Source organism: Dendrobates tinctorius, unplaced genomic scaffold (assembly GCF_039654945.1).
Source record: "Dendrobates tinctorius isolate UK_male_01 unplaced genomic scaffold, ASM3965494v1 ptg000232l, whole genome shotgun sequence".
Taxonomy (NCBI): domain Eukaryota; kingdom Metazoa; phylum Chordata; class Amphibia; order Anura; family Dendrobatidae; genus Dendrobates; species Dendrobates tinctorius.
In genome coordinates this window covers 1,922,471-1,994,559 of record NW_027361899.1, presented here as the reverse complement: position 1 = coordinate 1,994,559, position 72,089 = coordinate 1,922,471, and the positions used below count along the sequence as shown (strand labels likewise).

The 72,089-nt window shown below is 50.8% G+C and overlaps 1 protein-coding gene across 1 annotated transcript; it reads left to right on the top strand.

Annotated features, from left to right (window-relative positions):
• Positions 1-12,558: 12,558 nt before the first annotated feature.
• LOC141060004 (epoxide hydrolase 1-like) lies at positions 12,559-66,839 on the top strand. Its single transcript, XM_073556247.1, has 10 exons — positions 12,559-12,695; positions 25,773-25,937; positions 33,686-33,890; positions 34,257-34,437; positions 38,253-38,480; positions 41,138-41,267; positions 43,801-44,015; positions 44,377-44,485; positions 44,741-44,866; positions 66,392-66,839. Exons 2-10 carry the CDS (start codon positions 25,909-25,911, stop codon positions 66,591-66,593), a joined length of 1,425 nt encoding a protein of 474 aa, XP_073412348.1. The 5' UTR covers positions 12,559-12,695; positions 25,773-25,908; the 3' UTR covers positions 66,594-66,839.
• Positions 66,840-72,089: the final 5,250 nt, after the last annotated feature.

Genomic DNA, 72,089 nt, shown 5'->3' with positions numbered 1-72,089 from the left:
GGCAGCATTATACCCTATGAGGGGGGCAGCATTATACCCTATGAGGAGGCAGCATTATTCCTTATGAGGAGGCAGCATTATAACCTATGAGGAGGCAGCATTATTCCTTATGAGGAGGCAGCATTATTCCCTATGAGGGGGGCAGTATTATACCCTATGAGGAGGCAGCATTATACCCTATGAGGGGGGCAGCATTATTCCCTATGAGGAGGCAGCATTATACCCTATGAGGAGGCAGCATTATACCCTATGAGGGGGGCAGCATTATACCCTATGAGGGGGCAGCATTATTCCTTATGAGGAGGCAGCATTATACCCTATGAGGAGGCAGCATTATACCCTATGAGGAGGCAGCATTATACCCTATGAGGAGGCAGCATTATACCTTATGAGGAGGCAGCATTATACCCTATGAGGAGGCAGCATTATACCCTATGAGGGGGCAGCATTATACCCTATGAGGGGGGCAGCATTATACCCTATGAGGGGGCAGCGTTATACCCTATGAGGAGGCAGCATTATACCCTATGAGGAGGCAGCATTATACCCTATGAGGGGGCAGCATTATACCCTATGAGGGGGCAGCATTATACCCTATGAGGAGGCAGCATTATACCCTATGAGGAGGCAGCATTATACCCTATGAGGAGGCTGCATTATACCCTATGAGGAGGCAGCATTATTCCCTATGAGGAGGCAGCATTATACCCTATGAGGAGGCTGCATTATACCCTATGAGGAGGCAGCATTATACCCTATGAGGGGGGCAGCATTATACCCTATGAGGAGGCAGCATTATACCCTATGAGGAGGCAGCATTATACCCTATGAGGAGGCAGCATTATTCCCTATGAGGGGGCAGCATTATACCCTATGAGGAGGCAGCATTATACCCTATGAGGAGGCAGCATTATACCCTATGAGGAGGCAGCATTATACCCTATGAGGAGGCAGCATTATTCCTTATGAGGAGGCAGCATTATACCCTATGAGGAGGCAGCATTATACCCTATGAGGGGGCAGCATTATACCCTATGAGGAGGCAGCATTATACCCTATGAGGGGGGCAGCATTATACCCTATGAGGGGGCAGCGTTATACCCTATGAGGAGGCAGCATTATACCCTATGAGGAGGCAGCATTATACCCTATGAGGAGGCAGCATTATACCCTATGAGGGGGCAGCATTATACCCTATGAGGAGGCAGCATTATACCCTATGAGGAGGCAGCATTATACCCTATGAGGAGGCAGCATTATTCCTTATGAGGAGGCAGCATTATACCCTATGAGGGGGGCAGCATTATTCCCTATGAGGAGGCAGCATTATACCCTATGAGGGGGGCAGCATTATTCCCTATGAGGAGGCAGCATTATACCCTATGAGGGGGGCAGCATTATACCCTATGAGGGGGCAGCATTATACCCTATGAGGAGGCAGCATTATACCCTATGAGGGGGGCAGCATTATACCCTATGAGGAGGCAGCATTATTCCTTATGAGGAGGCAGCATTATACCCTATGAGGAGGCAGCATTATACCCTATGAGGGGGGCAGCATTATACCCTATGAGGGGGGCAGCATTATACCCTATGAGGAGGCAGCATTATACCCTATGAGGGGGCAGCATTATACCCTATGAGGGGGCAGCATTATACCCTATGAGGAGGCAGCATTATACCCTATGAGGGGGGCAGCATTATACCCTATGAGGGGGCAGCATTATACCCTATGAGGAGGCAGCATTATACCCTATGAGGAGGCAGCATTATTCCTTATGAGGAGGCAGCATTATACCCTATGAGGAGGCAGCATTATACCCTATGAGGGGGGCAGCATTATACCCTATGAGGGGGCAGCATTATACCCTATGAGGGGGGCAGCATTATACCCTATGAGGGGGCAGCATTATACCCTATGAGGGGGCAGCATTATACCCTATGAGGGGGCAGCGTTATACCCTATGAGGAGGCAGCATTATACCCTATGAGGGGGCAGCATTATACCCTATGAGGAGGCAGTATTATACCCTATGAGGAGGCAGCATTATACCCTATGAGGGGGCAGCATTATACCCTATGAGGAGGCAGCATTATATCCTATGAGGAGGCAGCATTATACCCTATGAGGGGGCAGCATTATACCCTATGAGGGGGCAGCATTATACCCTATGAGGGGGGCAGTATTATACCCTATGAGGAAGCAGCATTATACCCTATGAGGGGGCAGCATTATACCCTATGAGGGGGGCAGTATTATACCCTATGAGGAGGCAGCATTATACCCTATGAGGGGGCAGTATTATTCCCTATGAGGAGGCAGCATTATACCCTATGAGGGGGCAGCATTATACCCTATGAGGGGGCAGCATTATACCCTATGAGGGGGCAGTATTATACCCTATGAGGAGGCAGCATTATACCCTATGAGGGGGTGCATTATACCCTATGAGGAGGCAGCATTATTCCCTATGAGGAGGCAGCATTATACCCTATGAGGGGGCAGCATTATACCCTATGAGGAGGCAGCATTATACCCTATGAGGAGGCAGCATTATACCCTATGAGGGGGCAGCATTATACCCTATGAGGGGGGCAGCATTATACCCTATGAGGGGGGCAGTATTATACCCTATGAGGAGGCAGCATTATTCCCTATGAGGGGGGCAGCATTATTCCCTATGAGGGGGCAGCGTTATACCCTATGAGGAGGCAGCGTTATACCCTATGAGGGGGCAGCATTATACCCTATGAGGGGGGCAGTATTATACCCTATGAGGAGGCAGCATTATACCCTATGAGGGGGCAGCATTATACCCTATGAGGGGGGCAGTATTATACCCTATGAGGAGGCAGCATTATACTCTATGAGGGTGCAGCATTATACCCTATGAGGGGGAAGCATTATACCCTATGATGAGGCAGCATTATACCCTATGAGGAGGCAGCATTATACCCTATGAGGGGGCAGCATTATACCCTATGAGGGGGCAGCATTATACCCTATGAGGAGGCAGCATTATACCCTATGAGGAGGCAGTATTATACCCTATGAGGGGGGCAGCATTATACCCTATGAGGAGGCAGCATTATACCCTATGAGGAGGCAGCATTATACCCTATGAGGAGGCAGTATTATACCCTATGAGGGGGGCAGCATTATACCCTATGAGGAGGCAGCATTATACCCTATGAGGGGGCAGCATTATACCCTATGAGGGGGCAGCATTATACCCTATGAGGGGGCAGTATTATACCCTATGAGGGGGCAGCATTATACCCTATGAGGGGGGCAGCATTATACCCTATGAGGGTGCAGTATTATACCCTATGAGGAGGCAGCATTATACCCTATGAGGGGGAAGCATTATACCCTATGAGGAGGCAGCATTATACCCTATGAGGAGGACAGCATTATACCCTATGAGGGGGCAGCATTATACCCTATGAGGAGGCAGCATTATACCCTATGAGGGGGGCAGCATTATACCCTATGAGGAGGGCAGCATTATACCCTATGAGGGGGCAGTATTATACCCTATGAGGGGGCAGCATTATACCCTATGAGGAGGCAGCATTATACCCTATGAGGAGGGCAGCATTATACCCTATGAGGGGGGCAGCATTATACCCTATGAGGAGGCAGCATTATACCCTATGAGGGGGCAGCATTATACCCTATGAGGAGGCAGCATTATACCCTATGAGGAGGCAGCATTATACCCTATGAGGAGGCAGTATTATTCCCTATGAGGAGGGCAGCATTATACCCTATGAGGAGGCAGCATTATACCCTATGAGGGGGGCAGCATTATACCCTATGAGGAGGCAGTATTATTCCCTATGAGGAGGGCAGCATTATACCCTATGAGGAGGCAGCATTATACCCTATGAGGGGGGCAGCATTATTCCCTATGAGGAGGGCAGCATTATACCCTATGAGGGGGGCAGCATTATACCCTATGAGGAGGCAGCATTATACCCTATGAGGGGGCAGCATTATTCCCTATGAGGAGGGCAGCATTATACCCTATGAGGGGGCAGCATTATACCCTATGAGGAGGCAGCATTATACCCTATGAGGAGGCAGCATTATACCCTATGAGGAGGGCAGCATTATTCCCTATGAGGAGGGCAGCATTATACCCTATGAGGGGGCAGCATTATACCCTATGAGGAGGCAGCATTATACCCTATGAGGAGGCAGCATTATACCCTATGAGGAGGCAGTATTATACCATATGAGGGGGGCAGTATTATACCCTATGAGGGGGGCAGTATTATACCCTATGAGGAGGGCAGCATTATTCCCTATGAGGGGGGCAGTATTATTCCCTATGAGGGGGGCAGTATTATACCCTATGAGGGGGTGCATTATACCCTATGAGGGGGTGCATTATACCCTATGAGGAGGCAGCATTATACCCTATGAGGGGGCAGCATTATACCCTATGAGGGGGGCAGTATTATTCCCTATGAGGGGGGCAGTATTATACCCTATGAGGGGGCAGCATTATACCCTATGAGGGGGGCAGTATTATATTCTATGAGATGGCTGCATTATACTATGTGAGGGGGCTGCTTTATATTCTATGAGGGGGCTACCCCAACTCCTGCTACATAATTAAGACATGTACAACCTTATATTATACCCTGATATTAGTGTGTTTTACCGCATAATTGGTGGTCTGGTATTTAACTCTATGCAGCTACATAGTGGGCCCCAAGAATGATTTTCTCTGGTGGGCCCAAGGTGTTCCAGTCCGACGCTGCCCCCAACATATAATGACGGTGAAGCAAGATGAAAAAACACTCACACAGACAGAAAGATAGGCTGAGCAAACGATGGTGCCCAAACAAACTAAACAGGACAGGAAAGGAAGGTTGCTGTCTGCAATCTGCCAAAACCCTATCAAAAAAGGGGGAAACAGAAGCGCACAATAGGGTCTTATCCAATGATATAAACGTTTCACAAATATGGATCCACTCACCTGGTTAAGTTGTGTGAAACACAACAACCATAAACACAAATGGGTAGAACCTGATGAACTGCAGCAATCAGCCGGTCACTTGAATTGTATATATAGGAAGAAAGAAAAGGAAGAAATCCGGCTTTCAAGATCGCGCTGTTCCAATCCAAAGTTCACAAGAAGTAAATCCAAGGACCAAGCGGTGATAAATAACTTCTTTTTTATTCCATAAACGCTACGCGTTTCGTGTACACACTGTACACTTCCTCAGGAGAAAAAAGAAGTGTACAGTGTGTACACGAAATGCGTAGAGTTTATGGAATAAAAAAGAAGTTATTTATCACCGCTTGGTCCTTGGATTTACTTCTTGTGAACTTTGGATTGGAACAGCGCGATCTTGAAAGCCGGATTTCTTCCTTTTCTTTCTTCCTATATATAAAACCCTATCAAAGACATAAGCCAACAGGCTAATATGGAAAAAGACCCTGAAGCAGCTAGGCTTCAAAAGCTATATCAGCACTCAGGTACTTTCTGAAGACAGAGCTAAAGGAATTCAGCTCACCCCAGCAGGGAATGGCAGAAATCCAGAAAAACAAAGCACAAATGCAAAAGGCAGAGCAGAAAACTTAGCTTTAGAAGAGCAGGAATTCAGACTGGTCTCCAAGGATTCCACAGAGAAATCAACCGCAGGGCAGAAGGGCGTCGGCGGCCTTATATCCAGTCAGTAACTCCACTCAGCTAGTCATCATCATTAGGCTCAGGTGCTTGATAATCAGGCTCACTACCTTTCTTTACCAGAAGAGGGAGTTCATCAGGCCTCAGTAGTGAAGGGGAAAATGAACTCACAACAGCTAACCGTGGGTTCACTCAAACCTGTTCTAGCAAGGCCTGCTTGATTAGCAGGTCCCGGAACCCAGTCACTAGCAGGTCACGCAGGGTAATGTTGATGGGCCCTACCCCTATTCTGTCCTTCCTTTCTATGGCGGTGTGTAGCTCCTGGAGGGCGTTCATATACTGAGTGATGGTCTCCCCCTGCATCCGACTGAACAACCGGGTTCTCAACTCTCCCACGTCTGTTGGATCCCTGTGGGTCTCTTCCAGGATCTGTAGGACCCTGGCGAAGGTGTTGTGACGCCCCGGGGGTCTCAACATTACCGACTTCCGGGCCTCCCCATCTAGCGCCATAAGGGCCACCTCAGCCTCTAAGTCGGGGGTCATGGGGTGCATGCGGAAAAGGCCCCGCATACGTTCTGTCTAGCTCCACAATAGCGTATCAGACCCAGAAAACCGGGGCAGGTTACTTAGCATAGCCCCCAGGGAGATGCTGGAGCAGGGACCCCCGTCATCCGCAGCCCTACTCTGATCAGGCGCAACGCCGTCTGTGCTCGGAGACTGCATCCTGCCGACTATGCCAAATCTGGAAAATTGCAGGTACGCAGGATGCAGTGACGAGTCGCGAGACAACCTGGTGCTTTCTAAAATAACTTTTATAAGACTGGGGGAACTTTCCTCAGTCACGGCTTGAACCCAAAAAGGGGTAACACGTGTTGCCCTCGCAGGGGCTCTAGACAAGTAAACACCAAAGAGTAGACTATGACTACTTCCGGCAATAGCTGGTCACTATAGGGCCACGGTTTGGCCGACTATGGGTCCTTAATCGAAAAGTAATCTTAGCTGCTGTCCAGACGTCCCTCGCCGTACGGGTTGGTGGTCTTTCGGCGTAGTAGTTGCTGGGCCCAGTTGCTGAGGCGTTGATGGAGTCTTCGCGCCCTCCGGCACGTAGGCGACACTGGAGCCCCACAGGGCCCGGTGAAGTCCTTGGACAGGCGGGCCGCAGTCCCCCCGATTGGGGCCAGCGGCAGCGATGTGCAGTGGCGGATGACAGGACACCTGCGCAGCTAACGGCTGCAACGGGGAGTCCGCGGTCATCAGAGTCCCGGCCCCTGCTGCAGGCCTGAGCAGAACGGTGGTGGCCGCCGATGGCACGGTACTTGCCGCGGCCACAGACGAGCACGGGGCGGCTGCGGGTGGTGGGGAACAGGCTGCAGCCGCGGCCGGAGGAGAGGGCTGAGAGGAGGCGGGAGCGGCCGCGGGTTGAACTGGGGCCGCAGTGGCCGCGGGCTGGAGCAGGGCAGCAAGTCTTGGACGATCGCCTTGGCACCGTCCCTCTGGAGTCCTCAGTGAGCGTCCCCTCTCCCACTGGTTAGTCGTTCTAGCTTCCTGTCGCTCCCACGCTCTCCTGCAGTCTCTGTCCCGGTCTGCTGACTCATCGTCCGGGGAATTCCCCGCCTCCTTTATATTGGTCCCTCCCCAGCCCATCTGTCTGTCAGAACGGTCCATCCTCGAATTCTGTCCTCCGGGAACAGTCTCCCCCGGAACCCGGATGACGGCTCCTTTGGTTCCGGCCCGGACACTCGATGGGGGCCGTTCCTCCCACATGCACCCTGACCGACAGCACCTCTATGACTGACAGCCAGCTCTGCGGTGCATTAGTACAGAGCCATCAGTCAGACTGTGCCAGGATGCACTTACCAGCACTGCTCACTATACATACTGCAGTGACTGTGTTCGCCCTGACCGGCAGCACCTCTATGAATGACAGCCGACTCAGCGGTGCATTAGTACAGAGCTGTCAGTCGGACTGTGCCAGGGTGCACTTACCAGCACTGCTCACTATAACACAGTGACTGAGTCCGCCCCGACCAACAGTACCTCTATGACTGACAGCCGGCTCAGCGGTGCATTAGTGCAGAGTCGTCAGTCAGACTGTGCCATGGTGCACTTACCAGCACTGCTCACTATACATACCGCAGTGACTGTGTGCGCCCCAGCTGACCGCACCTCTATGACTGACAGCCGGCTCTGCGGTGCATTAGTACAGAGCTGTCAATCAGACTGTGCCGGGATGCACTTACCAGCACTGCTCACTATACATGCCGCAGTGACTGTGTCCGCCAATGGCGGATCTTAATAGGGGCGGATGGGGCGGTCGCCCCGGGCCCAAGGTTTTTTGGGGGCCCAGGGGCAGGGGCGGGCTGGGCCGGGTGGCAGAGAGGCAAATGCCACCCGGACCGCTCCCCCAGCACCTGTACAGGGCCGGCCGTGCCCTGTGCTGTGACGCCGCCGGCAGCAGACAGCCGCCCGCGTCACATTCTATGAGGGGCCGGGAGCTGTGCACGGCCGTCACCTTGACGGCTGCTCAGCTCCGGCTCCCTCTGGCTGTACTTCCGGGTCAGATGTCGGGCGTGCGCGATGACGTCACCGTGCACGTGCCGACATGTCCCGGAGGATGCTGAAAGCAGAGGCGCTGCTGGGGAGCGAGCCGGCTGTGAGGTAAGTGTGGGGAACTTTTTTTATTTTTTTTTATTTATAAAATGAATTAAATGGGGGAGGGGGTGAGTGGGGGCTGTACACAATGAAGGGGGGGTGACTGGGGCCTGTATATGATGAAGGGGGGGTGACTGGGGCCTGTATATGATGACGGGGGGGTGAGTGGGGGCTGTATATGATGAAGGGGGGTGAGTGGAGGCTGTATATGATGAAGGGGGGGTGACTGGGGGCTGTATATGATGACGGGGGGTGACTGGGGCCTGTATATGATGAAGGGGGGTGACTGGGGCCTCTATATGATGACGGGGGGGTGACTGGGGGCTGTATATGATGAAGGGGGGTGACTGGGGGCTGTATATGATGACGGGGGGGTGACTGGGGGCTGTATATGATGACGGGGGGGTGACTGGGGGATGTATATGATGACGGGGGGGTGACTGGGGCCTCTATATGATGACGGGGGGGTGACTGGGGGCTGTATATGATGAAGGGGGGCGACTGGGGCCTGTATATGATGACGGGGGGGTGACTGGGGGCTGTATATGATGAAGGGGGGTGAGTGGGGGCTGTATATGATGAAGGGGGGTGAGTGGGGGCTGTATATGATGAAGGGGGGTGAGTGGGGGCTGTATATGATGAAGGGGGGTGAGTGGGGGCTGTATATGATGAAGGGGGGTGAGTGGGGGCTGTATATGATGAAGGGGGGGTGACTGGGGGCTGTATATGATGACGGGGGGTGACTGGGGCCTGTATATGATGAAGGGGGTGACTGGGGCCTCTATATGATGACGGGGGGGTGACTGGGGGCTGTATATGATGACGGGGGGGTGACTGGGGGCTGTATATGATGACGGGGGGGTGACTGGGGGCTGTATATGATGACGGGGGGGTGACTGGGGGCTGTATATGATGACAGGGGGGTGACTGGGGCCTCTATATGATGACGGGGGGTGACTGGGGGATGTATATGATGAAGGGGGGTGACTGGGGGCTGTATATGATGAAGGGGGGGTGACTGGGGGCTGTATATGATGACGGGGGGGTGACTGGGGGCTGTATATGATGAATGGGGGGTGACTGGGGTCTGTATATGATGAAGGGGGGTGACTGGGGGCTGTATATGATGACGGGGGGGTGACTGGGGGCTGTATATGATGAAGGGTGGGTGACTGGGGCCTCTATATGATGACGGGGGGGTGACTGGGGCCTCTATATGATGACGGGGGGGTGACTGGGGCCTCTATATGATGACGGGGGGTGACTGGGGCCTCTATATGATGACGGGGGGTGTATATGATGACGGGGGGTGACTGGGGGCTGTATATGATGACGGGGGGTGACTGGGGGCTGTATATGATGAAGGGGGGGTGACTGGGGGCTGTATATGATGACGGGGGGTGACTGGGGGCTATATATGATGACGGGGGGGTGACTGGGGTTGTACAGGATGAAGGGGGTGAGTGGGGGCTTCACAGGATGAAGGGGGGTGAGTGGGGCTGCACATGATGAAGGGGGGTGAGTGGGGCTGCACATGATGAAGTGGGGGTGAGTGGGGCTGCACATGATGAAGTGGGGGGTGAGTGGGGCTGCACATGATGAAGTGGGGGGTGAGTGGGGCTGCACATGATGAAGTGGGGGATAAGTGGTGCTGCACATGATGAAGTGGGGGATAAGGGGGACTGCACATGATGAATTAAGGGGTAAGTGGGACTGCACATGATGAATTAAGGGGTAAGTGGGACTGCACATGATGAATTAAGGGGTAAGTGGGACTGCACATGATGAATTAAGGGGTAAGTGGGACTGCACATGATGAATTAAGGGGTAAGTGGGACTGCACATGATGAATTGGGGGTAAGGGGGACTGCACATGATGAATTGGGGGTAAGGGGGACTGCACATGATGTGGGGGTAAAATTAACTGCACATGATGATGGGGGAGTGGGGCTGCACATGAAGTTGGGGGGAAGGGGACTGCACATGATGAAATGGAAGGGGGGATAAGGGGCTGCAAATGATGAAGCGGCACTGCAGATGAAGTGAGTGGGTGATAGGGGACTGCAATGGATGAAGTAAGGGGACTTCAAATTAAAGTGGGGACATTAAGGTGGATCCCCTATGGCCAGGATCACGTTGGGCGATTTTGTGCGTATTGGCCGTAGGCCTACAGCTTATGTGCATCGTCTTTTTAGGCCATGTCCACACGTGGTGGAATGGTGGCGGGTTTTCCGTATGGACCCGCAGCAAACCAAGTGCTGCGGTCCGTACGGCTGTCAATTCCCGCACGGGGACCGCAGCGCTCAGGTGGGAAGGGGGGTACAGGGGCCCAGGTTTTATGAACAGCCCCAGGCCCATAGTCCACTTAATCCGCCACTGGACTGTCCGCCCTGACCGGTAGCACCTCTATGACTGACAGCCGGCTCTGCGGTGCATTAGTACAGAGCCGTCTGTTAGGAATGGCGGAACGCACTAAATAAAAATAATAATAAAGTGCGTTCACCGCTCGGGGTCCACCGTGCAGTAGGTGTTACAACCGCTGCTGAGTAATGACAGAGGAGCAATATGGCGGTATAATACGCACGGGTTCAACTTCACCCGAAGTGCGCAGCGCGGGCTCTGTTCACACACAGAGGCGCCACAACAAAAACATGCAAAAAGGCTGAGCCTGTTAGAGTCATAGGCCGCAGGTAAATGCACACACGGTATAAGGTCACAGGAGCAGGAACTAAGACAGAAGGGTTGTGTCCGTCTAGACCTACCGTGTGTGCGGCGTCGCTACTGCGAACGCCAAGAAGGGCTGCAACTGCAGCGCGGCGCAGGACACTGCAGCTGGACGACACAGCTACAAAGCAGGCGCTATGTCGGACGCTAGCGCAGAGGTGCAGTGTGCACAGTGGCCTAAGGCTTGCCACAGACAGGCGCAGACTACTGAACTAATTCCCTAACCACATGCGTAATATCAGAGGGAAGGGGTTTCATAATAAGTCAGTCACCAGAATCATACATCCGTCACCATTCACACATAGCAGTATAGTCTATACTAGCGCATGGCGGAACGGCCATGCACGCTTTTTATAGCAGCCGGGACCTTCTGGAAGCTTCCAGATCTCCGAGATGGACCAATGAGATCTGGAGCAGGACCTGAGCACATGACTCCCGATCTCCAATGGGAAACCGTCTCATGAGCATGCTCAGTAGGAGGACAGAGGGACTTAGCCCCTGGAGAGATCTGCTGCAAGGCAATCTCCTCTGCGGTAGATAAAGAGCAAGAGACCGCAGGTTTTCACTATAAAACCACTAAAAATAAGCTGCACAGTCATTTCTATGCATTTTGCACTTTTTGTGCACATTGATGCCGTTTTTACCGTGAAAAAACCGTATCGCGGTAAAAAACGCAGCATGCACATTAATTTTGCGGATTTTTCTGCAGTTTTGGCTTCTTCCATGCGTTTAGAAACTGCTGCAGAAAAAAACGCATCAAAAACACATCAAAACGGCACAAAAAACGGAAAAATAGATACGGTTTCTGGGATGTGTGCACTTAGCCTAAGGGACTGGATTCCTGCAAAGCAGACGTAGGAACCTGACTCCCGTCAATCAGACTGTGCCGGAGTGCACTTACCAGCACTGCTCACTATACATAACGCAGTGACTGTGCCCGCACCGACCGGCAGCACCTCTATGACTGACAGCCGGCTCTGCGGTGCATTAGTGCAGAGCCGTCAATGAGACTGTGACGGGGTGCGCTTACCAGCACTGCTCACTATACATAACGCAGTGACTGTGCCCGCCCCGACCGGCAGCACCTCTATGACTGACAGCCGGCTCTGCGGTGCATTAGCAAAGAACCGTCGGTCAGACTTACCAGCACTACTCACTATACCACAGCGACTGTGTGCGCCCCAGCTGACTGCACCTGTATGACTGACAGCCGACTCTGCGGTGCATTAGTAAACAGACATTACACCATATGTGACTGATATCAGCCCCTCTTATAACACTCTAGTACTGGTTGTGACACAGTCACTGGCATAGTGTGTGAAGGGAGATATGTGTCTCTGCGCATACTGCAGTCAGTAATGTAAAAACAGGAGGGTTTTTTCCTCCAGCACGCCAAGTGCTGAGGGGGTTAATAGCAACGTATGATATGGGTTGGTTTTAGTGGACCTTCATAGAGCGGGTGGGTGGAGGTCCACCTTATCTCCACATGCAGAGTCCTGCCAGTACCTGTGTGAGGTCATGATCATGTGACCATCACATGGGTGTTACATACCTGGCCATGAGAGTCAGTGGGGTCGGCTCTTGGGAGAGCAGGAACTCCCACATGGCTCCAGGAGGAGCTGAGGACTGTGCGGGATAACTGCAGGTGAACCCTGCGGGGAATGGACTTATGAGGTCTGTGGTTTTTGTTTTTTACTGTTTTGCCAGCAAGGCTCTGTGTATTTTGCTGAACCATGCCAAGGTTTATGTCATCCCCAATAAACCAGCAGGTGATTCTCTACCAGAACGGCGCCTGTGTCTACCTGAGGAAGCAGCTAAGTGTGTCAACCCCTCACATGTGGTGTTTTGAGTGTGGGCAGCGTTCCAGGAACAAGCATGGAGGAGCTTGTGAAGCATCTCGTCCAAGTACAGCAGCATCAGCTCGCCAGTCAGCAGCAGCAAGCGGCGCAGCAGGAGACGAGTAAGGCTAGTTTCACATTTGCGTTTAAGGCCGCAGCGGCGGCCTGCGCACGGCCGCCGCTAAGCCCCGCCCCTGCCACGCCTCCTCCGGTAGCTCCGCCTCTGGGCGCATGACGCTGCATGCGTCATGCATCCCCTATCTTTATCACTGAGGACGCAGGCCGTGCGCAGTATGCGTTTGGCGGCGCCTGCGTCCTTTTGACGGTGCGCCGAACGCAACCAAATTGCAACAGGTTGTGTTTGGCGCTGGTCGGCGCACCGTCAAAAGGACACTGGCGCCGCCAAATGCATACTGCGCACGGCAGCGTCATGCGCCCAGAGGCGGAGCTACCGGAGGAGGCACGGCAGGGGCGGGGCTTAGCGGTGGCCGTGCGCAGGCCGCCGCTGCGGCCTTAAACGCATATGTGAAACTGGCCTGAGCTGTTATCACGGCAGCTTCATCACCAAATGCGGCGGCAGCAGGAGGCGCTAACGCTGCAAATGGAGCTCCTCGCAGGCGGTTCGAGTAAGGCCGACAGTCTCCTCTCTGTCTCCAGGTGATGACGCGCATGTCCGGAGAACGGTAAGACAAGCCTTACAGAAAATGACCCTGGGGGATGATGTCAAAGCCTTTTTGACTGTGTTCGAGTGGGTAGCGAAGCATGAGAGGCTACCACCAGAGCAGTGGGCGGAGGTGCTGACCCCCTATTTGACTGGTGAACCCCAAAAGGCATATTATGACCTAGCCCTCCAGGACGCAAAAGAGTAGGACAAATTAAAAAATGAGATTCTTGCATGCCTGGGAGTGACTATGTCTGTAAGGGCTCAGCTGGTGATAATCCCCCACGCTCCCAGATGTTTGATCTGTTGCTCCTGGTTCAAAAGAGGCTGCAGCCAGAGACTTCCACTCCAGCTCAAATGGTTGAGCGTATGGTGATGGACAGGTTTGTCCACTCCCTCCCCAGGCAAATACACACCTGGGTTGTCCAGGGAGACCCCCGGAATGCAGATGACTTGGTGGGCCTGGTTGAGAGAGATCAGGTTGTGGAGAAATCCCACGTGAAACTAAACGTCGCTACTTCCTCATACTGGGAAACCCAAAAGGGGGCAGGCTCCCCACGGAGTGTGGCTAGACCCACAACTGAGGGGCATCCCAACCCTGCTGAGGGCTCATCCAAGGTGCTTATGAATGATGTGGTCTGTTGGCGGTGTCACAAACCGGAGACGCAGCCTCCCAGTGTCATATGCCCCCTGAGCCTATGGACTGCAGCTTAGGCCAGCGCTGCTCCTACTGTGCCTGCCCGGCCTGCAGTGTGGACTGTCAACCCAGCGAGGGTCCCCAGTCGTGTGGCGTGTCCATCAATGGGGTAATGGTTCTAGGACTGTTGGGACTCTTGAAGTCTGGGGACCCTCATTAGCGCTGCATTGCCCCACCAGTTAATCCCTCACAAGTTAGTGGGCATCTACTGCATACACGCTGATGCCAAGGACTATCCCACGTAACCATGGGAACAGACTGTGGGGATAGAGCCCATGAGGGTGGGATAGTAAAGTACTTAATCCATCCTGTCATTCTGGGGTGGGATTTTGCTCTGTTTAAGAACATCTGGAAAAAGGGGGATGTACAGCGTGTCCCGGTCAAAAGCTAGGATCCTCTGAAGGCGACTACATCAAAATCGGAAGTGAAGGAGTTTTTCCGTATGTGTCCTCGCTGGAGAGGAGAACGAGACGGTAACAGAGGAGCACGGCTTCCCTGACTTAGAGGTGCCCGAAGAGAACTTTGGAACTGCTCAACTTTTGGACCTTACATTAAAGGGGGCATTTGAGAATGTGACTGTATGCAATGGGGCTGCTCTAGAGCCGGGGCAGACACCAGGTTTCCTCCCTTTGCAGTCAATGGCAAGTTATTGTATCGGGTGACCAAACTGAGGGGAGGTGAGATAGTGGAGCAGCTGTTAGTTCCAGGACCCTACCGTCGGAGGGTTTTAGACATGGGCCATTCACATGTTTTCGGTGGACATCTGGGGGTGGAGAAAACTTAGGAGAGAATCTTACAGAGGTTCTATTGGCCAGTGTGTTACCGAGAGATCCTGAATTGTTGTAGGTCCTGCTCCACCTGTCAAATAACTGCTCCTACCTCTCTCTTCCGAAGCCCCTTATTGCCTTTGCATGTGATAGAAACCCCCTTTGAGTGGATTGCTATGGACCTGGTAGGTCCCCTCGTTAAATCAGTATGCGACCATCAGTACATTTTAGTGGTCATAGACTAAGCGTCCAGATACCCTGAAGCAGTGCCAATGAGGAATGTCTCAGCTAAGCGTATAGCCCGGGAGCTTGTCCATATCTTTGCCAGGACCAGTTTGCGCAAAGAGATTTTGACGGACTAGGGGAATCCGTTTATGAGCAAAGTGATGTGGGAGCTGTGTAGAGTCCTCCAGATCACCCAGCTACGAACCTCCGTTTACCATCCGCAGACCGATGGGATGGTGGAGCGCTTGAACAAGACCTTGAAGGCCATGCTCAAGAGGGTTGTTGAGAAGGACGGTCAGGACTGGGACTATCTGCTCCCGCTCTTGCTCTTTTCTTTCAGAGAAGTGCCAAAGGCCTTCACTGGCTTCTCGCTGTTCGAGCTCCTGTACAGCCAACATCCACGAGGCCTACTGGACATTGCCAAGGAAACTTGGGAAGCCGAGGTCACGCCGCACAGGAGTGTCATTGAGCATGTCGCCCAGCTGCAAGAAAGAATGGCCCAAGGGAGGGTGTACAACTGATCAGCAAGGCTAAGGCAATTCCAGCCCGGGGACAGCGTACTAGTACTTATCCCTATGATGGAGAGTAAATTCTTGACAAAGTGGCAAGGCCTGTATGAGATGGTGTAAAAATTTGGGGACTTGAATTACAAGGTACATCAGCCCAGTCACAGAAAGCCACACCAGATACTCCATGTGAACTTACTCAAACCTTGGTGGGACCGTGAACCTCTGGGAGCTCCTTGCCTGAAGGCCCGTCCTGAAGCCAAGATTGAGGAGTTTGTGATCGCTGAGATGCTAACGCCGGCCAAGAAGCAACAATGTCGAGACCTGCTGCAGCAGAACTGTGACCTGTCCTTGGAGTTGCCAGGGCGCACACAGGTTGTGGAACACGATGTGTTATTGGAGCCGCATGTAAGGGTGAACCTCAAACTCTACAGAATCCCCAAAGCACGGTGGGAGATAATCTCTCTAAGGAAGTGAAAAGAATACTGGACCTCGGGGTGATAGAGGAATCAAGAAGTGGCTGGTAAAGTCCCATCATCCTCGTACCGAATGGTGAATTGCAGTCTTGTAACGACTACTGCAAGCTCAATGAGGTGTCCCGTTTTGATGCGTACCCGATGCCCCGCATGGATGAACTCATTGAGCGACTGGAACCCGCAAGCTACATCACAACCCTCGACCTGATAAAGGGGTACTGGCAGATCCCCATGTCGCAGAGCACTAAGGAGAAGATGGCATTCTCGACGCCAGATGGGTATTTCCAGTGCACCATGATGTTCTTTGGACTGCAGGGGGCCCAGCTACCTTCCAGAGGGCGATGGATCGAATATTGGCTCCACATAAGAAATATGCCGCAGCCTACTTGGATGACATTGTCATCTTTAGCTCTGACTGGTACTGGCGATCCTCGATGCATTGAGGTAAGTGAGATTTATCATAAATCCGAAGAAGTGTGTCATAGGCAAGGAGGAGGCCAAGTACTTAGGCTACATCGTCGGGAGAGGCGAGATCAAGCCCCAGCTGAATAAGATAGAAGCCATTCAGAAGTGGTCGCAACCGCTGTCCAAGAAACAAGTGTGGGCGTTTCTTGGGATTGTGGGGTATTACTGGCGTATTATCCCGAACTTTGCCTTAATTGCCGCACCGTTAACGGATCTCCTTCTGGGCACCAAGTGGACAATGGTGAAATGGACTCCTGACACAGAGAGGGCATTTCAAGAACTCAAGCAGGCTCTGTGTAAGCATCCGGTGATGATTGCACCAGATTTTACCAAAGAATTTGTGGTCCAGACCGATGCTTCAGAGGTTGGGTTGGGAGCTGTGCTGTCACAGGAAATAAATGGAGAAGAGCATCCCATCCTGTACCTGATCCAGAAACTCTCTGCTTGCGAGAAGAATTGCACCATAGTGGAGAAAGAGTGCTTGGATATAACGTGGGCCGTAGACACTCTGAAGTACTACCTGCTAGGCCGCAGGTTTAAGTTAGTGTCAGACCTCTGCAATGGTTGAGAGAGAAGAAGTGTAAGAATGCCCGGGTGACTAGGTGGTTCTTAGTCCTTCAAGACTTCACGTTCCACATAGAGCATAGGCCAGGGAAGTTACATGGTAACACAGATGCTCTCTCTTGAATTCCCTGTCTGATATCTGAAGGTCCAAAACCCCCGGCTTTGGGCAGGGGGGGAATATGTGACAGGGTCTCTGGCACAGTATATGAAGGGAGATACGTGTCACTGTGCATACTGCGGTCAGAGATGTAAAACCAGAGTGTTTTTGCCACCAGCACATTAGGTACTGAGAGGGTTAATAGGAACCTATGCTATAGGCTGATTTTAGTGGACCTTCATAGAGTGGGTGGGCGGAGGTCCACCGTATCGCCACCTACAGAGTCTGCCAGGACCTGTGTGAGGTCAGTGTCATGTGATCATCACATGTGTGTTACATACTTGTCTATGAAATTCAGGGGGTCGGCTCTTGGGAGAGCAGGAACTCCCACATAGCTCCAGGAGGAGCTGAGGACTGTGCGTGATAACTGCAGGTGAACCCTGCAGGGAATGGACTTATCAGGACCGTGTTTTTTGTTTGTTTTACTGTTATGCCAGCAAAGTTCTGTTTATTTTGCTGAACCGTGCCAAGGTTTATGTCATCCCCAATAAACCAGTAGGTGACTATCTACCAGAACGGTTCCTGTGTCCACCTGATACTGGAGCACCCCCTCAGGGCTGTGGGTAATTCGGTACCGGGCTGTTGCCTTAAAGGGATGTGTGACGGCAGCAGTGACCTGGTCCGTGGCCCTGAGTGTCCATGAAGAATAAGGATTGATGAGGAATAAAGTCTACTTGTAGATAAGTTCGTGACGCCACCTGTGGTACTCGGCAATAAAGGTGTTAGCTGATGCTACTTGTACAGACCGCTGGGGCTGGTGGTGATGCAGCAGAGTTGGCTCAGCTCTCCACAGGCAGAGCTTAACCCCAGGGCAGTGTAAGTGCAGGATGGTGGATAACTGTAGTGCAGGGCTGCGAGTGTGATCAATAACTGCAGACACAAGAGTTAAGGCCCCGTCACACATAGCGATCTCGCTACTGAGATCGCTGCCGAGTCACAATTTTTGTGACACAACAGCGATCTCACCAGCGAGATCGCTGTGTGTGACAGCGATCAGCGACCGGCCCCCATGCCGGTATCGCTGATCGCTGCAGGAAAGGCCAGGATTTTTTTTTGGTCGCTGGTCTCCCGCTGGCCAGACGCATCGCTGCGTGTGACAGGTGGGAGACGTGCGTCCCTAGATACCCGATGTGCGCGTTAGTTACCAGTCCACTGCATCAGCGCGCTGGTAACTAAGGAACACAGCGACGCCGCGCGCTGGGCGTCGCTGTGCTGACCGCTGGTGAAGCTGTCACCAGCGATCACATAGCAATTCACCAGCGATCCTGACACATTGATATCGTTGTCGGGATCGCTGGTGAGTCGCTATGTGTGACTCCAGCCTTACTGTTCTTTTACCTTTTACCGAAGGCTTGAGGTGCAGACCAAAGCACTGGTACAGATGGAAATGGAGATCCAGCAGCCTGAAAGCAGATCAGGGTCCCTTGAACCAAGTGTGGTTGGAGGCCTCCTTCCTGCGCTACTGTCTGAGGTCCCTGTAGCTTGAAGCCATACTCGGTCCTCTGTTCTCTACAGTCCTTAGTACTTGCCTCTACGGCAGGCAGCTCCAGGCTCTTGTATGCTGCTGTGCCTCAGGGGTTTTGGTGAGGCCAGGAGGCTTGCAGTCTCCTGCTCTCCGGATTTGGCTGCTGAGACTGTCGTTCCCAGACAGCCATGGACTCTGGTGTCCAGTATCCAGCGCCCTGACCTGGGTGAGCTTCTTTACGGCTCCACTTCCCCAGGATTTTCTTGGCTCTTTCTCCTTTCCTCTCTCTACTTTAGTCTGGGGAGCAGCTCCTTCATGCTTCCTGCTCTTTCTCAATCCCAGACTCAACTAACTAACTCCTCCTCCAGCCCAGAACTTGCTGGAAGCTCCCCTAAAACAGGGTTCAGCGCTCCCCCTTCTGGTCTAGAGTAGGAAAAGTGTTGGGTGTAGTGGTTACCTGATCAGGGAACTCCTCTCTGCTTCCAGGCATGTTATCATCCCCCTGGAGGGAGGCAACTGTGGCAACCGGACTCCTGGGGTGCCACAATACAAGAAAGATGTATATCTCTGTACCGTGTTAAGGGCCTGTCACACTAAGCGATATTGCTATAATGTCACTGGTTTTTGTGATATCGCTGTGTCTGATACTTACCTCCGACGGCTCCCCCGCTGGTTATCGCTGATCGCGCGAAAACGTCCTGGACCGTTTCTCGTCGTCAGCTTCCTGCTCGGCTTCCTGCTGTGGAGACGAGCGACGCGTGGACGCTGGCGGGAAGACGTCAGGATCGCCTCGTCTGACAGGTAAGTAGCGACCCCCGACCCCTGCGATGTCGCTGGTGAGATCTGCCTGTGTGGCAGCTCACTAGCGACCACTTAGCGATGCACCAGCGATCCTGACCGCGTCATATCGTTATCTGGATCGCTGGTGCATCGCTAAGTGCGACAGTACCTTTAGCCAGTAGAATTTAGAATTGAGAGTCCTCAGAGGTTGATACCTTTCAATGGCTAACTGAAACTTTGAGTCATTAAAAGGTATCAACCACAGAGGACTCTCAATTCTAAATATTTTTGTCTGTGCCTGAGGAAGCAGTCAAGTGGGTCAACCCCTTACAAGATATAACCTCCAGACATTACATCATATGTGACTGATATCAGCCCCTCTTATAACACTCCAGCACTGATATAACCTCCAGACATTACATCATATGTGACTGATATCAGCCCCTCTTATAACGCTCCAGCACTGATATAACCCCCAGACATTACACCATATGTGACTGATATCAGCCCCTCTTATAACGCTCCAGCACTGATATAACCCCCAGACATTACACCATATGTGACTGATATCAGCCCCTCTTATAACGCTCCAGTACTGATATAACCCCCAGACATTACATCATATGTGACTGATATCAGCCCCTCTTATAACGCTCCAGCACTGATATAACCTCCAGACATTACATCATATGTGACTGATATCAGCCCCTCTTATAACGCTCCAGTACTGATATAACCTCCAGACATTACATCATATGTGACTGATATCAGCCCCTCTTATAACGCTCCATTACTGATATAACCCCCAGACATTACACCATATGTGACGGATACCAGCCCCTCTTATAACGCTCCAGTACTGATATAACCCCCAGACATTACACCATATGTGACTGATATCAGCCCCTCTTATAACGCTCCAGTACTGATATAACCCCCAGACATTACACCATATGTGACTGATATCAGCCCCTCTTATAATGCTCCAGTACTGATATAACCCCCAGACATTACACCATATGTGACTGATATCAGCCCCTCTTATAACGCTCCAGTACTGATATAACCCCCAGACATTACACCATATGTGACTGATATCAGCCCCTCTTATAACGCTCCAGTACTGATATAACCTCCAGACATTACACCATATGTGACGGATACCAGCCTTTCTTATAACGCTCCAGTACTGATATAACCCCCAGACATTACACCATATGTGACTGATATGAGCCCCTCTTATAACGCTCCAGTACTGATATAACCTCCAGACATTACACCATATGTGACGGATATCAGCCCCTCTTATAACGCTCCAGTACTGATATAACCCCCAGACATTACACCATATGTGACGGATATCAGCCCCTCTTATAACGCTCCAGTACTGATATAACCCCCAGACATTACACCATATGTGACTGATATCAGCCTTTCTTATAACGCTTCAGTACTGATATAACCCCCAGACATTACACCATATGTGACTGATATCAGCCCCTCTTATAACGCTCCAGTACTAATATAACCCCCAGACATTACATCATATGTGACTGATATCAGCCCCTCTTATAACACTCCAGCACTGATATAACCTCCAGACATTACATCATATGTGACTGATATCAGCCCCTCTTATAACGCTCCAGTACTGATATAACCCCCAGACATTACATCATATGTGACTGATATCAGCCCCTCTTATAACGCTCCAGCACTGATATAACCCCCAGACATTACACCATATGTGACTGATATCAGCCCCTCTTATAACGCTCCAGTACTGATATAACCCCCAGACATTACATCATATGTGACTGATATCAGCCCCTCTTATAACGCTCCAGCACTGATATAACCTCCAGACATTACATCATATGTGACTGATATCAGCCCCTCTTATAACACTCCAGTACTGATATAACCCCCAGACATTACATCATATGTGACTGATATCAGCCCCTCTTATAACGCTCCAGCACTGATATAACCCCCAGACATTACACCATATGTGACTGATATCAGCCCCTCTTATAACGCTCCAGTACTGATATAACCCCCAGACATTACACCATATGTGACTGATATCAGCCCCTCTTATAACGCTCCAGTACTGATATAACCCCCAGACATTACATCATATGTGACTGATATCAGCCCCTCTTATAACGCTCCAGCACTGATATAACCTCCAGACATTACATCATATGTGACTGATATCAGCCCCTCTTATAACGCTCCAGTACTGATATAACCTCCAGACATTACATCATATGTGACTGATATCAGCCCCTCTTATAACGCTCCAGTACTGATATAACCCCCAGACATTACACCATATGTGACGGATACCAGCCCCTCTTATAAGGCTCCAGTACTGATATAACCTCCAGACATTACACCATATGTGACGGATACCAGCCCCTCTTATAACGCTCCAGTACTGATATAACCCCCAGACATTACACCATATGTGACGGATACCAGCCTTTCTTATAACGCTCCAGTACTGATATAACCCCCAGACATTACACCATATGTGACTGATATCAGCCCCTCTTATAACGCTCCAGTACTGATATAACCTCCAGACATTACACCATATGTGACGGATACCAGCCTTTCTTATAACGCTCCAGTACTGATATAACCCCCAGACATTACACCATATGTGACTGATATGAGCCCCTCTTATAACGCTCCAGTACTGATATAACCTCCAGACATTACACCATATGTGACTGATATCAGACCCTCTTATAACGCTCCAGTACTGATATAGCCTCCAGACATTACACCAGCCCCTCTTATAACGCCCCAGTACTGATATAACCTCCAGACATTACATCATATGTGACTGATATCAGCCCCTCTTATAATGCTCCAGTACTGATATAACCCCCAGACATTACACCATATGTGACTGATATCAGCCCCTCTTATAACGCTCCAGTACTGATATAACCTCCAGACATTACACCATATGTGACTGATATCAGCCCCTCTTATAACGCTCCAGTACTGATATAACCTCCAGACATTACACCATATGTGACGGATATCAGCCCCTCTTATAACGCTCCAGTACTGATATAACCCCCAGACATTACACCATATGTGACTGATATCAGCCCCTCTTATAACGCTCCAGTACTGATATAACCTCCAGACATTACACCATATGTGACTGATATCAGCCTCTCTTATAACGCTCCAGTACTGATATAACCTCCAGACATTACACCATATGTGACTGATATCAGCCCCTCTTATAACGCCCCAGTACTGATATAACCCCCAGACATTACACCATATGTGACTGATATCAGCCCCTCTTATAACGCTCCAGTACTGATATAACCCCCAGACATTACACCATATGTGACTGATATCAGCCCCTCTTATAACGCTCCAGTACTGATATAACCTCCAGACATTACACCATATGTGACTGATATCAGCCCCTCTTATAACACTCCAGTACTGATATAACCCCCAGACATTACACCATATGTGACTGATATCAGCCCCTCTTATAACGCCCCAGTACTGATATAACCCCCAGACATTACACCATATGTGACTGATATCAGCCCCTCTTATAACGCTCCAGTACTGATATAACCCCCAGACATTATACCATATGTGACTGATATCAGCCTCTCTTATAACGCTCCAGTACTGATATAACCTCCAGACATTACACCATATGTGACTGATATCAGCCCCTCTTATAACGCTCCAGTACTGATATAACCCCCAGACATTATACCATATGTGACTGATATCAGCCCCTCTTATAACGCTCCAGTACTGATATAACCTCCAGACATTACACCATATGTGACTGATATCAGCCCCTCTTATAACGCTCCAGTACTGATATAACCCCCAGACATTACACCATATGTGACTGATATCAGCCCCTCTTATAACACTCCAGTACTGATATAACCCCCAGACATTACACCATATGTGACTGATATCAGCCCCTCTTATAACGCTCCAGTACTGATATAACCCCCAGACATTACACCATATGTGACTGATATCAGCCCCTCTTATAACACTCCAGTACTGATATAACTCCCAGACATTACACCATATGTGACTGATATCAGCCCCTCTTATAACACTCCAGTACTGATATAACCCCCAGACATTACACCATATGTGACTGATATCAGCCCCTCTTATAGCGCTCCAGTACTGATATAACCCCCAGACATTACACCATATGTGACTGATATCAGCCCCTCTTATAACGCTCCAGTACTGATATAACCCCCAGACATTACACCATATGTGACTGATATCAGCCCCTCTTATAACACTCCAGTACTGATATAACCCCCAGACATTACACCATATGTGACTGATATCAGCCCCTCTTATAGCGCTCCAGTACTGATATAACCCCCAGACATTACACCATATGTGACTGATATCAGCCCCTCTTATAACGCTCCAGTACTGATATAACCCCCAGACATTACATCATATGTGACTGATATCAGCCCCTCTTATAACGCTCCAGTACTGATATAACCCCCAGACATTACACCATATGTGACTGATATCAGCCCCTCTTATAACACTCCAGTACTGATATAACCCCCAGACATTACACCATATGTGACTGATATCAGCCCCTCTTATAGCGCTCCAGTACTGATATAACCCCCAGACATTACACCATATGTGACTGATATCAGCCCCTCTTATAACGCTCCAGTACTGATATAACCCCCAGACATTACACCATATGTGACTGATATCAGCCCCTCTTATAACACTCCAGTACTGATATAACCCCCAGACATTACACCATATGTGACTGATATCAGCCCCTCTTATAACACTCCAGTACTGATATAACCCCCAGACATTACACCATATGTGACTGATATCAGCCCCTCTAATAACGCTCCAGTACTGATATAACCCCCAGACATTACACCATATGTGACTGATATCAGCCCCTCTTATAACACTCCAGTACTGATATAACCCCCAGACATTACACCATATGTGACTGATATCAGCCCCTCTTATAGCGCTCCAGTACTGATATAACCTCCAGACATTACACCATATGTGACTGATATCAGCCCCTCTTATAACACTCCAGTACTGATATAACCCCCAGACATTACACCATATGTGACTGATATCAGCCCCTCTTATAGCGCTCCAGTACTGATATAACCCCCAGACATTACATCATATGTGACTGATATCAGCCCCTCTTATAACGCTCCAGTACTGATATAACCCCCAGACATTACACCATATGTGACTGATATCAGCCCCTCTTATAACACTCCAGTACTGATATAACCCCCAGACATTACACCATATGTGACTGATATCAGCCCCTCTTATAACGCTCCAGTACTGATATAACCCCCAGACATTACACCATATGTGACTGATATCAGCCCCTCTTATAACACTCCAGTACTGATATAACCCCCAGACATTACACCATATGTGACTGATATCAGCCCCTCTTATAGCGCTCCAGTACTGATATAACCCCCAGACATTACACCATATGTGACTGATATCAGCCCCTCTTATAACGCTCCAGTACTGATATAACCCCCAGACATTACACCATATGTGACTGATATCAGCCCCTCTTATAACACTCCAGTACTGATATAACCCCCAGACATTACACCATATGTGACTGATATCAGCCCCTCTTATAGCGCTCCAGTACTGATATAACCTCCAGACATTACACCATATGTGACTGATATCAGCCCCTCTTATAACGCTCCAGTACTGATATAACCTCCAGACATTACACCATATGTGACTGATATCAGCCCCTCTTATAACGCCCCAGTACTGATATCCCGTGGATGATATGACTGCAGATATGCGGGGTACGCCTCGTCGTGGTGGGATGGCTTTTATGTCACATGCGGGATTATTATTATTTCCTCACTGTATTTGTGTCCGGGGTTCTGTCTGTGTCCTGTGCGCAGTGTGAACACGCTCCTACACATCGTGCTGATACTGTGGTGTGCTGCGGCTCATGTCTTTGGTTTCGTGCTCTGGCTGCGCCCACATATTGGGTGACTGGCTCTTTTAGAGATTAGCAGGTGAGGCTGTTGACGATCAGTTGGTCTTTGGCAGGTAAATCCATCCACCGGGGCTCATCTGCTGTGCGGCAGGCACGGTGCGTTCCCACCTCGGGCATTTGGAGGCAGAGAAGGAGACGCGGCCAAACTTGGTGAACAACCGCAAAGAGCGCCCTGAACAAAGCGACGACATGTGGAGACAAGTGCTGGAGAACGGCAGGTGAGGGGCTCCCCAATAACCACACTGTACCCCCAGCCATGGGGCACGACTTCTGGGAGGCTCTGTGACTGGGCGCAACGGGCGAAGATCATGTGGGAATGTGCAGAGGTGCCATACAGATCTGTGGTGTAATAATCTGCAGGATATATCACTATCTGTCAGGAGGTGGAGGAGCGATGCTCTGCAGAGAGGTCAGTGGTGTAATAATCTGCAGGATATATCACTATGTATCTGTCAGGAGGTGGAGGAGCGATGCTCTGCAGAGAGGACAGTGGTGTAATAATCTGCAGGATATATCACTGTGTATCTGTCAGGAGGTGGAGGAGCGATGCTCTGCAGAGAGGTCAGGGGTGTAATAATCTGCAGGATATATCACTGTGTATCTGTCAGGAGGTGGAGGAGCGATGCTCTGCAGAGAGGTCAGTGGTGTAATAATCTGCAGGATATATCACTATGTATCAGGAGGTGGAGGAGCGATGCTCTGCAGAGAGGTCAGGGGTGTAATAATCTGCAGGATATATCACTATGTATCTGTCAGGAGGTGGAGGAGCGATGCTCTGCAGAGAGGTCAGTGGTGTAATAATCTGCAGGATATATCACTATGTATCTGTCAGGAGGTGGAGGAGCGATGCTCTGCAGAGAGGTCAGTGGTGTAATAATCTGCAGGATATATCACTATGTATCTGTCAGGAGGTGGAGGAGCGATGCTCTGCAGAGAGGTCAGTGGTGTAATAATCTGCAGGATATATCACTATGTATCTGTCAGGAGGTGGAGGAGCGATGCTCTGCAGAGAGGTCAGTGGTGTAATAATCTGCAGGATATATCACTATGTATCTGTCAGGAGGTGGAGGAGCGATGCTCTGCAGGAGGTCAGTGGTGTAATAATCTGCAGAATATATCACTGTGTATCTGTCAGGAGGTGGAGGAGCGATGCTCTGCAGAGAGGTCAGGGGTGTAATAATCTGCAGGATATATCACTATGTATCTGTCAGGAGGTGGAGGAGCGATGCTCTGCAGAGAGGTCAGTGGTGTAATAATCTGCAGAATATATCACTATGTATCTGTCAGGAGGTGGAGGAGCGATGCTCTGCAGAGAGGTCAGGGGTGTAATAATCTGCAGGATATATCACTATATCTGTCAGGAGGTGGAGGAGCGATGCTCTGCAGAGAGGTCAGTGGTGTAACAATCTGCAGGATATATCACTATGTATTAGGAGGTGGAGGAGCGATGCTCTGCAGAGAGGTCAGGGGTGTAATAATCTGCAGGATATATCACTATGTATCTGTCAGGAGGTGGAGGAGCGATGCTCTGCAGAGAGGTCAGGGATGTAATAATCTGCAGGATATATCACTATGTATCTGTCAGGAGGTGGAGGAGCGATGCTCTGCAGAGAGGTCAGTGGTGTAATAATCTGCAGGATATATCACTATGTATCTGTCAGGAGGTGGAGGAGCGATGCTCTGTACAGAGGTCAGTGGTGTAATAATCTGCAGGATATATCACTATGTATCTGTCAGGAGGTGGAGGAGCGATGCTCTGCAGAGAGGTCAGTGGTGTAACAATCTGCAGGATATATCACTATGTATTAGGAGGTGGAGGAGCGATGCTCTGCAGAGAGGTCAGTGGTGTAATAATCTGCAGGATATATCACTATGTATCTGTCAGGAGGTGGAGGAGCGATGCTCTGCAGAGAGGTCAGGGGTGTAATAATCTGCAGGATATATCACTATGTATCTGTCAGGAGGTGGAGGAGCGATGCTCTGCAGAGAGGTCAGTGGTGTAATAATCTGCAGGATATATCACTATGTATCTGTCAGGAGGTGGAGGAGCGATGCTCTGTACAGAGGTCAGTGGTGTAATAATCTGCAGGATATATCACTATGTATCTGTCAGGAGGTGGAGGAGCGATGCTCTGCAGAGAGGTCAGTGGTGTAATAATCTGCAGGATATATCACTATGTATCTGTCAGGAGGTGGAGGAGCGATGCTCTGCAGAGAGGTCAGGGGTGTAATAATCTGCAGGATATATCACTATGTATCTGTCAGGAGGTGGAGGAGCGATGCTCTGCAGAGAGGTCAGTGGTGTAATAATCTGCAGGATATATCACTATGTATCTGTCAGGAGGTGGAGGAGCGATGCTCTGCAGAGAGGTCAGTGGTGTAATAATCTGCAGGATATATCACTATGTATCTGTCAGGAGGTGGAGGAGCGATGCTCTGCAGAGAGGTCAGTGGTGTAATAATCTGCAGGATATATCACTACATGTCTGTCAGGAGGTGGAGGCACGATGCTCTGCAGAGAGGTCAGGGGTGTAATAATCTGCAGGATCTAACACTATGTGTCTGTCAGGAGATGAAGGAGCGATGCTCTGCAGAGGTCAGCGGTGTAATAATCTGCAGAATATATCACTATGTATCAGGAGGTGGAGGAGTGATGCTCTGCAGAGAGGACAGCGGTGTAATAATCTGCAGGATATATCACTATGTATCAGGAGGTGGAGGAGCGATGCTCTGCAGAGAGGTCAGGGGTGTAATAATCTGCAGGATATATCACTATGTATCAGGAGGTGGAGGAGCGATGCTCTGCAGAGAGGTCAGTGGTGTAACAATCTGCAGGATATATCACTATGTATCAGGAGGTGGAGGAGCGATGCTCTGCAGAGAGGACAGTGGTGTAATAATCTGCAGGATATATCACTGTGTATCTGTCAGGAGGTGGAGGAGCGATGCTCTGCAGAGAGGTCAGGGGTGTAATAATCTGCAGGATATATCACTATGTATCTGTCAGGAGGTGGAGGAGCGATGCTCTGCAGAGAGGTCAGGGGTGTAATAATCTGCAGGATATATCACTATGTATCTGTCAGGAGGTGGAGGAGCGATGCTCTGCAGAGAGGTCAGTGGTGTAATAATCTGCAGGATATATCACTATGTATCTGTCAGGAGGTGGAGGAGCGATGCTCTGCAGAGAGGTCAGGGGTGTAATAATCTGCAGGATCTATCACTATGTATCAGGAGGTGGAGGAGCGATGCTCTGCAGAGAGGTCAGTGGTGTAATAATCTGCAGGATCTATCACTATGTATCAGGAGGTGGAGGAGCGATGCTCTGCAGAGAGGTCAGTGGTGTAATAATCTGCATGATATATCACTATGTATCAGGAGGTGGAGGAGCGATGCTCTGCAGAGAGGTCAGTGGAGTAATAATCTGCAGGATATATCACTGTGTATCTGTCAGGAGGTGGAGGAGTGATGCTCTGCAGAGAGGTCAGTGGTGTAATAATCTGCATGATATATCACTATGTATCAGGAGGTGGAGGAGCGATGCTCTGCAGAGAGGTCAGTGGAGTAATAATCTGCAGGATCTATCACTATGTATCAGGAGGTGGAGGAGCGATGCTCTGCAGAGAGGTCAGTGGAGTAATAATCTGCAGGATATATCACTATGTATCTGTCAGGAGGTGGAGGAGCGATGCTCTGCAGAGAGGTCAGTGGTGTAATAATCTGCAGGATATATCACTGTGTATCTGTCAGGAGGTGGAGGAGCGATGCTCTGTACAGAGGTCAGTGGTGTAATAATCTGCAGGATATATCACTATGTATCTGTCAGGAGGTGGAGGAGCGATGCTCTGCAGAGAGGTCAGGGGTGTAATAATCTGCAGGATATATCACTATGTATCTGTCAGGAGGTGGAGGAGCGATGCTCTGCAGAGAGGTCAGTGGTGTAATAATCTGCAGGATATATCACTATGTATCTGTCAGGAGGTGGAGGAGCGATGCTCTGCCGAGAGGTCAGGGGTGTAATAATCTGCAGGATATATCACTATGTGTATCTGCCAGGAGGTGGAGGAGCGATGCTCTGCAGAGAGGTCAGGGGTGTAATAATCTGCAGGATATATCACTATATCAGGAGGTGGAGGAGCGATGCTCTGCAGAGAGGTCAGGGGTGTAATAATCTGCATGATATATCACTATGTATCAGGAGGTGGAGGAGCGATGCTCTGCAGAGAGGTCAGTGGTGTAATAATCTGCAGGATATATCACTATGTGTATCTGCCAGGAGGTGGAGGAGCGATGCTCTGCAGAGAGGACAGCGGTGTAATAATCTGCAGGATATATCACTACATGTCTGTCAGGAGGTGGAGGCACGATGCTCTGCAGAGAGGTCAGGGGTGTAATAATCTGCAGGATCTATCACTATGTATCAGGAGGTGGAGGAGCGATGCTCTGCAGAGAGGTCAGCGGTGTAATAATCTGCAGGATATATCACTATGTATCAGGAGGTGGAGGAGTGATGCTCTGCAGAGAGGACAGCGGTGTAATAATCTGCAGGATATATCACTATGTATCAGGAGGTGGAGGAGCGATGCTCTGCAGAGAGGACAGCGGTGTAATAATCTGCAGGATATATCACTATGTATCAGGAGGTGGAGGAGCGATGCTCTGCAGAGAGGTCAGTGGTGTAATAATCTGCAGGATATATCACTATGTGTATCTGCCAGGAGGTGGAGGAGCGATGCTCTGCAGAGAGGTCAGTGGTGTAATAATCTGCAGGATCTATCACTACATGTCTGTCAGGAGGTGGAGGCACGATGCTCTGCAGAGAGGTCAGGGGTGTAATAATCTGCAGGATCTATCACTATGTATCAGGAGGTGGAGGAGCGATGCTCTGCAGAGAGGTCAGCGGTGTAATAATCTGCAGGATATATCACTATGTATCAGGAGGTGGAGGAGTGATGCTCTGCAGAGAGGACAGCGGTGTAATAATCTGCAGGATATATCACTATGTATCAGGAGGTGGAGGAGCGATGCTCTGCAGAGAGGACAGCGGTGTAATAATCTGCAGGATATATCACTATGTATCAGGAGGTGGAGGAGCGATGCTCTGCAGAGAGGTCAGTGGTGTAATAATCTGCAGGATATATCACTATGTGTATCTGCCAGGAGGTGGAGGAGCGATGCTCTGCAGAGAGGTCAGGGGTGTAATAATCTGCAGGATCTATCACTATGTATCAGGAGGTGGAGGAGCGATGCTCTGTAGAGAGGTCAGTGGTGTAATACACAGTGATATATCCTGCAGATTATCTGCCAGGAGGTGGAGGAGTGATGCTCTGCAGAGAGGTCAGTGGTGTAATAATCTGCAGGATATATCACTGTGTATCAGGAGGTGGAGGAGCGATGCTCTGCAGAGGGGTCAGTGGTGTAATAATCTGCAGGATATATCACTATGTATCAGGAGGTGGAGGAGCGATGCCCTGCAGAGAGGTCAGGGGTGTAATAATCTGCAGGATATATCACTATGTATCAGGAGGTGGAGGATCGATGCTCTGCAGAGAGGACAGTGGTGTAATAATCTGCAGGATATATCACTATGTATCAGGAGGTGGAGGAGCGATGCTCTGCAGAGAGGTCAGTGGTGTAATAATCTGCAGGATATATCACTGTGTATCTGTCAGGAGGTGGAGGAGCGATGCTCTGCAGAGAGGTCAGTGGTGTAATAATCTGCAGGATATATCACTATGTATCAGGAGGTGGAGGAGCAATGCTCTGCAGAGAGGTCAGTGGTGTAATAATCTGCAGGATAAATCACTATGTATCTGTCAGGAGGTGGAGGAGCGATGCTCTGCAGAGAGGTCAGTGGTGTAATAATCTGCAGGATATATCACTATGTATCAGGAGGTGGAGGAGCGATGCTCTGCAGAGAGGTCAGTGGTGTAATAATCTGCAGGATATATCACTATGTATCAGGAGGTGGAGGAGCGATGCTCTGCAGAGAGGTCAGTGGTGTAATAATCTGCATGATATATCACTATGTGTATCTGCCAGGAGGTGGAGGAGCGATGCTCTGCAGAGAGGTCAGGGGTGTAATAATCTGCAGGATATATCACTATGTATCAGGAGGTGGAGGAGCGATGCTCTGCAGAGAGGACAGTGGTGTAATAATCTGCAGGATATATCACTGTGTATCTGTCAGGAGGTGGAGGAGCGATGCTCTGCAGAGAGGTCAGTGGTGTAATAATCTGCAGGATATATCACTATGTATCAGGAGGTGGAGGAGCAATGCTCTGCAGAGAGGTCAGTGGTGTAATAATCTGCAGGATATATCACTATGTATCTGTCAGGAGGTGGAGGAGCGATGCTCTGCAGAGAGGTCAGGGATGTAATAATCTGCAGGATATATCACTATGTATCAGGAGGTGGAGGAGCGATGCTCTGCAGAGAGGTCAGTGGTGTAATAATCTGCAGGATATATCACTGTGTATCTGTCAGGAGGTGGAGGAGCGATGCTCTGCAGAGAGGTCAGTGGTGTAATAATCTGCAGGATATATCACTATGTATCAGGAGGTGGAGGAGCAATGCTCTGCAGAGAGGTCAGTGGTGTAATAATCTGCAGGATATATCACTATGTATCTGTCAGGAGGTGGAGGAGCGATGCTCTGCAGAGAGGTCAGTGGTGTAATAATCTGCAGGATATATCACTATGTATCAGGAGGTGGAGGAGCGATGCTCTGCAGAGAGGTCAGTGGTGTAATAATCTGCAGGATATATCACTATGTATCAGGAGGTGGAGGAGCGATGCTCTGCAGAGAGGTCAGTGGTGTAATAATCTGCAGGATATATCACTATGTGTATCTGCCAGGAGGTGGAGGAGCGATGCTCTGCAGAGAGGTCAGGGGTGTAATAATCTGCAGGATCTATCACTATGTATCAGGAGGTGGAGGAGCGATGCTCTGTAGAGAGGTCAGTGGTGTAATACACATAGTGATATATCCTGCAGATTATCTGCCAGGAGGTGGAGGAGTGATGCTCTGCAGAGAGGTCAGTGGTGTAATAATCTGCAGGATATATCACTGTGTATCAGGAGGTGGAGGAGCGATGCTCTGCAGAGGGGTCAGTGGTGTAATAATCTGCAGGATATATCACTATGTATCAGGAGGTGGAGGAGCGATGCCCTGCAGAGAGGTCAGGGGTGTAATAATCTGCAGGATATATCACTATGTATCAGGAGGTGGAGGATCGATGCTCTGCAGAGAGGACAGTGGTGTAATAATCTGCAGGATATATCACTATGTATCAGGAGGTGGAGGAGCGATGCTCTGCAGAGAGGTCAGTGGTGTAATAATCTGCAGGATATATCACTGTGTATCTGTCAGGAGGTGGAGGAGCGATGCTCTGCAGCGAGGTCAGTGGTGTAATAATCTGCAGGATATATCACTATGTATCAGGAGGTGGAGGAGCAATGCTCTGCAGAGAGGTCAGTGGTGTAATAATCTGCAGGATATATCACTATGTATCTGTCAGGAGGTGGAGGAGCGATGCTCTGCAGAGAGGTCAGTGGTGTAATAATCTGCAGGATATATCACTATGTATCAGGAGGTGGAGGAGCGATGCTCTGCAGAGAGGTCAGTGGTGTAATAATCTGCAGGATATATCACTATGTATCAGGAGGTGGAGGAGCGATGCTCTGCAGAGAGGTCAGTGGTGTAATAATCTGCATGATATATCACTATGTATCAGGAGGTGGAGGAGCGATGCTCTGCAGACAGGTCAGTGGTGTAATAATCTGCAGGATATATCACTATGTATCAGGAGGTGGAGGAGCGATGCTCTGCAGACAGGTCAGTGGTGTAATAATCTGCAGGATCTATCACTATGTATCTGTCAGGAGGTGGAGGAGCGATGCTCTGCAGAGAGGTCAGTGGTGTAATAATCTGCAGAGTAGATCTCCATCACGCGGTTCTTTTCTCCGCAGGGCGGCGTTCCATGATCACTGGCCGCACAGTGCGCTGGTTCCTGTCGGGGTCGGCGGTGTCGTACTCTGCTGGTTGTTATGTGGGCGAAGAAAGAACACCATAGAGATGGGAGATGGGTGGTGGGGGGCAGGGGTGAGACCCCAGAAGAATGAGGACACCAGTGTGAGACCCTTCCGTATTGAGGCGTCTGAAGAGGATATTAAGGTACGGGGGAGCTGGAGTGGCGCTGGGGTATTAAGGGTCACTCTATAGTGTTCATTTACCACATCACTGCTCACAGCTGGAGGTTTGTTACAATGTATCCAGTCTGATAATTCTCTGTGAGATCCAGGACTCCAGACTGATACATTGTAGAGGACAAGGGAGAGGATTGTGCTGCTGAAAGTCTGCTACATTGTAACAAGTCCCTCAGCTGAGCGAGCAGGAGGAAGGAAGGCGGGATTTCATTAGTTTCCACATCTGAATTGCTCTTATGCCCCACCCCTGCTATTATCTCCCACCCCTGCTTTATGCCCCACTCCCGCCCTTCTCTCACACAAATCAGTGATCTTCCTCTCGTGTGGCCTCCAGGATCTCCATCACCGCCTGGATCAGAGCCGCTATGTGTTCCCACTGGAGGACGCCCAGTTTCATTACGGCTTTAAAGGAACCGAGCTGCAGTTTGTCGTTTCCTACTGGAGGAACACGTTCAGTTGGGGCAAGCAAGTGGAGATCATCAACAAATACCCGCACTACAAGACCAAGATCGAGGGTTAGTCCTCTGCGGACCACAGATGAGATGACTCCATATATTATTACATTACCCTATGTGATCATACTCCTCAACGCTGAGACTACAGCACCAAGGAGAAGTGGTGGATGGTGGCGATCACAGGACAGAGACGTCACTGATCTGGAAATGGTGGAGAAATGGAGACATCATCACCTCATCTGCAGCCTGAGCCTTGTGCAGAAATCCCAACACCTCCAGGATCGGCTGAAATCGCTGAGGTCATTAATGGTCATCTGAGGAACCTGTGGCTTGGTCATCAGGAGGTATCTACATCACTTTGAACTTTTAGCCAGATGTTTGGCTTCAGCAATGAATCCGGCTTTTGTTTTGGATGCATTGATAGTTGGAGATTGTTCTGGAGACCACGTGGGGACTCCATGAAGTGGCTTTATGAGGGAATATCACACCGGTCCTACTCCTGGGCTTATGGTGGGTGGCATAATATCTGTTAGGCAGACTCCTCAAAACTTAATTTGCAGTCACTAATAGGTCGGCCTTACATTGATTGGTGCTGGAACCAGCGGGACGGCCATCTCTCCAGTGTTGCAGGTATCATTTTTCCAATACAACAACCCCAGGGTACATTTTCCTCTGTTCCTCGCACTACTGTCAGCCACATGCGTGGCCTAAACCCAACTTCCGTGGCTACAGCGTCATAGAATCCCAGAATGTTAGAGTTGGAAGGGTTCTCCATGGTCATTGGGACCTCCGGGGTTGTTGTGTCCAACCCCTGCTCAATGCAGGAGTCACAAAACCATCTCCGACAGCTGTCTGTCCAGCCTTTGGTCGGTGAACGCACAGGAGCTGCCGGCAGCATCTACAGACTTGTCTCCATGGGGGGGGACGTCATTGGTCGGTGAACGCACATGAGCTGCCGGCAGCATCTCCAGACTTGTCTCCATGGGGGACGTCATTGGTCGGTGAACGCACATGAGCTGCCGGCAGCATCTCCAGACTTGTCTCCATGGGGGACGTCATTGGTCGGTGAACGCACATGAGCTGCCGGCAGCATCTCCAGGCTTGTCTCCATGGGGGACGTCATTGGTCGGTGAACGCACATGAGCTGCCGGCAGCATCTCCAGACTTGTCTCCATGGGGGACGTCATTGGTCGGTGAACGCACATGAGCTGCCGGCAGCATCTCCAGACTTGTTTCCATGGGGGACGTCATTGGTCGGTGAACGCACATGAGCTGCCGGCAGCATCTCCAGACTTGTCTCCATGGGGGACGTCATTGGTCGGTGAACGCACATGAGCTGCCGGCAGCATCTCCAGACTTGTCTCCATGGGGGACGTCATTGGTCGGTGAACGCACATGAGCTGCCGGCAGCATCTCCAGATTTGTCTCCATGGGGGACGTCATTGGTCGGTGAACGCACATGAGCTGCCGGCAGCATCTCCAGACTTGTCTCCATGGGGGACGTCATTGGTCGGTGAACGCACATGAGCTGCCGGCAGCATCTCCAGACTTGTCTCCATGGGGGACGTCATTGGTCGGTGAACGCACATGAGCTGCCGGCAGCATCTCCAGACTTGTCTCCATGGGGGACGTCATTGGTCGGTGAACGCACATGAGCTGCAGGCAGCATCTCCAGATTTGTCTCCATGGGGGACGTCATTGGTCGGTGAACGCACATGAGCTGCCGGCAGCATCTCCAGACTTGTCTCCATGGGGGACGTCATTGGTCGGTGAACGCACATGAGCTGCAGGCAGCATCTCCAGATTTGTCTCCATGGGGGACGTCATTGGTCGGTGAACGCACATGAGCTGCCGGCAGCATCTCCAGACTTGTCTCCATGGGGGACGTCATTGGTCGGTGAACGCACATGAGCTGCCGGCAGCATCTCCAGGCTTGTCTCCATGGGGGACGTCATTGGTCGGTGAACACACATGAGCTGCCGGCAGCATCTCCAGGCTTGTCTCCATGGGGGACATCATTGGTCGGTGAACACACAGGAGCTTCCGGCAACAGTTCATGATGATTTCCTTCCTCAGACGACCATTAATGACCTCAGTGACAGCAGCCGAGGCCGGAGGTTCCGGGATTTCTGCACGAGGCTCAGACTCCGGACTGGAGGATCCCGAGGGTGTGATCTTGTTCTCACTTTTCTATTATTTTCAGATCAGTGCCTTCTCCTTCATCCTCCATTTCTCGCTCCCGGTGTTTGTTGGGGTTTGAGCAGGTGACTGTATTTTCGGTCAGAGTTATTCTATGGGGCTGTGCACAGGTTTGATTGTTTTTCTTCAGACCGAGTGGTCGGGGGGAGAATTGCTCACTTTGCTTCCAATGATTGAATGGCACCATCTTATTCATACCTGAGGATCCGTAGAAAACACCGGCTGATAGAGGGCAGAGCAATTTTCATGGACTGAATGGAGAAAACTTTTTTGAATTCTCCTCATCCAAGAAGATCGTCTCTGATCACTCTGCTGAGTCTGACGACCATTTTCCTCTCATGGAGACCAGAGTCTTCTGCACCTGCCCTTCCAATATTAGGCAGTATGACACTACAGTGAGCGGTATGTTAGATCACGCCGTACCTTATATGACGCCCGTCTCTTTATATCCTCCATTATTACATAATAAAGCTCCACACGTGGAGCCTCTAATCTGAGGTCCCTGACTGGAGGCTGCTACACTCACCTGCTGCCATCCTCTCCTTCTATCGACTTCGGTCGTCTCCAGCAGTTTGCGACCTGTCTGATCGCTCCAGTGTTTACTGGACGAGCTGGAGGACACTTCTCAATGCAAGTCTATGGGAGCCTCGCACTGGCCTCATCCTGGCCTTGCTCTGGCCTCACAGTGGCATTTCTCTGGCCTCATACAGCCATCTCACTGGCCTCGATGTGGCCTCGTACTGTCCTCGCACTGGCATCATTCTGGCCTCGTAGTGGCATCGCTCTGGCCTCGCACTGGCCTAGCTCTGACCTCATTCTGGCCTCACTCTAGCCTCGCACTGGCCTTGCTCTGGCCTCGCAGTGGACTCTTACTGGCCTCACATTGCCATCTCACTGGCCTAGCTCTGGCCTCGTTCTGGAGTCGCTCTTGCCTCACACTGACCTCACTCTTGCCTCGCTCTGGGCTCACTCTAGCCTCGCACTGGCCTTGCTCTGGCCTCACAGTGGACTCTTACTGGCCTTACATTGCCATCTCACTGGCCTCACACTGACCTCACTCTGGCCTCGCTCTGGGCTCACTCTAGCCTCGCACTGGCCTCACATTGCCATCTCACTGGCCTCACACTGACCTCACTCTGGCCTCGCTCTGGGCTCACTCTAGCCTCGCACTGGCCTCACATTGCCATCTCACTGGCCTCACACTGACCTCACTCTGGCCTCGCTCTGGGCTCACTCTAGCCTCGCACTGGCCTCACATTGCCATCTCACTGGCCTCACACTGACCTCACTCTGGCCTCGCTCTGGGCTCACTCTAGCCTAGCTCTGGCCTCGTTCTGGCGTCGCACTGGCCTCGCTTTGGATCTCATAGACTTACATTGAAAGCTTGTGATGGTTACCTCTGACTTCTGGTGAGTTGGAAGTGGGGGGCACAACATGGCGCCATAGGACCGAAGCGGCGCTGATAGAAGATGGTGTCAGGTAAGAGGAAGACTATGGTCAGGGACATCAGATTAGAAGCTCCACTCCAGTACTGAAAAAAATCAAAACTCTGGAGTGGAGCATTCAGGTCCCAGGTGACTATAGGGGTCCTCAATAAGAGTTTGCCCGACTGTCCCTCGTAATGACTGTGCAGCTTCCCAGAATACAGGACTAACTCTCTTCTTTGGTTCTTTTAGGTCTGGACGTCCATTTTGTCCATGTGAAGCCCTCAAACCTTAAGCCGGGACAGAAGGCCATCCCCCTGCTCATGGTCCATGGCTGGCCCGGGTCCTTTTATGAATTCTACCGTATCCTCCCTCTGCTGACAGACCCCGGGAAACACGGACTGGACCCCAGTCTCACATTTGAGGTCATCTGCCCGTCCATCCCAGGGTATGGATTTTCTGAAGCTCCACACAAGAAAGGTAAGTGGAGGAGGGGAAAGGGGCGGAGTAGCACCAGTGACCACGCCCTCTCTTGCAAGGGGGCGGAGTAGCAGCAGTGGCCACGCCCTTACCTGCCACAGGGCGGAGTAGCACCAGTGACCATTGATCCTTCTACTGTGTCTGTATTACACACATCCTCCCTGTGTCCTCCACAGCCTTTGTTGCCCTTAGCAACCAATCACAGCACAGATTTAATTTTATCAGAGCCATTTTTGAAATGTAAGCCACACTGTGATTGGTTGCTATGGGAGATGGATGGTTTCTCTTTCTGATAATAAAGCAACCGCATAGAGCCCCATACAGGCATGGAGGGGAGAACATGAGCGGCCACATAGAGCCCTATACAGACATGGAGGGGGGAGAACATGAGCAGCTGCACAGAGCCCCATACAGACATGAGGGGAGAACATGAGCTGCCACACAGAGCCCCATACAGACATGGAGGGGGGAGAACATGAGCGGCCACACAGAGCCCCATACAGACATGGAGGGGGGGAACATGAGCGGCCACACAGTGCCCCATACAGACATGGAGAGGGGAGAACTTGAGCAGCTGCACAGAGCCCCATACAGACATGAGGGGAGAACATGAGCGGCCGTACAGAGCCCTATACAGACATGGAGGGGGGAGAACATGAGCGGCCACACAGAGCCCCATACAGACATGGAGGGGGGGGAACATGAGCAGCCACACAGAGCCCCATACAGACATGGAGAGGGGAGAACTTGAGCGGCCGTACAGAGCCCTATACAGACATGAGGGGAGAACATGAGCTGCCACACAGAGCCCCATACAGACATGGAGGGGGGAGAACATGAGCAGCTGCACAGAGCCCCATACAGACATGAGGGGAGAACATGAGCAGCTGCACAGAGCCCCATACAGACATGGAGGGGGGAGAACATGAGCGGCCACACAGAGCCCCATACAGACATGGAGAGGGGAGAACTTGAGCGGCCGTACAGAGCCCCATACAGACATGGAGGGGGGGGAACATGAGCTGCCACACAGAGCCCCATACAGACATGGAGGGGGGAGAACATGAGCAGCCACACAGAGCCCCATACAGACATGGAGAGGGGAGAACTTGAGCGGCCGTACAGAGCCCCATACAGACATGGAGGGGGGGGAACTTGAGCGGCCGTACAGAGCCCCATACAGACATGGAGGGGGGGGAACATGAGCTGCCACACAGAGCCCCATACAGACATGGAGGGGGGAGAACATGAGCAGCTGCACAGAGCCCCATACAGACATGAGGGGAGAACATGAGCAGCTGCACAGAGCCCCATACAGACATGGAGGGGGGGGAACATGAGCGGCCGTACAGAGCCCCATACAGACATGGAGGGGGGAGAACATGAGCGGCCGCACAGAGCCCCATACAGACATGGAGGAGAGAACATGAGCAGCTGCACAAAGCCCCATACAGACATTGAGGGGGAGAACATGAGCGGCTGCACAGAGCCTGGACCCCAGCCCGATCCTAGATCTAATGGAGATTCATCAGAAATACTAGTAACAGAACAAAATTGTGGCTGGTGAGTATAACACTAGTGTTAAGAAACTTACGTTAGTGACAGCACTGAAATAAAAAAAATGCTGGAGTGGTATAATGCTGTGACCAAAGGAAAATCAGTGAAAGCGGGGGACCCTGTACTGTCCTTTAATCTAGACAGGCCCTAGTCTATTCCTAACCCAAGAGTTACCCCTGAAGGTGGAGATGCCTGGGCCTCATACCGCTCTATTCTCCTATGAAATGCTATGTAGCACTCACCTTCCCACCAGGGAGGAAATGGGCAGGAGTAAAAGAGTAACACTGGCTTGATAGACAAGGCACAATCAACAACAGGCACACAGGATAAACTACAAAGGGAAAATGGGTACACAGTAAAGAGGAATAAACACAACATGAAAGACGCCAAGAGAGGAAGGTAGAGGTATTCACATCCAACCGCATGCAACAATCTCAACCCGACAGGAGCGACTCTCCAGAACACTTTCTCCAATACATCCAGGAACAGAATGAAGATTCTATTGCTCACATGGAGGGAAACCAGACACTGGTTTATATAATGCAGGGGTGGGGAATCTCTTTTCTGCGGAGGGCCATTTGGATATTTATACCATCCTTCAGGGGCCGTACAAACTCCGCCCACAAAGTACATCCTGACTCTGGCACTGGTTTCATGACTTAATCTTTCATTGCATGCCCTTCAATGTTCAGTAGTGAACACTGCGTGTGCGCTAACAGAGCAAGAAGACATTAATGAGATTGTGGCAATCAAAATACAGCTCCCTGCCCAAGAATGAGGTCCCTGAGAATCTGCTCGGGGGCCGGATAAAAGGTCATCGAGGGCCGTAAATGGCCCTGGGGCCTGAGGTTCCCCACCCCTGATATAATGGAGGGGTTCCAAAAAGCAGCACAGCCAATAGACCAGGAGGAACGCTAGACCCTTTCCATGCCACAAGAAACCTGTTAACTCATGGATGACGGTGTAGATTTAGAGACGGCCTGTGCTCAGCTACTCACGGCAATCTTCTGCTCTCAGATGTACTACAGGCCCCAGCAGAATGCGGCACATTCAGGACAGTATTACAGATGATATCTCGCATTCTGATTTCTCGCCCCCAGGTTTTAGCTTTGTGGCGGCCGCCCGCGTCTTCTATAAGCTGATGCTCAGACTGGGGTTTAGTGCGTTTTACCTGCAGGGCGGAGACTGGGGCAGTGTGATCACCACCGCGTTGGCACAGATGAAACCCGAGTAAGTAGCCAGCAGTGACCTGCAGCGAGCGGCGGCGGCTGCACTTGTCCTCTGTGTGGGGTCAGTAGCTGGGAGTTGTGGTACCTCACATTCGTTTAGAGCCTCACTTATATTCTCAGTTTACACTATGGCAGTAGTGCGGGGTCTCCTGTATTGAGGATTGCTGTATCGGGGGTCTTCTGTGCTGAGGTCCAGGGTTGACAACCCTCCTGGAATTCCAGCACAGTCTGTAAAAATACTGTTCATAATTTTTTATTTTTTTAAACTGAGACTCTCATCATTGTAGCGGTCAGTGCCGGCGCCCGATGTCCGGATTCCAGGCTGCAGCCGATCACTGATCACGATTTCTTTGTGGATTTCCTGTGTCTGTAAAGAATCTTGTCTGTCCGTCGTTTTTTGATAAGTGTCCAGAAAAAAATAAAAAGGTCAATAGGGCGACTATAGTGGGGTCTCGCTTTGTGTAGTCTTCTGTTTGGGGAATGCTGTATTGGGGTCTTTTATACTGTTGTCTTCTGTTCTGGGATAGCCTGTGCTGGAATATTTGGTTCTGGGGTCTCCGGTACTGGGGTGTGTGGTTCTGGGGTCTCCTGATCTGGGGTGTGTGGCTCTGGGGTCTCCGGTACTGGGGTGTGGTGGTTCTGGGGTCTCCTGTACTGGGGTGTGTGGCTCTGGGGTCTCCTGTTCTGGGGTCTCCTGTATTGGGGCGTGTGGTTCTGGGGTCTCCTGTACTGGGGTGTGTGGCTTTGGGGTCTCCTGATCTGGGGCTTATGGTTCTGGGGTCTCCTGTATTGGGGTGTATGATTCTGATGTCTCCTGTTCTGGGGTCTCCTGTACTGGGGTGTGTGGTTCTGGGGTCTCCGGTACTGGGGTGTGTGGTTCTGGGGTCTCCGGTACTGGGGTGTGTGGTTCTGGGGTCTCCTGATCTGGGGTGTGTGGCTCTGGGGTCTCCGGTACTGGGGTGTGGTGGTTCTGGGGTCTCCTGTACTGGGGTGTGTGGCTCTGGGGTCTCCTGTTCTGGGGTCTCCTGTATTGGGGCGTGTGGTTTTGGGGTCTCCTGTACTGGGGTGTGTGGCTTTGGGGTCTCCTGATCTGGGGCTTATGGTTCTGGGGTCTCCTGTTTTGGGGTGTATGATTCTGATGTCTCCTGTTCTGGGGTCTCCTGTACTGGGGTGTGTGGTTCTGGGGTCTCCTGTATTGGGGTGTATGATTCTGAGGTCTCCTGTTCTGGGGTCTCCTGTACTGGGGTGTGTGGTTCTGGGGTCTCCTGTACTGGGGTGTGTGGTTCTGGGGTCTCCTGTACTGGGGTGTGTGGTTCTGGGGTCTCCTGTACTGGGGTGTGTGGCTCTGAGGTCTCCTGATCTGGGACTTATGGTTCTGGGTTTTCCTGTACTGGGGTGTGTGGTTCTGGGGTCTCCTGTACTGGGGTGTGTGGCTCTGGGGTCTCCTGTTCTGGGGTCTCCTGTATTGGGGCGTGTGGTTCTGGGGTCTCCTGTACTGGGGTGTGTGGCTTTGGGGTCTCCTGATCTGGGGCTTATGGTTCTGGGGTCTCCTGTATTGGGGTGTATGATTCTGAGGTCTCCTGTTCTGGGGTCTCCTGTACTGGGGTGTGTGGCTCTGGGGTCTCCTGTACTGGGGTGTGTGGCTCTGGGGTCTCCGATACTGGGGTGTGTGGCTCTGGGGTCTCCTGTTCTGGGGTCTTCTGTATTGGGGCGTGTGGTTCTGGGGTCTCCTGTACTGGGGTGTGTGGCTTTGGGGTCTCCTGATCTGGGGCTTATGGTTCTGGGGTCTCCTGTATTGGGGTGTATGATTCTGAGGTCTCCTGTTCTGGGGTCTCCTGTACTGGGGTGTGTGGCTTTGGGGTCTCCTGATCTGGGGCTTATGGTTCTGGGGTCTCCTGTATTGGGGTGTATGATTCTGAGGTCTCCTGTTCTGGGGTCTCCTTTACTGGGGTGTGTGGTTCTGGGGTCTCCTGTACTGGGGTGTGTGGTTCTGGGGTCTCCGGTACTGGGGTGTGTGGCTCTGGGGTCTCCTGATCTGGGACTTATGGTACTGGGGTGTGTGGTTCTGGGGTCTCCTGTACTGGGGTGTGTGGCTCTGGGGTCTCCTGTTCTGGGGTCTCCGGTACTGGGCCGTGTGGTTCTGTGGTCTCCTGTACTGGGGTGTGTGGCTTTGGGGTCTCCTGATCTGGGGCTTATGGTTCTGGGGTCTCCTGTATTGGGGTGTATGATTCTGAGGTCTCCTGTTCTGGGGTCTCCTGTACTGGGGTGTGTGGTTCTGGGGTCTCCTGTACTGGGGTGTGTGGTTCTGGGGTCTCCGGTACTGGGGTGTGTGGCTCTGGGGTCTCCTGATCTGGGACTTATGGTTCTGGGGTCTCCGGTACTGGGGTGTGTGGTTCTGGGGTCTCCTGTACTGGGGTGTGTGGTTCTGAATTGTGTGGTCCTGGTGTCTCCGATATTGAGCTCTGGGGTCTCCTGTGGCTCAGGCTCCTCCATTCACATCCCTGAGGGTCTTACTTGATGTCTCTGTTCCTCAGGTCGGTGAAGGGTCTCCACTTGAACATGTACATTATAACTAAGGGTGGGTTGAAGATGCTTCTGTGCCTGCTGCTCGGTCGCCATCTGCCCTGGCTGGTCGGCTTCACAAGAGAGGACGTGAAGCGCATCTACCCTTTCATTGAGAAGTCGGGGTACGCTATAATGCTGGAGTCGGGATACCTCCATATTCAATCCACCAAACCGGATACAGTTGGTAAGTTTACACCTGTCCTGCTTATACAGCTGAGGATTTGTTACAGTGTAGACAGTCCCGTGTGAGTCACACATCAGCTGCCAATATCTGATTATTGTCCCGGCTGATGGGTCTCGCCTGCAGTGATACAATGTAACAAACCTCCAGCTGTGTCAGCAAGCAGCACCTGCACATAGAATTATTTCAGACTGAAGGGTCCCTTTAAGTCAGGGGTCTCTAACTGCTGAAAAATTCCAACTTTCTGGAGTCCTGGCTTTCTGGGAGTTGCAGTCCTGCATGTTGACCCTACAGTGGCTGTGATTCGTAGGAGACCCCCTTACCACCATGAATGAGCGGCTGACACTCTCCTCCATCCTCCCAGGCTCCGCTCTGAATGATTCCCCCGCTGGGCTGGCCGCCTACATTCTGGAGAAGTTCTCTACGTGGACAAATCGGGAGTTCAGAAAATTAGAGGACGGTGGCCTGCAGAGGTCAGTTATAATCGGGCGTCCGTGCAGCATGTCCGGGCTCCCTCATTAGCCAGAGAGATGCATTTTCCATATTGGCCACTAGATGTCAGCACAACTCACACATCCAGTAAGCATTCTCCCTTTACAGCCTGCTGAAAAGCTGAATGTGATCTCATCAGTGATAGGAGGAGAGGCCGAGGCTCGTATCGTCCTCCAGAGCCAGCGTTATGTGTGTTAGGACAGAAAAGTCACCACATTGTTCCGCTTGTATCACAGGAAATACACCATGGACGATCTGCTCACCAATGTGATGATCTACTGGGTGACCGGATCCATTACATCCTCCATGAGGTTCTACAAGGAGAATTTCACTCGAGACTTCCAAACATCTCCCTCAATGAGGTAAATTATCAAAGAACCAATAAATATACTGGATAGCAGAAAAGTGCCCAGGTTATACCAGCTGTACATCTATAATTATATACAGGAGATGCCCGGGTTATACCAGCTGTACATATATAATTATATACAGGAGATGCCCAGGTTATACCGGCTGTACATATATAATTATATACAGGAGATGCCCAGGTTATACCAGCTGTACATATATAATTATATACAGGAGATGCCCAGGTTATACCAGCTGTACATATATAATTATATACAGGAGATACACAGGTTATACCGGCTGTACATATATAATTATATACAGGTGATTCCCAGGTTATACCAGCTGTACATATATAATTATATACAGGAGATGCCCAGGTTATACCAGCTGTACATCTATAATTATATACAGGCGATACCCAGGTTATACCAGCTGTACATATATAATTATATACAGGAGATGCTCAGGTCATACCAGCTGTACATATATAATTATACACAGGAGATGCCCAGGTTATACCGGCTGTATATATATAATTATATACAGGAGATGCCCAGGTTATACCGGCTGTACATATATAATTATATACAGGAGATGCCCAGGTTATACCAGCTGTACATATATAATTAGATACAGGAGATGCCCAGGTTATACCAGCTGTACATATATAATTATATACAGGAGATGCCCAGGTTATACCAGCTGTACATATATAATTATATACAGGAGATGCCCAGGTTATACCAGCTGTACATATATAATTATATACAGGAGATGCCCAGGTTATACCAGCTGTACATATGTAATTATATACAGGAGATGCGCAGGTTATACCGGCTGTACATATATAATTATATACAGAAAATACCCATGTTATACCAGCTGTACATATGTAATTATATACAGGAGATACCCAGGTTATACCGGCTGTACATATATAATTATATACAGGAGATGCCCAGGTTATACCAGCTGTACATATATAGTTATATACAGGAGATGCCCAGGTTATACCAGCTGTACATATATAAATATACACAGGAGAGGCCCAGGTTATACCAGCTGTACATATATAATTATACTAGCTGAAGAGCCCGGCGCTGCCCGGGCATAGTAACTAACTGTGGTTAGTTATAACAAATTATAATTATCCGCCATCCCATAGTCCCATGCCCATATACCCGTCATACATATCCTCCATCCCATAGTCCAGTGCCCATATACCCGTCATACACATCCGCCATCCCATAGTCCCGTGCCCATATACCCGTCATACATATCCTCCATCCCATAGTCCAGTGCCCATATACCCGTCATACACATCCGCCATCCCATAGTCCCGTGCCCATATACCCGTCATACATATCCTCCATCCCATAGTCCCGTGCCCATATACCCGTCATACATATCCTCCATCCCATAGTCCAGTGCCCATATACCCATCATACATATTCTCCATCCCATAGTCCGGTGCCCATATACCCATCATACACATCCTCCATCCCATAGTCCCGTGCCCATATACCCGTCATACATATCCTCCATCCCATAGTCCAGTGCCCATATACCCGTCATACATATCCTCCATCCCATAGTCCCGTGCCCATATACCCGTCATACATATCCTCCATCCCATAGTCCCGTGCCCATATACCCATCATACACCTCCTCCATCCCATAGTCCCATGCCCATATACCCGTCATACATATCCTCCATCCCATAGTCCAGTGCCCATATACCCATCATACACCTCCTCCATCCCATAGTCCCGTGCCCATATACCCGTCATACATATCCTCCATCCCATAGTCCAGTGCCCATATACCCGTCATACACATCCGCCATCCCATAGTCCCGTGCCCATATACCCGTCATACATATCCTCCATCCCATAGTCCCGTGCCCATATACCCATCATACACATCCTCCATCCCATAGTCCCGTGCCCATATACCCGTCATACATATCCTCCATCCCATAGTCCCGTGCCCATATACCCATTATACACATCCTCCATCCCATAGTCCAGTGCCCATATACCCATCATACATATCCTCCATCCCATAGTCCAGTGCCCATATACCCGTCATACACATCCTCCATCCCATAGTCCCGTGCCCATATACCCATCATACATATCCGCCTTCCCATAGTCCCGTGCCCATATACCCATCATACATATCCTCCATCCCATAGTCCCGTGCCCATATACCCATCATACACATCCTCCATCCCATAGTCCCGTGCCCATATACCCATCATACATATCCTCCATCCCATAGTCCAGTGCCCATATACCCATCATACATATCCTCCATCCCATAGTCCATTGCCCATATACCCGTCATACACATCCTCCATCCCATAGTCCCGTGCCCATATACCCGTCATACACATCCTCCATCCCATAGTCCCGTGCCCATATACCCATCACACATCCTCCATCCCATAGTCCCGTGCCCATATGCCCATCACACATCCTCCATCCCATAGTCCCGTGCCCATATACCCATCACACATCCTCCATCCCATAGTCCAGTGCCCATATACCCATCATACATATCCTCCATCCCATAGTCCCGTGCCCATATACCCATCACACATCCTCCATCCCATAGTCCCGTGCCCATATGCCCATCACACATCCTCCATCCCATAGTCCCGTGCCCATATACCCATCACACATCCTCCATCCCATAGTCCAGTGCCCATATACCCATCATACACATCCTCCATCCCATAGTCCCGTGCCCATATACCCATCATACACATCCTCCATCCCATAGTCCCGTGCCCATATACCCATCACACACATCCTCCATCCCATAGTCCCGTGCCCATATACCCATCACACACATCCTCCATCCCATAGTCCCGTGCCCATATACCCATCACACATATCCTCCATCCCATAGTCCCGTGCCCATATACCCATCACACATCCTCCATCCCATAGTCCAGTGCCCATATACCCGTCATACACATCCTCCATCCCATAGTCCCGTGCCCATATACCCATCACACATCCTCCATCCCATAGTCCCGTGCCCATATGCCCATCACACATCCTCCATCCCATAGTCCCGTGCCCATATACCCATCACACATCCTCCATCCCATAGTCCAGTGCCCATATACCCATCATACACATCCTCCATCCCATAGTCCCGTGCCCATATACCCATCACACATCCTCCATCCCATAGTCCCGTGCCCATATACCCATCATACATATCCTCCATCCCATAGTCCCGTGCCCATATACCCATCACACATCCTCCATCCCATAGTCAACCATTATGACATCAGCGTCTCCCGGACTAGTAACTGCTGTTAACAAAAATTTATTCTGCACAGAAAAACCACAAAAGAAATAGATAGAAATGTAATTATTAAAAGGCAAAAACTAAGCCAAAAGAAGCATTTCTCCTTCGTCTCATTGGGGGACACAGGTACTGTGGGTGTATGCTACTGCCATCTGGAGGCTGACACTAGGCAATACAACACAAGGTTAGCTCCTCCCCCACCGCATACACCCTCGCCCCGATTGCGGGCGGAAACCAGTTTTTTGCTTAGTGTCCTATGGAGGCACACACAGTCTGGATCTCTCCAGACTATTTTTTTCTAGTTTACTATGAAGATGAGACAGGGGCGACGGATCCTATTGAAAGGATCCGATTTCCCCAAACCAGCAACGGGCGAGCACGCGTTGAGTATCGCCTCCGTGTATACTTTCCCGCACCGAGGGACATATCTGGGACTTTTCCCCAGACATCTATTTTTTCTTTGTTTTTTGTTTTATGAAGATGAGACGGGCAACGCATCCTATTGAAAGGATCCGATCTCCCCAAACCATCAATGGGCGACCACGTGCGAGTGTCCCTCCACGTTCCCTCTCCCGCGACGTGGGACATTATGCCAGACTTAGCCCTGTCCACCCCTAGGTAGTGAAACCATGGGCTTGTACAGAGGCACAAGACTAGTCTGTGCGGCCCCCACTGCTCCACCAACGCTAGACGGCGGTGCTGCAAGGCGGCGGACGGTCCCTCTCCTCGGCTGAAGCTGGACGGAGTTAGGGTGCCTGCACCGTCCTGGATCCCCCACCATCCCTCTCCTCCCCGGTATACTTGGTGGAGTCGTCAGAGATCGCGAATCACCGGCCGTGTGTGTGGGGGCTCCTGGGCAGAGAGATGCGGACACAGCAGCGGAGTGCTGGGAGCGTGCAGCAAATCCTTCCCGGTGCTTCCTCCTGCAGGTAAGCTGGCGCCGTCGCCACCACCTCCAACCACTCCTGTTGCGGAGCCTGGCGCTCCGGCAGTCGCGCTGCTGCAGCGTTTGCGGCTGCGGCGTCCTCGGGCACGGGTCAAGGGGCGCTGGTTCGGCCGCATCCCGCGGGCGGATGGGTAAAATTGAGCCCGCGGCTTTGGCCGGAGCTAGGCCGCGGCGGAGGTCCCGCCTCTGTCGGGATGTCACTTCCGGCGGCCCGCCCCTTGAAGCCGAGCAGGCACCGAATTAATTGAGGCCCCGGCTTCGGGGTGGGATAGGCCGCGGGAGGTAGGGTGGTCGGCCTGCCCCAGAGCGATACCTCCCGAGGGTAGGTGCGCAGGAGCGGTGGCGTGGAGGACGCAGGAGCGGGTAAGGCGCAGCTGAGCTGCAGGTGCACTCTGGGCACGCAGGGGGTGCCCTCCTGCCCCCCCCCCCCTCTTCATTCTCTCTCTGGAAAAGAAAAAAAAAAAGGAAAAGAGAGAAGGAGTAAACGCCTGGCTCGTGCAATATGGCCACGGAGGGTAAAGCACACACTGTTTAATTTTTTTGTTTTTTACGCAGCATACATCTCCTGTAGAGAAGCTCAGGCTGCTAAGCAGCCTGAGCCAGGGCCAGGACCCAAATGGGAGACCTAAGCCCAAACGTACCCAGGAGCCCCCCTCCGGTAGCTGAGTCCAGAGAGCCAAATTCTCCGGAAGGCTATCACTATGGCGTCGCTTACAAAGGCGATCGACTCTTCATGCCTGGAGAAGGGTCCTCCATCTCACGAGAACCCTCAGCCTGCAGGGGCCACTCTCATGCCAAACAGATGCCAAAGGAACGCACCTACACGAGGTCTTTCCGGGTTGCCCGGTGCCTTGGCATCTGGGACTTCAGCATCACTCTGTCACCTATGTTTGGGAGCAGGCAGAGTGTGGATTGGGACTCAGATGCTCCGCCGGACCTGGATATCCGGAATAGACAGCTTCATTGGAGCTGTCAAGCAAACCTTGGGGGTAGAGAATGAAGTTACCCTGGCCTTGAGCCATAAAGTAGCCTTTAGACAGGCCAGGCGTCCGCACGGAGTCTTTGGCACTCACCCAGAGTTTGAAAGAGTCAGGGACTATGGAGGCAAGATATCCATTTGCCCCTGAAATCTGTGTTTAAAAAAAAAAAAAAAAAAAAAAGAGATCGGAATCACCAGTGGTGGATCCACCAGTATCTCGTCTGGCCTCGAGGTCCATTAAGAATCCCTCTGATAGGCTCATTGAGAGCTTGGCTCGATTAGTGTGTTTGAAGCGTCAGCTTCAGCGCTCGCCCCCTCCTTTGCGGTGCCACCCGCCATTCTAGGCCGAGCGTGACTGCATTCGTCAGGTGGCGGTCGCTAAGCAACTTGAGCCTTGGCCGGAACCCGAATGGGAGACCAGCCCGCGCTAGCAGGTCTGGGGTCATGCGTTACAACAGGGTGAACCAAGGCCATGATGGCATGGTCTGAGTCAGTGAATAAGGCTTTGTGAGATAGAGATCTGCCTGCGGAGGTGTTGGAGGTCACAATTCAGATTCCTATGGCCAGAGACTACTTGATCAATGCCTCCTTGGATGCAGCCAATTATGCAGCATCGGCAGCCGCTAACGCGGTAGCCATTAGGAGACACCCTTTTGTTAAGGGCTTGGCGAGAGGATTCTATTTCCAAGAGGTCTCTGACATCCGTACCCTATTAAGGGCCTGTTCGGGGAAAGATTTGGATCAGCGCATTTCTGACGCGGCAGGAGGAAAGAGCAGCTTCCTTCCACAGCAGAAGATCAGGCAACCTTTTTTCCTAGTTTCCGACATAGTTTCGGGTCTTTCGCAACTTCGGGAGGACGGCGGCAGCCAGTTCGGCCGGTCCAAGTCGCCCCAGCCAGAACAGGGAGCGATAGGTCTCAGGTAGACCCAATCCAGTGGAGGGTTCCGCTCCCGCCAGGTCGAGAGGTGCCAGGAACCCCCAGCCAAATGACTCGGAGAGCATTATGGGTGACATCAACAGGGCAGGCGGGCGCCTGCTCTTATTTCGTCATTCTGGGTCGAGTTAGCACACGACTTATAGTGGACGAAACTGGTGTCTACAGGTACGACTTACAGTTTGAGGAGCCCCCAAGACGGTTTTTTGTCTGCCCAACTTCCCAAGGTACAGTCATAGAATCATAGAGTTGGAAGGGACCTCCTGGGCCATCTGGTCCAACCCCCTGCTCAAAGCAGGATTCGCTAAATCATCCCAGTCAGATGTCTGTCCAGCCTCTGTTTGAAGACTTCCATTGAAGGAGAACTCACCACTTCTCGTGGCAGCCTGTTCCACTCATTGATCACTCTAACTGTCAAAAAGTTTTTTCTAATATCTAATCTGTGTCTCCTCCCATTCAGTTTCATCCCATTGCTTCTAGTCTTTCCTTGTGCAAATGAGAATAAAGTTGATCCTTCTACAATGTGACAGCCCTTTAGATATTTGTAGACAGCAATTAAGTCTCCTCTCAGTCTTCTCTTTTGCAAACTAAACATTCCCAAATCCTGCAACCTTTCCTCATAAGACAGGGTTTGCAGACCGGTCACCATTCTGGTCGCTCTTTTCTGAACTTGCTCCAGTTTGTTGATGTCTTTTTTAAAATGTGGTGCCCAAAACTGGACACAATATTCCAGATGCGGTCTGACCAAAGAGGAGTAGAGGGAAATAATGACTTCACGTGATCTGGACTGTATGCTTCTGTTAATACATCCTAGAACTGCATTTGCCTTTTTTGCTGCTGCATCACACTGTTGACTCATATTCAGTCTGTGATCTATTAGTATACCCAAGTCTTTTTCACATGTGCTGTCACTTAGCCCTATTCCTCCCATTCTATATATGCTTTTTTCATTTTTATTGCCCAGATGTAGTACTTTGCATTTCTCCCTGTTAAAAACCATTCTGTTAGTTACTGCCCACTTCTCCAGTTTATTTAAATCTTTTTGAATCCTCTCTCTCTCTTCTCTAGTATTAGCTATCCCTCCTAGCTTTGTGTCATCAGCAAATTTAATCAGTTTACCCTCAATTCCTTCATCTAAATCGTTGATAAAGATGTTGAACAATACAGGGCCCAGGACAGAGCCCTGTGGTACCCCACTTGAGACATTCTTCCAACTGGATGTGCAGCCATTTACGACCACTCTTTGGGTCCGATCACTAAGCCAGCTATGAATCCACCTAACAGTTGCCTTGTCCATTCCATACTTAGTCATTTTTTCAATAAGGATTGTATGAGAGACTTTGTCAAATGCTTTGCTGAAGTCAAGATATACTATATCTACAGCATTTCCTTGATCCACCCAATCAGTGATACCGTCATAGAAGGAAATTAAGTTAGTCTGACATGACTTATTAGTTACAAACCCATGCTGACTCTGTTCAATCACTTCATTCTTATCCAGGTATTGACATACATGTTGTTTAATAATTTGTTCAAAGATCTTTCCTGGTATAGAAGTCAGACTCACCGGCCTATAGTTGCCTGGGTCCACCTTCTTCCCCTTTTTGAAGATAGGAACAACATTTGCTCTTCTCCAGTCTTCTGGCACTTCTCCTGTTCTCCAAGAATTTTCAAAGATTATGGAGAGGGGTTCAGAAATTTCTTCTGCTATCTCCTTCAGTACTCTGGGGTGTAATTCATCTGGACCTGGAGACTTGAATTCATTTAGGTTAGCTAAGTGTTTCCTCACTATCTTTCTGTTTATAGATATCCTGGATTCTTCTATTCCCTTAATAGGACAGTGAATAACAGTTGGTGTTACATTTCCTTTCTGAGAGAAAACAGATGCAAAATAGGAATTTAAAAGTTCAGCCTTCTCAACATCCTGTCTTACCATTTCATCATTTTCATCCTGTAAAAATCCTATAGCATCTTTGACTTTTCTTTTACTTTTGACATATCCCCAAAATCCTTTATTATTGCTTTTGACATCTCTTGCAAGCCTCAATTCATTTTCAGCTTTAGCTAATCTGATTTGTGCCCTGCAGATTCTGCAGACAGCATTATATTCTTCTTTAGATATGCCTCCCTCTTTCCATTTTATAAACATTTTTTTCTTCCTTTTTAGCATGTGCTTAAGTTCTGTGTTCACCCATCCTGATTTCCTTAAATGCTTCCTATTCTTCCCTCTTTTCGGAATTGTTAACAACTGTGCTTTGAGAATTTCATTTTTCAAGATTTCCCATCCTTCCTGGACATTTTTGTCTTTAAGGATATCCAGCCATTGGATCCCTCCAATTATCTTTCTGAATCCCTTAAAATCTGCCTTTCTGAAATCTAACCTTGACGTCTGAGTCTTCACAGGTCTTCCGCCTCTAGTTATCCAAAATTCTAAAATAGCATGGTCGCTACCTCCTAGGGTTCCAGCCACTTTTACCTCCTCAACCATTTCCTCCCTGTTTATAAGGATTAGATCCAAGGTAGCAGTTCCCCTTGTTTTCTCCCCTACCTTTTGGAAGATAAAGTTGTCAGCAAGAGAGGATAAGAATTTCCTTGACCTGTTAGTTTTGCCTGAGAGAGATTCCCAACAAATGTCTGGATAGTTGAAATCTCCCATGACAACTATGTCATATTTTTTGGAGAACTTGGCCATTTGATGCATAAAGAGTTCATCCATATCTTCAGCTTGCACAGGCGGCCTGTAGTAAATGCCTACAATGGTGTCCTTTCCATTGTTCTGTCCTTGTATTCTTACCCAAACAGTTTCCACAGAACTCCCAGTCTCTGAAGCTTCAATCTCTGTGCAGATATATGCGTTTCTAACATACAATGCAACACCCCCTCCTCGTTTATCAAGTCTGTTTCTTGCAAATAAGTTGTATCCTTCTAGTCTTGTATTCCAATCATGTGTATCGTCCCACCAAGTTTCAGTGATTCCAATGACATCATATTTCTTTTCCTGTGTTAGTAGTTCCAATTCTCCTTGTTTGTTGCCCATGCTTTGTGCATTAGTATAGAAACATTTTAGTTTGTGATTGGTTTCTCTTTCTCCAATGTTTTTATTAATTAGATTCTTTTGTCTTTGTTCTTCCTTTCCACTTCTATTAGCAGAGTTCTCAATAGCATTTGTCAGGTGTATGGCTTTTTCTGGTCTTTTGCTTCCCTTCCCATGTTGTTCTAGTTTAAAGCTCTCCTTACAAGTGTAGCAAGGCGACTTCCAAATACATGCTTTCCAGTCTTCGTAAGGTGCACCCCATCTCTAGCAAGTAGTCCATCGTATAAGTAGTTCACTCCGTGATCCAGAAATCCAAATCGTTGCTGACGGCACCATCGACGTAGCCAGTTGTTCACCTGCAGAATCTTATTCCACCTCCTTGTTCCATGGCCATCCACTGGGAGGATGGAAGAGAAGACCACCTGCGCTCCCAGTTCTTTCACTTTCTTGCCTAAGTCTTCAAAGTCTCTGCAGATGGTTTCCAGGTCGTTTCTTGCGGTGTCATTTGTCCCCACATGTAGTAGCAGGAATGGGTAGTCATCTGTAGGTCTGAAGAGTCCTGATATCCTGTCAGACACATCTTTAATTTTTGCACCTGGAAGACAGCACATTTCTCTTGAAGTTATATCCGGTCTGCAGATAGCGGCCTCTGTTCCTCTCAACAGGGAATCCCCCATGACCACCACTCTCCGTTTCTTCTTCACATCATTTTTCTTTCTCCATCCAGGAGGACTCTGAAGGCGTACAAGGTTGCTGTTTGGTGGCAAAGTCTTATCCTGATGTATTTCTTCATCATTTTCCTGCGTGAGAGCCTGGTACTGGTTTCTGAGCAGTATGGGTGCTGACTGCCTCCTGATCCTCCTGCTTCTCTGGGTCACATGTCTCCATTCCTCTGTTTCTTCAGGTGCACTTCGAATTTCTTCTCTTTCTGTAACATGAAGAGATAATTCTGCTCTGTCCAAGAACTCTTCACCTTCCTTAATGATCTTCAACGTAGCCAACCTCTCTTCGAGATTTTGCAACTTTTCCTCCAACAGGGACACAAGCTTGCATTTGTGGCATGTGAAGTTTGGCTTTTCCACTGGTAAGTCTGTGAACATGTTGCAAGAAATGCAGCTCACCAAATGGCTCCTGGCCTCTTCCATCTTGAGATTTCTTAAAAACGATGAAAGATGAGCCAAAATTCAGCTGCAACGGCCAAAACCCAGTGATCGTTGAGCTCGCGGAGACTCTTCACTTATCCCAGAAGGCACTGGGAATATGCAAATGATCCCCTCAAGACTCTTCCCCTGGTTTTCCGATTTCCTCTTTTCAGCTGCAACGGCCAAAACCCAGTGATCGTTGAGCTCGCGGAGACTCTTCACTTATCCCAGAAGGCACTGGGAATATGCAAATGATCTCCTCAAGACTCTTCCCCTGGTTTTCCGATTTCCTCTTTTCAGCTGCAACGGCCAAAACCCAGTGATCGTTGAGCTCGCGGAGACTCTTCACTTATCCCAGAAGGCACTGGGAATATGCAAATGATCTCCTCAAGACTCTTCCCCTCCAGGGCAGGGACGTTGCGGGGGGCCGTCAGGTCACTCCAGGACGACAGGTCATTATTCCATACCAGAGCTCGAGAGGGCTCATGTGACGTTTTTCGGAAAAGGACGTCCGAGAGTGGACCCTCTGGGTTGTGGATCTGGAGCCCCGGGGGTCGAGCGCTCAGGTGAAGACCGACCCCTATACAGGGATCGTTTGGGGCAAGACCACCGAGGACAGAACCGTGACAGCCGGTACCAGGAGGGGCGGCTCAAAGGACAAGAGGCGCCCGTAGGCAGGAGTACTGGACTGAGAGGTAAAGGACCTAACAGGACTACTGGATGGGTAGACAGACAGGGAGCAGGTACTAGAGGGGAGAGGACCGGGAGGAAGCACACAAGGGGGGTACCAGAAGGGAGAACAGAGCGGTCATGCAGGGTGAACGAACACTGGGAACAAGGATGCAGAGCGGGGGCTGGAAGCCAAGGGGAAGACAGACGGGAAACAGGCGGCACTATAGGAACCGGTAGGGGGCCAAAGCGCAGCGTGGCGAGCGCACAGCAACACTCAGGCGTCCTCTCAATAGAGAGCGCGCCAGAAATACCCTAGGGTCCGGAAGCGGGCTGTACGTGCCGCCCCCGGCGCCACCCCCCGTAGGCGGAAGAGGGGACGCTGGTGCGCGCGCGCGCCCTAAGGAAGGAGCGCGGTGCCATCACAGGAGGGGAGGCAGAGCGTGGGAGCGCGCCGCGGCGAGGACGCCGGTAGGAGGAGGTGGCGGCGGTCGCCGCTGGAGGAGGGGCGGGAGCGGGTGCAGCCGTGACCGCCGACATGACAGTACCCCCCTCTTTACATCCCCCCTTTCTGAGATTGGCCAGAAACTTTTTTACAATTAGAGGAGCGTTGATATTCTTTTGAGGCTCCCAAGACCTTTCCTCAGGACCAAATCCCTTCCACTCAATGAGAAAGAAAGTCTTCCCCCTGACTCTCTTCATGGCTAAAATATCTTTTACTTCAAAGATGTCATCCGACCCAATAGGTAAAGGAGGGGCAACGAAGACCGGTTGGAACCGATTCAGAACTACAGGTTTCAAGAGCGAGACATGAAAGGCGTTAGGGACCCGGAGTGAAGCCGGCAACCTCAGTTTGTAAGACACTTCATTGATGCGTTTTAGTACCTCGAAGGGACCGATGTAACGAGGACACAGCTTATAGGAAGGAACTTTCTGGCGGATGTGCTTGTTTGAGAGCCAGACCTTATCACCAGGGTGGTACGGGGGAAGGTCCCTCCGTCTCTTGTCTGCATGTCTTTTGATTCGGGCACTGGTCTTCACCAGAGCCTCTCTGGTCTCCTTCCAAATATTCGAAAATTCTGTGGCGAGGGCATCAGCTGCGGGAACTCCTGAAGAGGCGACCAAGGGTAGTGGAACACCAGGATTGCGACCAGAAACCACAAAGAACGGAGTTTTGGTGGTCGACTCACTGGGGTGGTTATTATGGGCGAATTCAGCCCAGGGTAGAAGAGAGACCCAATTATCCTGGTGGGCATTGGAGAAGTGGCGCAGGTAAGTCGTTAGGTCCTGGTTAATCCGTTCTACCTGCCCATTGGTCTGCGGGTGATAGGCGGAGGAGAAGTCGAGGGACGTACCCATAAGCTGACATAGAGCCCTCCAGAAGCGAGAAGTAAATTGGACCCCTCGATCAGACACAATCCGGAGGGGAAGACCATGCAACCTGAAGATCTGATGGATGAAGATCTCGGCCAACTTCGGAGCGGAGGGCAGCCCGGTCAGGGGGATAAAATGAGCCATCTTAGAGAAGCGGTCCGCCACGACTAAGATGGTGGTGCAACCAGCTGAGCAGGGCAAGTCGGTTATAAAGTCCATGGCAATTTGCTGCCAAGGGGCCTCCGGCACGGCAACGGATGGAGAAGACCGGAGGGCAAAGTTCTTGGAACCTTGTTCTGCGCACAGGTTGAGCAAGAGGCAACAAAATCTGCCACGTCTTGGCGAAGGGTGGCCCACCAGTAATAACGTGAGAGAAGCGATAGAGTCTTCTTGGACCCCACGTGCCCCACAACCTTGGAGGAGTGCCCCCAGCGCAACACCTCCAGACGTTTATTCTGAGGCACGAAGGTCTTGCCTGGTGGAGGAGTAGAAAAGTTCACCGGGGCCACGGTGATCACTTTGGCAGGCTCGATAATATACGAGGGGCTCTCGTCCTCTTCTGGCGACTGTAGAGATCTGGAAAGTGCATCTGCTTTGGTGTTCTTATTACCGGGCCGGAAGTGAAGCTGGAAGTCGAATCGAGAAAAATACAAGGCCCATCTGGCTTGTCTGGAATTGAGCCTTTGGGCGGACTGCAGATAGGCCAAATTCTTGTGGTCCGTGAAGATGGTAAAGGGGTGCACAGCCCCCTCGAGCAGGTACCACCACTCCTCCAGAGCCATCTTGATGGCCAGCAACTCCCGATCACCGATGGAGTAGTTGCACTCTGCTGGCGAGAAGGACTTGGAAAAGAACCCGCAGGGGACCAGACGTCCAGGGGGAACTCGCTGGGAGAGGACCGCCCCAGCTCCGGTGGAGGAGGCGTCCACTTCAAGAACAAAAGGCCTACTGGCCACCGGCCGATGTAGGACCGGTGCTGCTGCAAAGGAGCGTTTCAGCACCAGAAAGGCATCTTCCGCCTCGGAGGACCAGTGATCAGGCTTAGTTCCTTTGCGGGTCAAGGCTGAGATAGGTTTGGTCAACGAGGAAAAATGCGGCACGAACTGTCGGTAATAATTCGCGAATCCGAGGAAACGCTGGATGGCTTTGATTCCGACAGGACGGGGCCACTTGAGTACCGCCGAGAGTTTCTCGGGATCCATCTTCAGACTGGAATCTGTGATGATATGCCCCAAGAAGGGTAACGTGGTCTGCTCGAAGAGACATTTCTCAATCTTGGCGTAGAGGTGATTCTCCCGGAGACGGTGCAGGACCATGCGTACGCTTCTCCGATGGGAGGGAAGGTCAGGCGAGAAGATGAGGATACCGTCTAAATACACTATTACGCAAGTGTACAGAAGGTCCCGAAACACCTCATTAACGAACTCCTGGAAGACAGCTGGAGCATTGCAGAGACCAAACGGCATGACTAAATACTCATAATGACCATCACGGGTATTGAAGGCCGTCTTCCATTCGTCGCCTGCGCGAATCCGGATCAAATTGTAGGCTCCCCGCAGGTCCAGCTTCGTGAAGATTCGAGCCCCTCTCAGCCGGTCAAAGAGTTCTGGGATAAGCGGAAGTGGGTATCGATTCTTAACTGTAATATTGTTCAGGCCCCGGTAGTCGATACATGGTGTAAGAGATCCGTCTTTCTTCCGAACAAAGAAGAAGCCTGCACCAGCTGGGGACGAGGACTTTCGGATGAACCCCTTCGCCAAGTTCTCCCGGATGTATTCAGTCATAGCCGAGGTCTCTGCTGGAGATAGGGGATACGTCCTCCCCCTGGGCGGAGTGGCTCCAGGAAGCAAGTTGATAGGGCAGTCATAGGCCCGATGCGGAGGCAGAGACTCCGCTTCTTTTTTACTGAAAACGTCGGCGTACGCGTAGTACGGTGCGGGGAGACCCGTGAGATTGGTCGGCGTAGGCAGGAGACGAGGATGGCGGACGGATTGCAAACAACGAGTGTGGCAGGATTGACCCCAGCGGAGGATCTCCCCTGAGCGCCAGTCGACAACTGGCTCGTGCAGCCGAAGCCAGGGTAATCCAAGGAGGACAGCGTGAGACAATTTAGGCAGCACATAGAAGGCTATTTTTTCAAAATGAAGCGCTCCAATTTGTAAGTCCACTTCGGTCGTGATCCTGGTAACGAGCCCGGGAAGGGGTGTTCCATCGACGGAGGTGATAGCCCGTGGGTCTTTTAGGATAACCACCGGAATCTGAAGTTGGTCCACCTCTTCTGCACCTCAAAAACATTTCTAGAATTCGACCTTTTCTTACTTTTGACTCTGCAAAAACTCTTACTGTTTCTCTTATTCATTCTCATCTCGACTATTGTAACTCTCTTCTAATCGGTCTCCCTCTTACCAAACTCTCCCCTCTCCAATCTGTCTTGAATGCTGCAGCCAGGATCATATTCCTCACCAATCGTTACACCGATGCCTCTACCTTGTGCCAGTCATTACACTGGCTACCCATCCACTCCAGAATTCAGTATAAACTTATTACCCTCACCCACAAAGCCCTCCATGGCTCAGCACCACCCTACATCTCCTCCCTTGTTTCAGTATACCACCCTACCCGCGCCCTCCATTCTGCTGATGACCTGAGGTTAGTATCCTCAATAGTCAGAACCTCCCACTCCCGTCTCCAAGACTTTACACGTGCCACGCCAATTCTTTATAATGCACTTCCCAGGTCAATACGATTAGTCCCCAATCCCCACAACTTTAAGCGTGTCCTGAAAACGCATTTATTCAGACTGGCCTATCGCCTCAACACATTAACCTAATCTATCCCTGTGTGGCAGAGCCAAAAGTTTTACCATAACCAGGTTCCCAGCATCATTTTCCCACATGCTTTATGCAACCATTAGCCCTCTGTGTCCGTACTGTTACACACCTAACATTATGGCTGGTCCATACAATCAGGGCAACTGTTACCACCCACCTTTCGTGTCTACCTCTTTCCTCATAGACTGTAAGCTTGCGAGCAGGGCCCTCACTCCTCTTGGTATTTGTTATAATCTACTGTATATGATTATTGTTATGCTGTAATGTCTATTGTCTGTACAAATCCCCTCTGAAATGTAAAGTGCTGCGGAATATGTCGGCGCTATAAAAATAAAATTTTTTATTATTATTATTATTACCTCTTGCTGCCGGATGAAATTGCCAGCCGCACCCGAGTCCACATACGCCTCCACAGATCTGCGCTCCCGTCCTGAAATAATTAAGGCTGAAAGGGTAAGAGGCAGAGAGGAATTATGATCACCTAGGGAGACCTCTCTTACCTGACCTAGGTGGAGGCGTTTCCCGGCCTCTCAGGACAAGTGCGGATGAAATGATTAGCCCCACCACAGTACAGGCAGAGCCCGTTAGTCATCCTCTCTCTGCGACGCTGCTCAGTCAACCTGCCCCGATCAACCTGCATGGGCTCGGGGACGCTGCTAGTAGAGGGAGCAGCAGAGCGTGGAATGGGCGCTTGATATAGCCTGAAGGGTCTGCGTTCTCTAACCGATTCCCGCGAGCGCTCCAAAAAACGGAGGTCTATGCGCGTAGCCAGGGCTATAAGGTCCTCCAGAGAGGTGGGGGTATCCCGACCGGCTAGCTCGTCTTTAATCTTGCTGGAAAGGCCTCTCCAGAAGGCACCCACAAGTGCCTCATTATTCCATCCGAGTTCAGACGACAACGTCCGAAAACGGATGGCGTACTGCCCCACAGTAAGCGACCCTTGGCGGAGATTAAAGAGAGCTTCTGTGGTAGAAGCCAAGCGGCCGGGTTCGTCAAACACCCTACGAAATGTTTCCAGGAAGTTCTGGATATTCGCTACGACAGGATCATCCCTCTCCCAAAGAGGGTTCACCCAGGACAGGGCTTCTCCCTCGAGGTGGGATACTATGAACGCCACCTTGGCGCGATCCGTGGGATATTGTTGGGGCAACAGCTCGAAGTGCAGTCTGCACTGGTTTAAAAAGCCCCGACAAAGTTTAGGATCTCCACCATATCTGGGAGGCTTACCCAGGCGGGGGGGCGGGGAGGAGACGGCGTCCCTGTGAGGGTTAGAGACGACCGCAGCGGACTGCAAGGCAAGCAGTCGGTCATCGATGGACGCCATATACCCCAAAACGTGGGACTGGGCATCGCGCTGCTGCGCGAGCTCCTGCTGCAGGCTGGCTAGGAGGGGAGCATGCCCGGGGTCAGAGGTCTGCATAGCGGACAAACGGGTGTCCATGGACTTCATAAAAGCCATGATTCGGGCCTGATTTTCACGCAGGAACAACAGTTCCTTCTGCGTGGCAGCCGTGGCACCGGCGGTGGCCTGAGTGTACTGTGACGTTTTTCGGAAAAGGACGTCCGAGAGTGGACCCTCTGGGTCGCGGATCTGGAGCCCCGGGGGTCGAGCGCTCAGGTGAAGACCGACCCCTATACAGGGATCGTTTGGGGCAAGACCACCGAGGACAGAACCGCGACAGCCGGTACCAGGAGGGGCGGCTCAAAGGACAAGAGGCGCCCGTAGGCAGGAGTACTGGACTGAGAGGTAAAGGACCTAACAGGACTACTGGATGGGTAGACAGACAGGGAGCAGGTACTAGAGGGGAGAGGACCGGGAGGAAGCACACAAGGGGGGTACCAGAAGGGAGAACAGAGCAGTCATGCAGGGTGAACGAACACTGGGAACAAGGATGCAGAGCGGGGGCTGGAAGCCAAGGGGAAGACAGACGGGAAACAGGCGGCACTATAGGAACCGGTAGGGGGCCAAAGCGCAGCGTGGCGAGCGCACAGCAACACTCAGGCGTCCTCTCAATAGAGAGCGCGCCAGAAATACCCTAGGGTCCGGAAGCGGGCGGTACGTGCCGCCCCCGGCGCCACCCCCCGTAGGCGGAAGAGGGGACGCTGGTGCGCGCGCGCGCGCCCTAAGGAAGGAGCGCGGTGCCGTCACAGGAGGGGAGGCAGAGCGTGGGAGCGCGCCGCGGCGAGGACGCCGGTAGGAGGAGGTGGCGGCGGTCGCCGCTGGAGGAGGGGCGGGAGCGGGTGCAGCCGTGACCGCCGACATGACAGCTCAGAGGTTTTATTCCAATCTCTTCACAGTCCCCGAAAGGGACGGGACAGTCAGGACGATTTTGAACCTGAGGCTCCTGAACAAGTTCATCAGGGTCACACATTTCAGGATGGAATAGCTTCGTTCGGTTATATCGGGCATGGTGCAGAGAGAATACATAGCCTAAGTCGGTTTTTAGGATGTCTACCTGCATAGGCGTGAGGGCCGTCTTACACTCTCGGGGCATAGTCGTCTTGCATACTTAGACGACCTCTAGGTGAAGGGTCCCTCTTTTTGAGCAGGCAAGGAGAATGTCAGCATTACGCTAAGATACGCTATTCCGCTTAGGATGGTTGGTCAACAGGGAAAGGTCATCCCTTGTCCCAACCCACAGGATTTTCTTCCTAGGAATGATCTTCGATACCTCCCGAGGGTTGGTGAGTCTCCCTCAAAACAGAGCCGTACCGCTCCAGCAGGGAGTCCAGAAGCTCCAGCAGCCAGTTCCTCACTCCATTCGTTTCGGGATGAGGATGCTGGGGAAGATGGTGGCAGCAAAGAGAGTGATTCCGTTTGCCCAGTTTCCTTCCTTCACCCGCTACAGCAGGCTCTCTTGTTAGATTGGGATAAGAATCCATTTGCCCTCGATCAGCGGTGCCAGCTATCCTCTCAGCTCAGATAGTCACTGGAGTGGTGGACGGTCAGATCTTCGCTTCTTCAGGGTAAACCTTTTTCCCCAGAGCACTGGCTAGTGGTCACAACAGATGCCAGCCTCCTGGGCCTGGGGAGCAATGTTTCATTACCACAGGACTCGGGGCCAATGGTCGCGACAGGAGGCACGCCTCCAGGTCAGCTTGTTGGAGATACGTATAGTCCGGCGGACGCTGCAGTATTTTCGGCACTTCCTAGCCGAACCACCCGTTTGGAGTCAGTCAGTCAATGCCACAGTAGTGGCTTACGTAAATCATTAAAGGGGCACGCGCAGCAGGACAACCATGCGTGAGACGGGACACGTCCGGCAGTGAGCCGAGAACATCCAGCGGTATTTTTGGCGGGCCACGTCCCAGGGGTAGAGAATTGGGCAGTCTACTTCCTCAGCCGACAGGAGGTCGTGGCTGGGGAGGGGCCCGGCACCCTGAGGTTGTTCAGCATATTTGCAACGATGGGGGACACCAGATGTAGATCTGATGGCGTCCAAAATGATCGCCAAGGTGCCCGTGTTCGTTGCTCGGGCACGGGTCCCACGAGTGTTCGGGGTGGAGGCGTTGGTTCTACCAGGGGACCAGTTTCGCCTTTCCATACCTGTTTCCTCCGTTACCATCGCTTCCAGGAGTTATCAGAAAGATCAAGGTAGAAGGGGTACCAGTAGAGCTGCTGGCACCAGATGGGCCCTGACGGGCATGCTATGCAGATCCGATACAGCGGCTCACCGACATCCAGAGGCGATTGCCGCAGTGTGCGGATCGGCTGTCCCAAGGACCGATCTGCCACCCGAACTTGGGGGGGCCCTGGGTTACATGGCATGGCCGTTGAATCTTGGATTCTAGCTCAAGCGGGGTTTTCACCACGAGGTGGGCGCTACAATGGTTAGTGCTAGGAAGCATACCTCGGCGAGAGTCTATCGTTACTCCTGAAAGTTGTTCTTTGCTTAGGGTCGAGAGCATGGTCTTTCGCCCCGGACATTCTCTATTCCTGGCATCTTGGCCTCTCTCCAGTTGGGCCTAGATGCAGGATTACCCCGAGCTCTCTTAGAAGTCGGATATCGGCATTATCATTCCTATCCGAGTGTAGAATGGCTACTAATATGCAGGTAAAGGCTTTCATCCAGGGAGTCTCTCATCTAGTACCTCCCTATAAGGCGCCAATGGGCACCGGGGACCTTATCCTAGTCCTGAGTGTTCTGCAGGAAGCTCCCTTTGAGCCGCTACAGGTCTTTCCTTTACCATTTCGTTGTGGAAGGGGGTATTTTTGGTAGCCGTCACCCCAGTTAGGCGATTGTTGGAGTTGGCGGCGCTGTCGTGCAGAGCACCGTTCCTCGCTTTCCGCAAGATATGGTGGTGCTTAAGTCAGCTCCCCCCTTTTTTCTTCCAAAGAGGTGTCCTCATTCCATATCAAGGAGGATATTGTCTTGCGCTCGTCCTGTCAGGTATCAGTGCATCGCATGGAAGAAGCGCTGCACACGTTTGGCCTGGTAAGAGCTCTCCGGAGGTACGTGTCAAGGACAGCACCCTTGCGCCAGACGGATGCGCCGTTCGTGCTCCCTGAAGGGCCCAGGAAGGGACTCGCTGCCTCAAAAATCGACCATAGCTAGAGGGATCCATTTAACTATTCAAGAGGCCTATCGCATCAGAGGGGCGCTGGTTCCATCAGGGATCAAAGCGCATTTTACTCAGGCAGTGGGCGCCTCCTGGGCGCTTCGGCGGCGGAGCAGGTATGCAAAGCAGCAACCTGGTCCAGCCTGTACACATTTACTAGATGTTACATTGTCCATACTCAGGCTTCGGTGGATGCGAACCTGGGTAGAAGGATTCTCCAAGCAGCGGTAACGCACCTTTTAAACAAGGGGTGCATGGAGCTTGGATAGGTGAGTCAATCTCCCACCCAGGGACTGCTTTAGGACGTCCCACAGTACCTGTGTCCCCCAATGAGACGAAGGAGAAACATGGATTTTTGTGAGTACTCGCCTTTTCTCCGAGACGCTCATTGGGGGACACAGCACCCACCCTGTTAGCCTGTTGGCTCTTGTTTATTTGATTAATGTGTATGTTGTGGTGAAGGTCAGGGTGGTCCTTTGCCAGACATATTGTTTAGTGCATTAAGGTTAATGGTTATTGCTCTCCTACTGCTTTTGCAGTAAACTAGAAAAAAATAGTCTGGAGAGATCCAGACTGTGTGTGCCTCCATAGGACACTAAGCAAAAAACTGGTTTCCGCCCGCAATCGGGGCGAGGGTGTATGCGGCGGGGGAGGAGCTAACCTTGTGTTGTATTGCCTAGTGTCAGCCTCCAGATGGCAGTAGCATACACCCACAGTACCTGTGTCCCCCAATGAGCGTCTCGGAGAAAAGGATTTTACGGTGAGTACTCACAAAAATCCATGTTTCACAACAGATATTTCAACACCAGAGATATTCCACACAGATTTAAATAAATTGGTCAAGTAATGTGAAGTAATCTTGTACTATTTATTCGAGTGCCTTTTGATAAACAACATTTTTAGTTTTTCCTTCAGGTGCAAAGACGCCATGGCAACCATTGTGACATCATAATGAGGGGCGGGGCTTGACACGCATACACTTTTTCCCCAGTATGTAGATAGGGGAAAAATTGTTTGGTGAATTGGAATGCGCAGGGTTAAAATTTCGCCTCACAACATAGCTTAGGACACTCTCGGGGTCCAGACGTGTGACCGTGACAAATTTTGTGGCTGTAGCTGCGATACTGGCTGTACATATATAATTATATACAGGAGATGCCCAGGTTATACCAGCTGTACATATATAATTATATACAGGAGATGCCCAGGTTATACCGGCTGTACATATATAATTATATACAGGAGATGCCCAGGTTATACCGGCTGTACATATATAATTATATACAGGAGATGCCCAGGTTATACCGGCTGTACATATATAATTATATACAGGAGATGCCCAGGTTATACCGGCTGTACATATATAATTATATACAGGAGAGGCCCAGGTTATACCGGCTGTACATATATAATTATATACAGGAGATGCCCAGGTTATACCGGCTGTACATATATAATTATATACAGGAGATGCCCAGGTTATACCGGCTGTACATATATAATTATATACAGGAGAGGCCCAGGTTATACCGGCTGTACATATATAATTATATACAGGAGATGCCCAGGTTATACCGGCTGTACATATATAATTATATACAGGAGATGCCCAGGTTATACCGGCTGTACATATATAATTATATACAGGAGAGGCCCAGGTTATACCAGCTGTACATATATAATTATATACAGGTTATACCAGCTGTACATATATAAAGATATATCTGTCTGTATTTTAGGACCCCCGTGTACGTTCCCACCGGTATCGCTGCTTTTCCCAATGAGGTCGCTCACGCTCCCAGGGTATTGGCTAAAGATAAGTACCGGAACATTGTGACTTACACCTTCATGCCGCGTGGAGGACATTTTGCCGCTTTCGAGGAGCCTGAACTTCTCGCCCGTGACATCCAGAAGTTTGTATCCACAGTGGAGAAGAAATAAAACCTCCGACCTCCATCCTCCGCCCTCAGTCCTCCACCCTCCGCCCTCAGTCCTCCACCCTCCGCCCTCAGTCCTCCACCCTCCGCCCTCAGTCCTCCACCCTCCGCCCTCAGTCCTCCACCCTCCGCCCTCAGTCCTCCACCCACCGCCCTCAGTCCTCCACCCACCTCCCTCAGTCCTCCATCCTCCGCCCTCAGTCCTCCGCAGAAGCCGTTTTTATATTAATAAAGTTTCCAGTTGATTTCCGCTCTGTCTCCTGTGCTGAGCTCGGGGAGGTCGCCGGCCACTCTGGGGGCCCAGTGTGTAATGTGTACCCGGGCACCCACCTACCACTCGCCATTTATCCGGAGGTCCGCTTAGGTCGTCTGTGATGTACAATGTCTGTGAGGTATGGGGTTTTGTCCACAAAATATGATGTTTTCTGTTGTAACTTTCCAGAAAGATCCGGCAGATATGACAATCCAGGCTGCTAGCTCTGCAGCTTCATCCCTCCTCCCTTCACACACAGACAGAGCAGTGCCACCCCCCCTCCTCTACAGCCTGTGTTCGCACTAGTAATAGGAGACCCCCCTGCTGTTACAACCATTTGTTTCCTTCTCTCCTCTTCAGAGCGGGAAAAACTTCTTTGTTTGAAACGAATAAAACTATGAGAGACTATACCATAAGAACCAAATACCCTAGAGATATGAAAATCACATTTTTGTAATCCGGGCGGTCACAGCGTCGCTGCCGTGGTTCTGGCGAAGCGTAATCCTTTCAGAACCTGAGATATGTGTTCCAGCTAAACGGTGTATCAGAACTACTGCATATTTGGTCTTGAATTATTGTACTCAACAAATCACAACCAATGATGCCCTATATATGTCTGTGCGGGCTGCCCCCACGGAGTTATGATTAGTATAAGTTTTCTAGTGTAATTCTAAATCCAAAAGGGAGAGGTGGGATTAACCCAGCATGCATCTCTCCGTGATGTCACATAGCAAGTCTATAAAGCATTTCCTGGACAAAACCAGGGCAGAACAACTCAAGTCGTCGTGCTAGAAAGACCCAGATGAGCGGAGAAGTGCAGCTCCGCCTCCACCCACCTTAGCCGCATGGTCTGCCTAAGGAACAATATGGAACTGTGAGTGTACTCTCTTTGTTTTCTCCACTTTTATTTTATACCTGTACTGTACATATTTTATGTCTCAATTTTATAGCAACTTTTATCTGTAATCACTGTCCTCTTTCGGAAAATAAATGAAATAATTATTTAGATCTGTCTCTATGCTCTAAGACTCTAACTATACGCCTTTGATAGATAATCGCTACTAATTCAAGGGGTTTGCCATGGACCCTCTTAATTTAACACTGTGAATTAAGTAACCGTGACTGGTGGCAGCGCGTTGTGCACGGCTATTGCGGCTTGCTGGCAGTCTAGAAGGGTCTTATATAGCTGAATAAGGGTCTGCGGCACCAGCATTCATAATTCCCTTACTGCAGAAGCCTAATTGCCGGTTCACAACAGGCAGCCCGTCCGGCGACCAATTATCCTAGGTGCAGTTCCCTGACTGACCTGAGGGTAAGGGGGCGCCGGAGAGCTGCAAGTTCCAAAGTGGAACTGAGAAAGTGGGATATACATAAATCCCCGCAGTACTTGGAAGATTGATAGCAGTGGTGGGGCATCCAAATTAAACTCCCCCTGCGGCAAATTGTAGAGCGAGATTAGCTTGCTGGATATTTTTGGTCACATGGTGCCAGTGTTGGGATAACTAAGATAAGCCCCACTGCGCCTGTGATAGCCGTGTGCCGGCATTGTGTCACGCCCCTCCGTCCGCTGATACACCGGTGTCAGTGGTGGGATTGTGACATAGTGGTGACACAGGGTCCGCTGTCCGTCGCGTTTTGGTGGCAGCGGGACCCCCGTTAGTGTCGCCCGTAAGTGGACGAACGGCGGTGGGCTGTTCGTCACATATTGGTGGCAGAGCGGTGGGATAATCCTAGAGCATTAGTGATTTGGTTTGAGCAATCATTCCTCTCACTAAAGACCTGCACGGTTCCTGCGGGAATCCTGCATCATAGGTTTTGGAGAACAGACTCAGTGGTTACTAGTCCTGAGACATTAGTGTGTACTTGCAAGTATTCCCTCCCTTTTTCTCCGTTTTTCTTTTCTGTCTTTTATTTGGCAACCATGGCTACGATGGGAGCAGAGTGGTATAAGCAGCATAACAAGGCATCTCTTATTGCCCTCTGCGGGGTGTGGCGGATCGACACCACGAACAAAAACAAAGCCCAAATGATCGCGGCTCTGGTGCAACGGGAAAACGACCAGAGCCCAGCGAACGCAGAAGCGGGCTCAAGTGGCAATGGGGCTGCAGCAGAGGCTCCACTCATGAGCGCTGGCCCCACATTCAACCATAACGGGGTGGACCCCTATCTGCAAATGGCCTTGGACGAACTCCCCGCCGAAGACAGTGATGGGCGAGTGAGGCTGATCCAGCAAGCTCGAGAGAGAGCAGAGCAGCGAGCCGAGCACCAAGCTGAGGCTGAGAGAGCCGAGCGCCAGGCGCAGAGGGCCCATGAACTGGAGGTACTCCAGCGGGGTGGGAATGCCCCCACAGCCCGAAGCCGTGAGCCCAGCAGCGTCCAGACTCCTAAACCCCGGCCAGAGCATTTTCCCGTGATGGAAAAGGACGGGGACTTGGACACGTTCCTGCGAGCCTTTGAGAAAGCCTGCAGACAGTACCAGCCGCCTAGAGACCAATGGGCAAGGTACTTGACCCCAGGGCTAAAAGGCAAAGCCCTGGAGGCATTTGCTTCTCTTCCGCCAGAAGCCGATGACGACTATGTCGCCATAAAGCAGGCGCTGATCGCCAAATACCGGCTGACACCTGAGGTATACCGAAAGAAGTTCCGGCACCTCCAACGTGGCCCACATGATAGCTACAGTGATGTGGTGCAAGGACTCAGGACCCACTTTGACCAGTGGATCCATGGACTGTCCGTTGAAACCTTTGAGCAGCTACGGGACCTGATGATCAAAGACCAGTTCCTGCATCTCTGCCCAGCTGAGGTCCGACAGTTCATCCTGGACCGTGAACCAACGAACGCGGACAAAGCGGCGCAGATCGCCGACAACCACGAGGCCAACCGGAAGCCCGAGACGCGGAGGCCAGTCGCCACCAGCTGGAAAGGGGGTAAGCCAGCAACCAACCTGTCATGTCGGACACTGTTCACACCAGGGTGTCCGGCAGACAGCGGTAATACCCTGTTGGGTATTCTGTTCCAGTCGGGATAGGGTTAACTAGGTTGTCATGCTGGCTGAGGGCTGGGCCACGCCCTTGGTCTTTAAATAGTTCGTCCTGACTATGGGCGTCGCCGACTATAGCTTTAGCCTAGTGCTAGCAATACCGGTCAGCAGTGGTGGTGTTGGAGCGTCTGATATCTGGTGCAGTATATCCCTCAGTGGTTCTTTCTCCAATCTGTTATACATATATTTGGTTGCCCTTGCACATTATTGTATTCCCTTGTGTATTAACTGTGTGGTGTTTCTTTTACCCCTGTCCATACGTATTTGTGGGGTCTGGTGTCTGGTCCCCTCACTGGGTGGAGGGTGGTGGGTTCAGCTTAGGGCTGGACAGGAGACAGGGACAGGGTGGAGGCTCAGGCAGGCACACCTTCAGTGTAAACCCTGGGTAGAGGGACAGACAGGGTTCCCCTAGTCTGAGGGACATCGCAGGGGTCCCGGGGTTTTTGCCTAAAGTAACCTAGGCATACCATGACATTATAGTCGACCCAAATAATAAAGTGAGAGAAAAAAAAAAAAAGGTATAGATAGGGAATATAGGGGTTACTTACTATGGATCCTATACTTTCCCTAACCAAGCAGCTGGAGGCTCTATCCATACAGGTCACTGAACTCAGGGGGGCGGTCCAGCAACAAGGCCTGTCAGCTCCTGCAGTACCTGCTGAGGCTGCAGCCAGGGCAGCTGAGCCCAAGTTTCCCCTTCCTGAACGATTTGCTGGTGATCGTGGTAAGTTCACGGTGTTTCGTGAATCATGCAAATTGTATTTCCGTATGCGTCCACATTCCTCAGGTAATGAGGCTCAACGCGTGGGCTTGGTGATTTCTTTGCTGAGTGGTGACCCACAGGCCTGGGCCTTTTCACTCCCTTCAGACTCACCGGCATTTGAATCTGTAGATTTTTTTTTCTCTGCTCTGGGTTTGATCTATGACGATCCGGATAGATTAAACTTAGCAGAGTCTAAGATACGCTCACTGCTACAGGGTGATCGACCAGCTGAGGATTACTGCACGGAATTCCGGCGCTGGGCGGTGGACACGCAGTGGAATGACCCTGCGCTTAGAAGTCAATTTTTGCATGGGGTTTCTGGAAGGGTTAAACAGACTCTCCTAATGTACGAGACTCCCGCCTCTCTGGAGGCTGCGATGGCACTTGTAGTACGCATAGACCGACGTCTCCGTCAGGGGGCGCTGGTTTCGTTGCCTCCGGGAGGTGGGGGAGTGGTCGGTGAGGTTGCCGCGGGTGAATCCGTGGAACCCATGCAGATCGCTGGTATAGCACAGTCACCGAGTAACAAGCCTAAACGTCCTTGGCACAGAAGGCAGGGGCTCTGTTTTTTTTGTGGCAAAGGAGGACATTTTATTAACGCTTGCCCCCTGGTACCTAAGAAGGGCGCGCCGGCGGAAACTGATAGGCTCAGAGGGTTTGGAGGAGTCTAGTCTGAGCCTTTGTGTATCCTCCGTCATGGTTTCCCAGTGTATGCTCCCTGCTAGGGTGGTACTTGGGGGGCAAATGCTCTCTATTACAGTATTTATTGATAGTGGCTCAGCTGCCAATCTCATTGATGAGAGGTTCGCGCATACAGCGGGATTTCCGGTGGAGAAATTGCCCAACCCCATCCGGGTGGTTACCATCAATGCTTCCCCGTTGTCTCAAGGGGAGATCACAGAGTGTGTGTTGGATATACAACTCCACATCGGAGTATTACACTCAGAGCAGGTAACTTGTAAGGTGCTTAGTAACTTACCGGCTCAGATGGTTCTGGGCTTTCCATGGTTGTCAATGCATAATCCTGTTATTGATTGGAAGACCCAGGACATAATTCAGTGGAGCAGGGAGTGGCAGGAGAGGTGCCTGGCTACATGTATTTCCGCTTTGACCCCCAGTATCCCGGAGCCGTTGCTGGATTATGCGGATGTATTTTCTGAGAAGGGTTGTTCGGAACTACCACCGCATCGCCCCTATGACTGTGCTATTAGGTTGAAACCAGGGGCCAAGTTACCTAAAGCTAGAATGTTTAATATCTCAGGTCCCGAGAGGCTAGCTCTCAAGGAATACATTGCGGATAGCCTGAGCAAGGGTCATATTAGACCTTCCTCTTCTCCTCTGGCTGCTGGCTTCTTCTTTGTTAAAAACAAGGATGGCGGTTTACGCCCGTGTCTGGATTTCAGAGAACTCAACCAGATTACGGTCCGTGATCCTTACCCTATGC

What these genes read in the sequence shown, in the direction of transcription:
- LOC141060004 (XM_073556247.1), top strand. Translation starts at nt 25,909, where the DNA reads ATGTGGAGACAAGTGCTGGAGAACGGCAG. An exon ending in CGTCTGAAGAGGATATTAAG is followed by an intron (nt 33,891 to 34,256) that starts GTACGGGGGAGC and finishes TGTGGCCTCCAG; the next exon opens with GATCTCCATCACCGCCTGGA. An exon ending in CACCAAACCGGATACAGTTG is followed by an intron (nt 44,016 to 44,376) that starts GTAAGTTTACAC and finishes CCATCCTCCCAG; the next exon opens with GCTCCGCTCTGAATGATTCC.